This window comes from Fundulus heteroclitus, chromosome 18 (genome assembly GCF_011125445.2).
Source record: "Fundulus heteroclitus isolate FHET01 chromosome 18, MU-UCD_Fhet_4.1, whole genome shotgun sequence".
Classification (NCBI taxonomy): Eukaryota; Metazoa; Chordata; class Actinopteri; order Cyprinodontiformes; family Fundulidae; genus Fundulus; species Fundulus heteroclitus.
The window spans coordinates 12556099-12628187 of NC_046378.1; the positions used below are offsets into that span (position 1 = coordinate 12556099).

General features: G+C 38.6%; 2 protein-coding genes across 2 annotated transcripts; both read right to left on the reverse strand.

Moving 5' to 3' along the window:
• Positions 1–18274: 18274 nt before the first annotated feature.
• LOC105940210 (acetylcholinesterase) lies at positions 18275–42428 on the reverse strand. The gene is given in 11 exon segments (XM_021308695.2): positions 18275–19857; positions 20405–20531; positions 20533–20563; positions 20647–20856; positions 21633–21943; positions 25066–25249; positions 34410–34561; positions 34656–34788; positions 36275–36503; positions 40636–40943; positions 42337–42428. Coding segments are annotated over 11 exon segments (1785 nt in total). The 5' UTR covers positions 42345–42428; the 3' UTR covers positions 18275–19765.
• A 16478-nt stretch (positions 42429–58906) lies between these two features.
• Positions 58907–61014, reverse strand: LOC118566815. The gene is made up of 2 exons (XM_036150310.1): positions 59614–61014; positions 58907–59058 (listed from the first exon to the last, which is right to left on the reverse strand). Exon 1 carries the CDS (start codon positions 60945–60947, stop codon positions 59898–59900), a length of 1050 nt encoding a protein of 349 aa, XP_036006203.1. The 5' UTR covers positions 60948–61014; the 3' UTR covers positions 58907–59058; positions 59614–59897.
• Positions 61015–72089: the final 11075 nt, after the last annotated feature.

The window sequence follows — 72089 nt, forward strand, 5'->3', positions numbered from 1 at the left end:
CAGTTTATATGTTTTATTTTTGATGTAGCTTCCTTGATAATCTGTATGCATCAAAATCCTTGTCATTTTATTTAACGAGTGTCCTGGTTCAGCTGCTCATGAGGTGGAGAATGCTGCATACTGACTGACAGCCGCTCTGACTGCAGCTCTGCTTTCTTTGTTACAGAAAAGTGCAGGTGGAATAATATTTATGATTTTTTTTTTACTTTTTCCGAATCAGACCCAGCCAAACTGGGACATTGTTTCACATTCCGACCCTTCTTGTTCAAAAAAAAAAAAAAAAAGCGTCGTCATGCTAAATTTGGTGAGCTAGAGCGTTGCTCTTACCGAGGAAGTTGTTGACAGCTGTTCAATCCGCTGAACTTTCTAACCTGCTGGTTCACGTAAATCCAAAGAAAACTTTTGACCACCACTACTTTCATTCATACCATCTGTGGTCATTTTGAGATGCTCTTTCAAAAGGTAAAATGATTGAACACCGAAAAACCTCAGACTAGTAAATTTCATTGTTTGAGTGCAGCTTCTGTTTAAAATCTTGAATAAAAAGTCTACACGGAACATTTAGCACTCATTTTCCAAATAACGGAAATCCGTCGTAGCGACGGAGACCTTTAGCCCCTGATGATATTACTTATTCAGATCAGAGGGAGGAGAAATGTATCCCCCCAGGGATAAAACATGAATGCCCAGGGGGGGCATCACAAACAGAGGGGGAGGGGTGTACCCTGGGTGCAAATCGCACCCAGGGTATACTGTTCAAATTAGGACTTGTCTTGTCTGTTTCTAAATGTTTTCAAAACAGTAACTAAGGTGTTATTTTTGTAATTTCTCTTCTTTTCAGTTCAAAGTCTAAAAATATTTCATTTCCCACTGTATATCTTGACAAAGTTCATCACCTTGGAGATAAGAAAGTAACAAAAATAATATGCTGGCTCAAAGTTATTATAAAAGTTTTTTGTCCCTTTTTCCAGTTCTAATATTGTTAGTTTTTCATCAAATATCACACTGCAAAACATTAAACTAAATAAATTAAATTCCATCAGTTGAGCCCTGACAGTTAATGTTGTGGATGCCTAATAAATCTGTGATTAAATGTAAAAAAAAAAGAAAAAAAAAAAAAGAAGTTGGATCAAACATAAGTCGATCAAAGGAAATGTATACTATGCAAATGGACTTGTAAACAAGCCTCTGACAATAACTTTGTGGTATAGAGAAATATTTGTGGTTCTCCCAATGGAGAGCGCAATATTAAAAGACAGTTGCAGGGACCGTGATGGCCAGGATCTGACAGGTCACTCACATTTCACGCTTTGGTCAATGCCTTTGCAACTGGGCTTCATCATGACTTTATGTTGAGCTAAAATAATATTTTATCACACAGATGATGTTCTTGAGATTGTTAAGATGTGAATATTTTTTATGACATCAAAATGCGGTGATCAAGAAACTGTTTGTTTAAACACATTGTCAATACATGTCATTGCACCTTTTAAAAGTGAAAATTCCTTATTTTTGTGCTTCCAGCCAGAGATTCTAGTTCATATAATTGTCTCTCTTTTTCTCTTTTTTCAAATCTTATTTTCTATCAAAAAAGCAATGATGGAAATCAAGGATATTTCCTTATATAGTTTGGAATCTGTTTTGTATGCAGGGTTAGTTATACAATAGAGCACATTTTCTGCAGGGAAACAGTTTTGACAAAAATATCAGTTGGTCAGATACTTGTTTTACAGCACTAAAAACTTAGGCATAAATCATTTTTTTTAATTCTGGGCAGTTTCTGTCTATCTTAAGTACAACACACCAGTTAAGCTTTCAAGACTGATTAGTTTTAAAATATAAAATGAGAAAACATGCTCAGACTCAGCATGTTACAAACTGCTGTTGTCCTTCATCTGGGTTCTTTTTAAGAGGTCCCTCACCAAGAAGTCAAGAGCTGATCTATTATGATAGGGAAACACGAGAGTATGTTGTTAGGGAGTGCTGAAAAACAGGGAAAGCCTTTGATGTTCAGATCTTTCTCCGGGCAATTTGGAGCTTTAAGAAAATGACTCTCAATCAGCTGTCCATAAGGACAGCTTTGTTTTTGGCGGTCAAAGGTTCACAGATTTATGTGTTTTGTCAGAACACCAAAGCTGCCGGGCCACGAATGAAGCTCTCAGTGATGCCAGATTTAAAGTGACCCTGTCTGTCATTCCTAAGAACATCAGCTGTCTGGGGATAATCTGGGATTTGTTTTGTGTTTTTTTTTTCCTTTTCATTAAGCTTTGCATGGAATGATTGCACATATGTTGAGGACTTTCAAATTTGTTGCCTGTGACTGTGGCATTTAAAGTAACTTTTTTAGGGTTCTAAACGTGCTTGGTTCCATGAACCAAGCACCTTTTTTGTCCATATTGAATAAATGCATTAAATCCAATGTAATATATTGTGCATATAAAGGTCACAATACCAGTGTATTTCAAGAAAAAGAAACCTGCTGATACATAGTTGTACTGCATCTGAGATAATGCCATTTTCCATTCAATTCCTTTCTTCATTTTCAAGGTTGGGTCGTTATGCAATTCAGATGTTATCATATTTCTTTGTATCAATTTTATCTCCTCAATCTCTCCCTCTATCTAGCTGTTCCGCCCTGTCATGTAGTCTAACCTGACAACTGCAGATGGTCCAGTCCATATAGGACTCAATAATGAAATTAAAGCGGATGTGGGATTCCAGAGGAAGCGAGGTAAATCAACCACAGTTTACCTGTTGATGTCAGTAACATATTGAAAATGAATTTTGTGTGTCCTTTCTCTGAGTATGTTTAATGGCTCCAGCTAAAGACTAGTTATAGGGTTTTTGTGCATCTAAATAAGTGTCAGTATATCACCCTTGACATTTTTTATTAATGTATATTTTATGTGATAGACAAAGAGGGCCCTAACCTTTTTTTGTGAGATTATGGTTGGACCTCCCCAAATTGGAGGGGGGGGGGGGGGGGGGGGGGGGGGGGGGGGGGGGGGGGGGGGGGCTGCCAGCAATCATTGATGATACAGATTGTTTTTGTTTTTAATTGAGTTGTTTGGAGAAGGTCAAATTTGTGGTAAAACTGAGAATTCTAATGAAAACGTCAAATCAGGTTTTTAAAGGTTTTATAAGGTTTGAAGGTTTAGCCATTTTATTGATAAAGTAAAATTTACTTTTAGAGCAACCAAGTGAGTACAATGTTGGAAATGGTTCTCAGTGGGGCTGTCCAGAGTGGATTTTGATGAGATTTACCTATTGCTGGACAGAGCGCAGAAAAACATGTTGCTGTAGTAAAAGACTACTTGATGTCTTCTGCATAAAAAAAATTATTTGTGGTGATTGTGTTTTTTCTAAAATAAAATGAGGTTCCATTACAGTTGTAGTTTCACAGCACCTACAGCATACAAGGTAGCATTAACAGGCAACTGTGATTTATTTTATAAAATTAGACCCTTGGCATAAAATTAAAGCAGAACCTCAACATGTACTACACCTAAAAAGCCCAAAATAACCTGACAATGGGGGAGATGTTCCTACCAAACAATATTTAGAGTAACTCTGTTCCTCAACAGGAATAAAGACACAGTTGGATAATTTAATATGTAACTATTTCCTGTAGAATATTTAAACCGGTGCAATTTTTATTTTTTTTAAACCAAGCCTTGGTATCCTATTCTGTCAACACTAAGAATGTAAATGTATTCAAGATAAAAAGAAATGAGAGAACATCTTATGCCTTCCAATAATTTAAAACTAAAATAAGGTGTTCCCTAAAAAAAATAGATAATCACTCAATAACACCACATGACCTAATACTTGAAATAAATTGTCTGACTTTTCTGGGCATCAAAAGGATGCAAACTGTGAATAACAATGGCCATGAAATAAAGTAAAAAATATATATTTATTTTACATTAAAACAAAAACAAACATATCTGTCAGAAGCTACAAACAGAACAGAACCCGGCTGGTAACATTTTTTTGCTAGACTGCAACTTAAGATGCATGTTACGAAGATCGGCAATCATTGACACTGCAAAATAGTTTAAACAAGAACTAATGCTTTTAAACACATATTTACCTACTGATGCTGATTGCTGTGCACTGGTAAGTAGGTTCACTTTTGGCAAATTTGATTGCCAAAAGTGGGAGGTCCATCGGAATGAAGAACAAGAAGAGGGAGAAGTGAGGTTGTGTTCCTATTATCAACATTGAGCATGTTAAGTGTTTTGATGCTTTTTACAGAACTTCACATGTTCAAAAAGTCCCCAATCTACTGCTCTTCAGATGAGCTTTAACCCTCAACTCATACATATTCATAGGACCCCAGCTTTTTTATTCACAGCAAAAATAGGGACAGACTGAAAAAAAGAAAGATTGCAAAATTACACAAACATAGCAGATTTTAATGTAAATCTCAAGTAAATCTCTAGACAGTCCAAAAAAAGCTTTCCTCTTTTTCTATCTCAGTGCTTTCACTGCAGTGGTGGCACTTCTCTTTTCTGTTTTGGTTTTTAGTGTAATAAATACTTTTTTATCTATTTTTTTTTGTTTATTTCTTTACTGACTTGTTTTTGTTAGATCTCCCCTCAGCTCTCATTTGTCTACAGTTCCCTCACCATGAAACTCTGGTGACTGTGTAATTGAGATTTTGCTTGGCTATGGTTTTCTAATGTTCAGTTATTAAAATAAAGGTTTAAAATAACATAATTACATATAATCTATTTAGGCATTGTAAGATGTTGAAGACAGGCTTTGCCAATGTGAATGCTCATATATTTGAGAATTTACTTATACAAGACATTTATGACTAGCCACAACAAAACTAGGAACAAGTCTCCAAGGAGCCGTTTTGAGAGATTTACAGAATCTGAAAGAGTAGAATCCAAGCTTTCCAATGATGTCAAACTTGTGGAAATCAACAAAGAATTGAAGAATGCATGACCATTTGAATGTTGTTACTTTGCAAAGAAGATTAGTGAGAAAACATGCCTCAAATGTTGCTTTAGAATCACACCCAGCCAGGGGAGTGGTAACAAAAGCTGTTGATTTGAATTACTTTGCATACCTTGAAGCAATACCACCCACCCTTCAATGCCTGTCAATAGAGAGTATAGATCAACTATTTTGTTCATGTAAATATAATTTAAAGCTCTGCATTATAATATTTGTGTTAGATCTGTGCTTTGAGCAAACATCTTTCAACTGTCCAACACCAAATTTAACAGTAAGACACTCAACAAAATAATCTTTCTTTTAAATCATTTGGATTTTAAAAATTAAATGTTGAATGAAACATGTCTTTAATTTCAATATGATGTATTACAATAGTTTTTTTTAAACTTCTCAAACTCACCCCATGTCCGATGAGTCTCATGATCTGACCCTTATATTCATGTTAATGCTCGCTACTTTGCCAAAGTTTTCTTCATGAATTCCGGTTAATGTCAGCTTGAAACTATGAATGCTCTCTGTCCACAGACAGTTCCCACAGCGGAGTGCTGTACAGTAGCAGTTTGGTTATTGTGCAATCCTTTCATGTTAATGCTCTCTACTCTGCCACAAGTCCAAAACTTTCTTCATCGTCTTCGGTTAATGCCAGCTGGAAACTATGAATATCCTCAAAACTTATCCAGTTACTTTGTCAGCGTGTTCCGCTTCAGAGCTCCTGATATCTTTTTCGAATGGAAACCTCTGTTTTCTATCTTACAGATGCACTGGTTGTGGTCTTCTACTCCTTCAGCCCATCTGCTTTAAGGTTTCAACATGCTGTGCATGCAGATATATTCTGCATATCTTGGTTATAATCATTGGCTTTTTGAGCTACTGTTACCTTTTTATCATCTGCAATTATTCTGGTCATTCTCCTCTGACCTACTGAAAATCCAAGTAAATCAGCCATAGCACACTCCGAACACCTTGTGGGACATTAACAACGATATGTCACTTAAATTATCTATCTTTCTTATGTTCCCTAACTAAAGCAAATCATCCCCACTATATTTAGATTATGAAATGCATTGAGATGCTGCCATTTAACTGATTATCTATCAGTGTGAAAAATCAATTGAATGGGTGAACGAAATAAAGTCACTCGTGAGTGTGTGATGGAGAGGTGTGGACGGGACTTGTGTCTTGGAATCAAGTCAGACCTAAGTCACAAATGTAAAAACTGTACACTTAACTTGAACAAACCACAAACAATTTGTCTCGACTTGAACTTTCGCACCAGTGACTTCACTGGTTCTTAAACTTTTTTTACTTGAAAACACTGAAACAGGAAGTGTGCCTGAAGTGTGAAACCAATCCTGAGTTAATTGCTTTTGTTTTCAGTGAGAAAACCTGTTTCCCCGTGGTTTAGATTTAAAGTAACTGTTTTATTAAATTAATTAGTATTTAGAAGGTCTGTTGTATGTTATAAAGTGTCACTTGTATTTTTTTAAGCAATACATTTAATTAAGTTGAGTATGCGGGTACGCTGCAGGGCTGAGATGTAATACAAGTCAGAGTGGAGACGGTCAAACATTGTGAAACAGACTGTTTAAAACTGAATGGTGGTGTATAAACTGGTCTCTTTTTTCTAGGCCTACCTCATAGCCAGTTGACCTTTGCACAGATGCACCTGCCCCTGTCTTCTGGTTGTGTCAATCAGTTTTACAAACACTCCAAAATAATACAAAGCACATACATTTTATTAGTCAGGCATGAAGCAATATGATCCAACATATAAACTGCAGAGATCAGTTGAGGAATACCAGCTAATCAAGACGTATCAAAGGTTACATAATTACAAATTGTATGACATTTCCCATTGTGGAGTATTTGTGCCATATTTTACCAAGTCAGTTATCACTGACCCTTGGTCTAAGGAACATGTTAGTAATGCAACAAAAATAATTCCTCCTGGCTTTCAGGTTTCTTTCACATTCTTAGGTTAAAATCAAAAGCTCTTGCAAGTCTGCTTTGGTTTAACCTTTGTACAGCAATTAAACACTTTCCATGAACAAACTGTTTGATTTCCATAAACATCAAGCAATTTTAAAACGGTCAATAGTTTATCAGAAACCATTGCTATTAATTTAGTAATGAGACTGCATTTTAAATCACTCTTACAATAATAAATTAGAAATACAATAGCAAGCAGTGAATATAGCTCAATGGGTTTTTACCAGCATCTTCACAGGATAGAGTAATAAATACCCATTTATGGTACAATTAGGATGTATCCAGTTCCCTTTGTGTTTACTATTGCAAATCATATGTCCAATATTTATAACATATTTGCATCCCAGCAATACAAGGTGATGAAATTAATCAGTTTTACAATATTATGTTTATAGAACTGTCTAAAATGGAAACGTCTACATACTTGCATAGCATGTTTCTGAGTTTCCGCTGTTACACGGTGTCTGAATGTAAAGAATGAGGAGTTGAAGAGTACAGAGTGTAAAAGAGAAGAGTAGCTGAAAACCCTCAAGGACACTATTTATTGAACATTTGTTGAGCAGGTTACAAACATACGGAGCCCCTAAAGTGACTTGGAGGAAAAAAAAAACTTTTGTGAGATCTCGCAAAACTTTTTGTAGGATCCAGCAAAAGGTTTTCGTATGTCAGTAAACCGGAAGTAAAACAGACACAGTTTATTGAGTTTATTGGAAGTTTATTGATTTCTATTTTGGTATTGGCCTGACGTAAATATATTAAATCCATACTTGACTGCAGACATGGATTTGACATAAGTGAGAGACATTTGAAAAGAATATTCAGGGCAAGGGGACTTTCTTGTCGTAAATGGTACCGTGATCTTGCGATCCTAGTTGAATTCTTCAACAAAAAACAACAGTACTCTGGTCAGCTTCACTGACCAGAGTACTGTTGTTTTTAAATCGCTTTTTAAATCCAACCCTGGGTCTTTCTGCATGGAGTTTGCATGTTCTCCCTGTGCATGCGTGGGTTCTCACCGGGTACTCCAAAAACATGACTGTTAGGTTAATTGGCTTCTCTAAATTGTCCGTAGGTGTGAGTGTGTGCGTGAATGATTGTTTGTCCTGTTTGTCTCTGTGTTGCCCTGCCACAGACTGGCGACCTGTCCAGGGTGTACCCTGCCTCTCGCCCAGTGAACTCTGGAGATAGGCACCAGCAACCCCGTGACCCCATCAGGGATTAAGCGGTTTGGAAAATTGATGGATGGATGGAAGTCCAAGGAAAGGTTTATTTGTGGGGGAAAAACACTGTCAGACCACCATTACAGTTTTCATCTAGCGAACCCCCTAGTGGCAGCTCACGTATGAATCCCTGCCTTAAAGACATAGGAAAACCTTTTGCGGGATCTCGCAAAAAGCTTTGCAAAATCTCACAAACGTTTTTTTTTTTCCCTCCATGTCCCTTTAGAGGCTCCGTACAAACACACACAAACTACAGTGCTTTGCAAAAGTATTTAAACCCCATGACCATTTTTCAAATGTTGTCACATCACAACCACAAACCTTAATAATATATAACTCTTGTGATGGACCACCATAAAGTAAAGCTAAAAGAAAGGTGATCTGATCAGAAGAGACCAAAACTGAACTTTAGATCTACATCACCATCCACCACTGCAAAATTGAATGGTTGAAAATTGTTTTCTTCAGTTCAAACGGCCTATTCATAGAGCATACCAATATTGTTCTGAAATATTTGCAACAAGATTTGAAGATTAATGTTAACTCAGGCTCTCCATCCAATCTGACTCAGCTAAAGCAATGGACAAATGGACAAATATTTATTCTCTAGATGTGCATAGTTGGTAGAGACACACCCAAAGGACTTACAGCAGGTCGTTGTAAAAGTGTTGAGCCTGAGTGATTGGATTTTCAGATTTGTATTTGTAAAACCATGTATCCTTTTCTTTTTTCTTCAGTTTTGCACTATTAGAGTTTTGTGTTGGTCTGTGAAAATAAAATCCCAATAAAATACATTGCAGTATATGGTTGTTATGTGCCTAAATAAAAAAAGTTCAAAGTGTGTGAATAATTTTGGAAGGCACTGTACATTGTTTTTAAATCTAATTTCAGCCACTTTAGCTTTTCTACTATGCAAAACTTCTGATCCATTGTTCAGCTATTTTTCTTTTTCAGACTTGATATTTGGAAAGATAATGCATTTAGCTGGGTTGTTTAGATGTTTCAAGTTTAATGTTTTATATTTCCTAATTTGTACAAGTTCACAGACCTATCTTTAAACTGGTATTTGTTTATCCTTTGATGTGAATATGTGAAAATACTTGTGATGAATGATACATATAATTAAAGCAAAAACAGGCTATAATTAAATATTGTTTTCTGTCAAAGCAGACTTTGTGCCTTTATAGCCTTCAAGAAGAACACTACATTTATTCTATTTTCACTGTTCCACTATACACATAAATTGAAGTTTCAGCTCATTTTCGTGCAACTTAAACTTAATTATAAGAAGAATGAAGCCATAACCTTTCGGAGCCTTCTGACAGTTTTAAAAGGTTGAACGTGCATCAGTATCACACCAGTCAGAGTGGATTCTGTCTCATTTCTGGGGCACCGAAAAATAATCTTATAAGCCTGATCTGCATTAGAGAGTCCCCATGCAAAGTAGCAACTAAAAGATTTATGTGTATTACCACTACAACATTTGCTTGATCCACCACACTTCAAAGCAATATCAGATGTAAAATAGGTCAGATTTTTTTCCTCCCTCTAATCATTTCCCATCAGAGACAGCTCTTCTCTCTCCTCAAGTTTGAGTGGGCACCTGGTTACATACCGTTTCAGGGCATAGCTTACCAGTACTTGCTGTCATAGCTCTCTTTAGCCAGAGGTGAAGAAGAGAGTCTCTGATATTCACAAAATCCAAGAATATTTCAATAAAAGAACCACTTTGGTAACTTCAAAAGCAGGAAAGCTGCAAAACTGTCATCTGGTCAGAATGTTTTATTTAAAAGGTCAGGTACTCACAAATGACCCATTGTATAGAATTATAGAACTTGGGGAGAGATGTACTGACCACATTCCAGTTAAAAACCAAATAGTTTGATAAAACTATGAATCGCAGTCCTATTGATGATATTTAATGAGCCAATTGTATTTATATTTATCAAGTTTCTTTCTGAAAAAATGTCACATACACTTGCAAAGTCTTGTTTAATCGCTTCCTTCCTGAGTGGTTTGCCTCTTAAAATTACACACTTCACATTCAGTCATGCTTAAAGCAACTCGAACAGACACACACGTAAATGCTTCTAATTTTACGCACACTTTAGGAAAATTAGACTCAACACAGTATAAAACCACTTTGACTCAGTGTGTGCCCTGATATAGCTCACTTCTTGCTCAGTTTTTCTTTCTTTAGAAACCTTTGCTCAGGGAAACAAAATCTGTAATCAGCTTAGTCGTGTTGATGCATCAGACATTTTTAATCAGCGGTATTGAAAAGAGAGTAGTTCAGCACCAAGGCACTTGGCAAACACAGAGTACTGAAAGGAGAAAACAGAAGGATGAAGCAAGAGGTGAATATTTGTCTTTTTATCTATGTACTGTCAAGATTATGAAGCTGAGAGACTTCAAAACTTTTCAAACAGTTAAAAATTTATATTTTTATCAAGTGAAAATACAGATCACAGAAGAATGGTAAAATGAATGAAATGCATCAAAGTTGCCACTAGACATGACTGCAAGTCATCGATGTTAAAAGAAGCATGCATTATCATTTAAACATGCTTTGGTTGCTTCTTCATTTTTTTATTTTTTGAGTCCAAGATAGAAAAAAAACATACTTTTAAAATCCCTACCACTTATTTAGAATTTTATTGCATTTAAAAGATATATAGACTCATTTTAAGTAAACAGAGTCAAGGGTGACTGAAACAGTTTTTTGCATTTTAGTGCAATCTGGCGTGAGGAATGCCACAAGAAAACAGTGTCTCTCTAGCTGTGGCTTTGATATGGCTCTTACAGTAAATAATTCATAATGATTATATATTATAGATCTGTATTGATATGTCTGACTGAACCTTTCTTTTAGATACTCATTAGCATTAAACTTTACAATCTCTGGCTTCCAGACACAAATCAGCTTGGATAATTTCACTTACTGGGTCTAAAGCTACCTTTCATAAAGCAAATTTAAGCCTGGTCAAAGGGAACAGACTCTGCTGTACTCTCTGCTGTTCTGCTGCCAAGTACCCAGTAACCAGTAAGGCCTCCACCCTCTGCTACCACCCAGTCTCAGAAACACTTGAGGGACGTTGATGACATTCAGCCTCCACTGACAGTCTTCTAGGATGTAAGTGTTGATGTAGCTGTGCAAAAATATAGACATTCTTATAGGTGTTAGTTATTGCAGTATCCCTAAACACAGTGTTAAAGACTTAAGGTAAAGGGGAGGTTTGTGCCGAAATAAAATAAATAAATAATCCTAATAAAGTTCCAGGTCGCAGAGGTAACTGATAAGCACTGACAGAGTAACAAAAATGAGGTTTGTGTAGTTGAAGGTTTGTGAAATGTCTATAGTGCAGGACTTTTACTCAGCCCCATCGAAATTCCAGCCAACCAACCAAAGCCTTAAGTGAAGCAAATGTGCCATCATTCTCCCTATTCAAAGATGAGATAAAAACCTCCTGGGCCAAACTTTGGAAATGCATCTGAGATGGAAGAAATTCTTTGAAGATTTTCTTAACTGATATGCCCTCAATAATGGAAGAAAAATGTGGGGTATTTGAGAGGATAAGCTTGCTTTTTGCATCACCTTCAGTCACCAAGGTAATAAATATCTGTGGCGGCTTGATTCCAGAGATGGATAGGTTTCTTTTTATGTTTGTGGTTTTGCTGGGGTGACTTGGCTACCACTCTCCATTACCATTGACTGGAGGACACAGACAGTGTGGTTGAAGTGAATGAATAGGGTTCTGGTCCCTTTTTTCAAAATGAGAATTTGGAAAGTTTGTTATACCTCTTAGGGGATCACACTAAATCTAGAGACTAAATCTCTGTAGGTTTGTCTTTGCAAAAGTTGTAGAAAGTGGAATTTGATCAACCTCGTAAATCAAGCTGGACAATGTGGCTTTCTTTCTGATGGTGCAATTCTTAAAAAAATATTGACGTGAGAGTTTGCCTAACCAGTTATTGTCTTTTCTTGAGATGCAGAAGATTTAAGTCATGCTTCTTGTCTTGTAGGGGTGCTGCTGGAGTGAAGTGTATTAAGTTCCTGCATAGCCACAGAGAAATATTGGTTTGTATTATCAGTGATAGGATTTTTTGTAGGGTATTTGACCCACCAGTGCTCCCCCTTTAAATTGATTGTATTCGTACGGATAATGGACATATCGTTTTCATACAGTCAGGGGCTGATGGGTTTCCTTTTCAAGTGGCTTTGTTCTTTGACATACAAAATGCCATATTTTCTACAGTGACTAAGATTAATCTTTGGATTTTAGGAGGAAATATTTTGGAAAGATCTAGAGTTGCACTGATGAGGCTTTCCCTGGCCAATACCAAATTTCAACATATAAACCTATCCCCCCCCCCCCCAGTGTCCTGTCTAGCAATGTGGCAATAAGAATTGATGTCTTAATGCCAAATAGAGCTAGACAGATTTTACTTTCACAAGTGGAGCAATCAGCTTTCGCCATAGTGCTCCACTTGATTTATGCATGTAAATAGCTTTATTGTGATTCCTGCGGGGAGAATTTCAAATTATGTGGACACTACAATGGGAAAGTAGGAGAGTAAAGGAAGAAGAGAAAAAAAGAAAGAGAAGAGATGAAAGAAAGAAGAGAAAAAAGGGAAAGAATGATAAAACATCTACCGTCTGCTTCATCACCTGGAAAGAGAGATGTTAAAAGAACATATAACCCTTTTTGAGACTGCCCTACATTTAGTCAGAGAGTGAGTTAGTTTTCTGCTTGTCGGTCAGTTCGGATTACCAGAATTATTTTGATTTGCTTTATGCCTGAATAACAGAGGGTTAGGGTTAGAGAGGTTATTACTTACTTCAAACTGAGAAGTTTACATACATTAAGATTACAATGCATTTAAACAATATGGGTAAGACCATAAATGATGTAATGGCTTTTGTAAGCTTCTGATGGATTCATTTACAACATCTGAGTTATATGGAGGTATACCTGTGGATGTGTTTTAAGGCAACAACTCCAACACATTGCTTTCTTTTCTGAAGTCATGGGAAACACAAAAGGAATTATCCAAGATATCAGGAAGTTAACTGTTGACCTCCACAACTCTAGTTTACCCTTGGGTACCATGTCCAGTTGCTAGAAGGTGTTATGTTTGTCTGTGTAAAGGATTGTTGGTATAAAAAAAGCATAGAAATGCCCGGGCTTCCTGCTGTCCAGGAAAGAGATGGGTTCTCAGGAGAGTAACGTGTTTAGGTGAAAGATCATCGAGAGAGAGTAGGGACCCTGTAAATCTTCTCAGCTTCTCTCAGAATCCTCTGTAGGCTGTTGTCTGCCATGTCGTAGATGAAGTACCACAATTTTTGTGCACTGAAATAACAAACCTTTTATTTATTTTTTTAGCAAAATAACCCTTTTAAAAATGTTTTATTAAATATTCTCAGTCAGTTGCAAACATAATTTCCTTTCTTCGTCCTAACCCAGGGGATGCCCAAACTTTTTGCAAGGAGCGCCAGATTTGGTGAGTTTAAATGTGTGGGGGCCGTCCAATAAGCTTGACATTTTTTTTGAATCCTTCAAAATAAATGCAAATTAACTATTTTATTTCTTAAATTGCTAATGGAATACTTTATTACATCACATAAGAAATACCAATTTTTTTAATCAAAATCACTGTGAAGAGTGACAGGAAATGCAAATTAACTGTTTTTTAAATTGCAAATGGCAAACTTTATTACATCATATAAATACAGACTTTTTATCAAAATCACTGCAGATTACAGGAAATTAAGCAAAAACATCTAAACAAAAAACCCCAACAAAAGGCAAATTACATGCACCTAGGTTCATTTTGAACATGAAATGTTTGCTTTATCAAATGCTCACAGTAAACTTGCAAATTCAAAACATGTGAACAATGAAACAACACTAACAGTTTTGTTATGTAGAACTACAGAAGACTGAGAGCCATATGAATTTATGTAACACTTGTTTTTCAATTGACAATTAGAAAAGTTATTTGACATTGAATTTCTATCACAAATAACTGTATTTTAAGCTGTGGTTTTGATCACCACAATAAATAATTTACCTGAGCTTTTTAAACTGAAGAATTGCGAAATCAATTCTAGTTTATTTACATCCGAAGACTAAACAAATACCTGCCTGCACTAAAGTGAAGGGTGATACTGAGATCTTGCCTGCAGTATACAGGCCAGGTCTGGCTTAAAGACAGTAGTTTTGAAGCGCAAGATGTCAAGTATGTGACAGCCGGTTAGTTTTGTTGTCACTCGGTTCATTTTAAGGTTCATAACCGAGAATGTGTTGTAGCTCATGTCGATCCAAACAAACCCAGCATTTTCTTGGCAAATGTTTCAATCTCTTGGAACCTGCCTTTATCCAGTTGGTGGTAAAAGTCAACAAGAAGGAGCTGTTGGTGTTGACCGTGGCATTCAATGTCACACAGCAGCTCAATGAGCTCCAATTGCAGGTGGTTTGGGGCCTGGGGTGATAGTGTGGCCACAGGACTGCTGCCTTCTGCTGGAAAATTAGGTACTTTTTTTTTGGTACAGGTGTTCGGTACATTATTATTAATTTTATTAGAGACTGCAGCCGTTGGCCAGTGAAAATTTAACGCGGGCCACATTTGGCCCCCGGGGCAGACTTTGGACATGCCTGCTCTAACCTCTCATATCACATTGAATCCTATTCTGTTAAATCAAAAAACTGAAACAGGGCAAGTTGTGGCTGAAAGGTCAATCAAATCATGTTGAATGGGTGTTTGCTGCTGATGTGTCAGTAATGTATTACATTGTTAGCAGTGTATTAAGATACATTTTGAATTAGCTACATAACAAAGAAACCCAGCAGTAGTGCGATCCAATCCAAATACTTATGGTGTATTCTTCAAGGGTCACTAAAGGTTTTGACATGCAGCAGATATAAAGGGCCTCATTCTAGCAACATGCATTGGTTTCTGAACGTAAAAACATTACAAATGTCACATGTAATAGAGCTATTTAGAGGATTTAAAGCATTGTGGTTGTGTTTGTGGTTATAGAGGCAGCAAGTACCATGTGTGTCTGTGTTAAAATGTATCTTTTGAAATTGTTTAGGAAAGCCGAGGCAGCTTCATAATGCCTTGGAAACATTATACATTATGCTGCAATCATTTTCTCTTGTCTTACCTGGGACAGTTGACTCTGAAAGTTAGTTTCTCTTATTTAGCGGGCCTGGCTCTTTTTTCAGATTTTTTTTTTCTGATTGGAACTGAAAGTTCCTGGCACAAAGCAAACAAAAATATTAGAAGCAAGATGAAAAGTTCACCTTATCTCTCAAAACATACCCATCATGTACCCAATTACTCAATGCATCAATTAAAACAGAACACATATAACTGAAAAATGGAGAATTATAAAAAAAAAAAACCCCAAAAAAAAAACATTTGTTGCAAAAATTCATCGGTGCAGACTGTAACAAACCACAAAATACATTTCACATTTGCTTTTACTAATAACCCTAACCCCTTTTCATACCCTTTTAAATTTTCATTGAATGACACATATTTCTTTCCTTAGGTCATCAGCGGACAGATGAACGCAAACCTCCCTGTTCATGTATCACTCAGTTGTGAAATCTGCTCTCATTGCACAAACTCAGCAGGCTTTCTTTGCAGTGTTTGTCCATTTATCTTTTCCTTTACTCTTATTGGCAATGAGAAATTTAGATTTAGATGTTATTTTTTTCTCTGCAAAAACAACTGGACTTACCCCCCCTAACTTCTGCAATACGTAGTAGTTTAAAGCCTTATCATTACCCGTCATCATCATCTCTCTTTCTCTGTGAAATCTAAAACATTTTACTGCTTTCTGTTTCTTTGGAGCTGTTTTAAATGTGGCTCTTCCTAATTGCCTGTCTCTTTTGAATGATGGGGCTTTTTGTCTCAACTGACAATGAAGGTCAGGGTCACAGTCATTTTCTGCTCTGCCATGATTTTGAATGGCATTTTCCAGTTAACTTAAAGAGATGTTTGAAATGCATCTTGCCATTGAAATGCCCAGTTTTAGTCTTATTTTAATGGCAATGTCAGTTATGAGTGTCACAATGCATCCAGACTACAATTCTGCAAAACAATACATCTTCATAATAAATTACACAGGAGATTGTTAAATAGATGCCTACGTTATTTCCTAATTTTGTGGGAACTGTGGTTTTTTTTGGCATGCGGTAAAATATTCTCACTATAGGCTGACCTGGCTTTAATACCATCAATTCAATTCTATTTAAAAAGATTTAATTAATCCCAAAAGGAAATTAAATGCTGTTGTAAATCATATTATGCAGATGTCTTCAAAGAGTGGTAGTAGACGCTAATGGCTGTGGGCAGGAAAAATCTCCTGGAGTGTTCCATATTACAGCAGATAATAAGATGGCAGCGAGCACATGTGCAGCTTCTCTTAGCTCTCCAGTTTGGTGCTTGTTTTTGTTACTTTTTTGTGTGCACTTATTTATTCTTGTGACGCAGCTGTCAAATAGAATATCCAGAACCTAGTTTACGTGCAAATAGAAAAGAGTGTGTCTAGAGCAGTTTTATCATGTGTGATGGTAGATTATAATTTTTTTTTCTTTATGTGGCTGGTCAAAATTGCGATAAAAGTGCTCCAAGTAATAAAAATCACGAGAATTTTACAGTATGCTGGGTGCCTCCAGCGATCTGCGAGTCCAGCGAGAGCAGTCACATGACAAAAACACAGCTGTGACGTCAGTGTAGTCAAACATCCTCGAACATGTGTCGAGTACCACTTCTTCACGCATTGTTAAGCACTCTGAAAGGATTGTTAAAAAGTCATTACAATGGTCTATTGTACTGCTGCCAATTGTAAGAATCGCTTTGGATCGGGAAAAGGAATGTTTAATTATCCGACTGACCCGGTTTTGCGTCAAATTTGGATCCGGAAAGTGAATAGATTAGACAAAAATCAACCGGACAATCTGTGGCGTCCAAGCCGATACAGCAAACTATGTTCGGATCAGTTCATGGCAGATTCTTTTATCGTCAATCCTGTTCTCGCTGCATCAGTTGGATTCAATATACCAAAGTTGCACCTTAGGCCAGATGACATACCTACCCTAAATATGCGGCACCCCGAGCCCACGGGCACGGTGAAAAAATGTTGAACGCTGGCCTGTGAAAAACATCAACGAGTTAAGATGTTCAGTTGCTTAAATAAACCTTCACATTCACGAATTACAGTCCGTTAATTTATATAAATTAAGAAATAAAGCAGCATCAGACTCGCAATTTAGACTCATAAAACATACCAGTCAGTATTTGTAAGTCGTTGGGATCGTGGTCAACATCCTCTTCACCAGCAGATTCTGAGTTGGACGACAACGATGTAGGCCTACTAGCGTCATCATCATCACAACTACTCCCCTCTCCATTTCCCTCGGTGTTGTCCCGGAATTCATGCCTAACTATCGGCTCAAAAGCATATGGCTGGACACAGCCAGTTCCCTTTATTGGCACTAAACTTCAAAGTTACAGGTCTAGTGGTGGCTAAAAGTTTCACAGTGCTGCTTTCAGGAGTGTCATGGGTAGTTCGACATACCCCATGTAGTGGTCAAAGCAAAATATGAAAAGGGTCAAATGACATAAAAAGTGGCAGAAAACTAACACTGTACACAATGGATGGATTGATTTCATTTTATTTCTGGAGAGCTAGAAACGTATCTGTGTAACGAATTTCATATAATTTTAGATGCATTAACATAAGTACTGACATCCAGAAGCAAAACAAAATAAATGGTCCAACAATCTGCAAATCATTTTAGGAAGAGCGAGCCAACATAATTTTGTCTGTATAATAGCACATTCTGAACCAAATATCCAAATAAATATTCACTCTCAGGGTACCTTCGCTAATCACCTCATAAACATTTTTAGTTTGTCCTGGCAAGTATAGGTTGAAACATAGTCCAGGTGACAAACTGAAGTGAGAGCGTTTTCTAGGTAAGCCAGGTATAACAACCTGTGGACGTTCCTTCACCACCAGGGAAGTTACATTTTATGCAGCCAGGGAAGTTTAGATTATATGTCATAATGTTTATCTTCTAATGGATGGTGGCCATGATTGTTATGGGTAATCTTTTTTTTTTTTTAAGGAGAATAGCACAAGTTCCAGAATTTATGCACAATTTTGCCACCTGAGGCCACAGGCTGAAATGACATCAGTGTTGTGCACGTGCATGGGATGAGAGGACAAACATCTGCTGCTGCGACTGCACAAGTCTTTTGTTTAGAGGTGTGAGGCGTGTCTTCTGAGGTAAAAAAGTCATAAATATTAAAGTTAGCCCATGTTCTCTCGCTAATGCATCAATTACAGCGGAGACTCAACAGAGTAGCAGGATGAACGAGAGTGCGCGGCATGTCACACCCACCGGCCCGCCCAGAGAATTCTTCCTGATTTACTTTCTCATGAACTGACAAATGGAGCTTCTAAAGGCAACTGCAGTAAATACAGAAAAACTTATTTTACGTGTCGGGCAATTGTAAGGACTTGTATTAAAAGAAAATAAATTATATTTAACTTCAAAACTTGCGCAATGCACCCTTAAATGTGAATATGGATACTTATATTGGCTGCCAGTATTTGAAGCTTGACATTTCACTATTTGCTGTCATTCTTCCCCCTCAGAATAACTTGATCCTGACAAGCATTTACATGCATGCCGATGGGATTGTCAACTGGCATAAACCACCCATCTCCTTCAGATTAAAATTTAATTCCGATTGAGCTTAATCTGATAACACTATTCTGATTGCCGCATTTACTGATTGGCCCTTATTTGTGATTACTTTTGTCCATGTAAACATAGCTATTGAGACATGTATAAGAGATCACAAATGGGCTTGAATTTCTTTTTATTAGACTGAGAGAGAGAGAGAGAGAGAGAGAGAGAGAGAGAGAGAGAGAGAGAGAGAGAGAGATAAAACTACTAATTATCAGCTCAAATCTCATTACCTTCTGTTTTTAGTCTCACAGTTTCACATTTGTATTTCAAATCTATAAATAGCAAGGTAAATACAAAACACAAGAAAAAACAAGTGTCTCCTTGTGTTTGACAAAAACAAAAGTCAAAACATGACACATTGGATTAAGTTGTTTAGCCCACAGTGTTACAACTGCACAATAACATATGTATTTCCTATGCCATCTCCATAGCTGATCTGTATAGTAGGTAATTCAATCAGTGTAGAAAAAATGTATCCACATTGATATAGGCCTTTTATTAAAGAAAAAAAAAACATGTGTTTTAGCTTAGCCATTAACTGACAATATTTGGACCTGTAGGACTGTAAGAAGTGGTCTTTTGCTCATTCACCTAAGCAAGTGTTTTAGGTACATGGTCAGTATTACTAATAATACTGCCTGTCTTACTTTTCTTTTGTTTGTGTGGATAATTACAAAGGAAAGGTGGTTCTTCACAATGGTAGTAAGGAAGAACTCATGTGAAAACAAGCCATAGGCTTCAACTGGTGGTCTGATAATAGCCGGCAGATATATGAACACATTGACTCAACAGACAGAAGGCTTCCGAACTCAGTCAATAGGTTAAACTCATAACTGATAAAATAAGAAGGAAACCCCAATTACAGCAGAGTATAATCCCACTTGCATTACAAGACTGCAGCTCATCTGTGAAAGAGAAACAGTAGAAGGGTTAAGAAGGACTCTCACAAGGGAATAGTTTAAGAACATTAAGATGCCTTGGAAAGAATATCTTTAAATGTTCAGCATCAAAACGTTATTTATCTATATATAAGAATGCATACGTTTAAAAAATGTTTCACTACGTGAAGGTTTAAGGAAACAAATTCAATTAAAGGTTAAATAAAGAGTGTACACAGATTTTTTAACATAAATGTGTTTTTTGATGGATTTTTAGCTGCAATTTTCTGTTTTAATCGTATTCTTTTATGTTGGCCAAAAAACAATAAATGAAAGTACAAAATCATATAGTGTAATTTGACTATAATCCTGTAAACACACAAGAGTCATTCACTCAGTTTGTTAAAAAAAATGGTCAAAAAGCTGAATCACAAATCTTCACATTCAAAATACATTTTCTTTGGCAATCTCAACAAAATGTTTCCCACAAAAGATACTCTTACATGAAACTTAATGTGTATGTGGATTTACGCGTCAGCATGTGTAGAAGGAGTTGTCAATGTGTGTGTCTAACCTGAAGTCTTCTGTACTTGAGGCAGCAATTTGTTCCACAGATGACATTCTTTAGCTCTCATCATACTCTTTTGTTCTGGATGATTGTAGTTCAGTGTTATGTACTCCTGACGTTCAGAGGTAAACTGTTGGCCAAGCAACTCCATCAAGCCCTGGATTCCTAAAAAGAAAGAAAAATCACAGAAGTGTCTTTAGATTTCATAAAAACCCCTGAATTACTGACTGAGAATATGTCTGGCCTACCCAGTCCGGGCAAAGTTAGCCCAGTGCTTCATAAACTTCTTGGTCATGTTTAGTTCATTCTTCGTGTATTCAAGGGTAGCATTCAGAGGCATTCCAAAGATGAATTCTATCTCATAAGCATGCATTACGCCCATCCAGTCTGGCCAGGGATTTGTAGATGACATGTGGTCAAAGAAATATAGAAAGGTCTTCCCGCCACCCTGTGAGTACCTAAAATCAATAAATATAGCAAATTTATAAAGCATTATTTTTACATTGTAATACTACTAGGAGAAAACAGATGGGAAAGTAAGCTCAGTTCAGATGATTATTCTTCTTTGCAGAAAAAAAGTTAGAACTATTATCACAGCTCTAATACTTCATGTGACATATTTATTTTAGTGCACATCAAGCCCTGAGCAACACTCTGACATTTGAAACCTTTAGTCTAGAATAGGACTCAGGAATGCAAACAACCTCTCACTGTTACAGCCACGTGCAATATACAGTATGTCATGGTACTAAAAGAAATATCAGCTGGAATAAGGACAAGTAGTCCTGTTGCACAGGATATGTTATGTCACAAATCTGGTCTCAGTAGCAAGAATAAAGTCTTTGTTGAAACAAAATAAATTGGTTAGCCAGTTAAAAGTATGTACTTAAATACATCTGACAATATTTGCCAAGACTTGGAGACTGATATCTGCAGACCTATTCAATCTGACTGAGCTTGAGGTACTTTAGAAAAAAAGAACCGATCACCATTTCAGTCTCTTGATGTACAGAGCTGGTAGAGAAACAGCCCAAAATATTTGCTGCTGTATTGTAGCAAACAGTGGTTTTAAAAAGTATTTTGGTCTTACTGTCAGGATCAAACAAATGTATACCACACTTAGACTTTATACTTTGGTTTGTATTTCTAAAAGATTTTGAAAAGCATACACTGTATCATAAATGTGCTATCAGGCCAGTCATATCAAATATTTAACCCGATACTTGGAACTTACCTGTGAGCAAAGTCCAATACAGGACAACAAAACAGCTGATCTCCAACCAGACTACCAAGTGAGTCTCGGTTTTTCATCCCATTGTTCTGATCAGTCCAATCAGTGTAGTGAAAAATAGCTGCTTCTCTGGCGACATGACTTGCATCTGTCATTGTTAGTGGTACACCTTTCAGAAAGTCATTTCTGCTGATGAGACTCTGGCCACTGATGTTGAAACCAGGCATTCCATAAAGAAGAAAGTAGGTCCCTTCATCTTTATTCAGGCCTATCAACAGTTCTTTTTTGGGAAGGTTACTGCTATTAAGCATCACCTGCAAATAAAAAAAGATGTGATTGAAATACTTAGGTATTATGGTTGTTTTAGAAATGATCATGGCTTATTCCCTAGTCAGTACAGCATTATCAGACAATAACCAGACAACTGTCAATCTAGGTCAGGGATGGGTAACTGGCGGCCCGGGGGCCGCACATGGCCCTCGTCATCACTCAGTGCGGCCCGCGAATAGATCAATAATAATTTAATAACAATTAAAATAAATAAATAAATGTAATTATACTTTTGACCGATAGAGGGCGCGCGGTACCCAAACAATAGCGGGCACGGGCCGCTTTGCAACAGCGAGGAAGAAAGTCAAGAGCCATGGCCACTAGCAGTGGCATAAAGGGAAAACTTGACCGAGAAAGTCACATTTTTCAGACAAAATGGGAAGAAGTACGGACATGGGGATTTTTTTTTTTTGCGTTCCCTCACAAAGGCTTTTGCCTTCCCTAGAGGTATGGCTGATTTACTTGTTGTGGTCTTTTGTCATTCACACACAACAATAAACCGTGAGAGCCAACGTGAGTTTTGAAACTGCAAAGCTTTGTCTTAAGCGGAAGATCAAATGTGCATCTACACAGCACCGCGTTCACAGACCAGTGTGATGCATTTGTAAGCGTCAGAAAGCTATGGTGCATTCAGGAGCATGGGGCATTAGATTTTTCAGAATAAAAAGCTAACAGATGTGCATAATCAAAAAATAACAAATACAATTATAGAGCATTCAGTATTGTAAGAAAGCCCACACTGTTTCTGGATAGACACATTATTGTTTGAGAAGTTCTGTTCCATTTTATGCTTCTTTCCTTGTAAATTTGAAATGTCCCATGCTCCTGAATGCAAAGATATGGAGGAGTTTTAATTCCTTTTTTGCAATTTTTTTTTTAAAGCAAACGGTTTGTCTTTTGCTTAAGGACATATTAAAATGCATTTATATGCAGAAAATAGTTATATGTTGGTGCAGTAAACCAGTAAACATACAGATATAAATTCATCTAAAATTTGTTCTTATTGAGGATAATTTGTAGCGTCTTTCATATCCAATTATATGAAGTGCGTGGTTATGTGGCCCTCCAATGGTCGTGCTGAAAAAAAATGTGGCCCTCTTTATCATGGAAGTTGCCCATCCCTGATCTAGGTTATCAAGAAAATGCTGTCTGACATTGGTTGAATAAAATTATGAAGCCTGTCAATTTTTGGTAACAATTTCTTCATACAGATTCCTCAAAACTGTTAAAAAGAGATGACTCCTTTAGTTTCATCATGGAATAGCTAGCTATTTCATCCATCCATCTGTCCATCCTTTTACTAACATGTTTATCCCTTGTGGGGTCACAAGGGGTGCTGTGCCTATCTCCAGCTGTCAATGGGCGAGAGGTGGGGTACACCCTGGACAGGTCGGCAGTCTAACGCCGTAGCTATTTCATTTTTAAGATTATTAATTTGTTATTGTGATTTGAGGCGACAGAAATAATTAAGTCTTAGGCAATTGTGGCCCAAATCAGATTTTTTTTCTGGTCAAGTGACCAGGGCAGATGTTTTAAAACTAGTTGGAATCCTCAGATCTGACCCAAACCTTATCTATTCAAGTCACATTTGAGCCACTTCCATAGGTGGTCCTGAATAAGATTTGTAACTGATGTTTTTGAATTTGACTTCCGTGGGAACCGGCAAGGCGGATTTAATGCGTCTTTGACGTCACTTTCAACCGACATGTGTCACAACTTTGCACTAGCAGCAGCTGGAGGTAATAGCCGTTAGCATTAGCAAGACAGACAGTCAGCAGCTGCCTGCCACAGCGCTGCACAGTGGAGAGGCAGCGACATGTTACACCTCATTATGCAGCAAAATTTCTACTCAAGACGGCTCATATAAGAACTGTTTGGTTGAGGGATATAACGCTTGGTCGTACAAAATGTACAATCCTGCACATGAAGGACATTTTCATTGCCAAAGAGGTTTTCACTCATTGCAATCCATTGTGTCGCATTTCAATGGGGCACAGCGTGCCGTAGTCTGCTCCTACGACGAGTGTCCAGCCTTTGGAGTCGATATGAGAGGTGCTGATATTATTAAAAATTACCCATGACTTTCTAAAGTTATGAATGAACTCGGTCTCTGAAGTTGTTAAAATCTCTGCCCCACCAGTCCTGGCTGCATCTCCACAGCCAAACAGACCTCGGTTTAGCCAAAACATTGTAAAATCTCAGATATTCACTTTCTTTTTATTTCCTCCTCAGCAACAGCTGACACAATAAATGGCTTCTGTTGGGCAGTTTAATCCATAAACCTATTTCTCCCATGTTTACTGGACCAAAGTTGGCTGCATGAGGTCATTAATATCGTTCTTTTGCGCATGTGGGACAGTTTGGAGTTGCAAACAATCCATGTTCAGATACAGGCAGCATTTTAAAAGTAATAGGAATAGACCTGGCAAAAAAAAACCTCTATGTTTATCTCAAAGTTATCAATTTATTTTTACAACTCATCATGTTTCTGGTTCTCACCTTCCTGTGAGAAGCATTGAAAATGCTATTTTATTCAGTTGCTTTTCCTTTATAATTATACTTGTATTTACATAGATTTAAAAAATTACAAAAGCATTAAAACACATTTATATTACATAAGGTTAAGGTGACTTTGTACTCTTGTAGTTCAAAGGTCAGTACAGGCAGCCCTTCGCATGACAGTACAAATGAAGTAGCTCTCAGTTTAAAAAAGGTTGGTGATCCCTGTTCTAGACTGACATATTTTCATACCAAAAAATGTTTTGGATTGGGTCAGCCTGTTGGTTTATTTAAGTACTCCCTGTGTATTGGTATAGGAAATGTTTTATATTATATGTTGAAATTTGCCACAAAATGTAGATATTGGGGAATGATTTTCTTTTTCCTTAATATTTTAGGAATTCTGTATGAGAGAGATTCAGCAAGGCTTGGTCACTGAGCCAATGTTTGCTACTGATTTTTAGCAATAGTTAACCAATTTTTTCGAACACCAATTTAACACAGAACTAATCAAAAAATTTAAATTGTGTTTTTATATGTCGTTTTTTTTTTTTTTTTTTTTTTTACATTCCAAAGAAACCAGTTATACAAACATGTAGTGACTTACTTCAACTTCAGCTGGTAAGAAGTCCCTATCAACATTAGGGACGAAAGGTAAGGACAATAATGAAGGCTGAATAATTTCAAACTGCTTCACTGAGATCTTTTGAGGATCAGCCTGCTGTAGACAAGCTTCCAGACGAGCAGAATGATGTGTGGGGCAGTCTAGCTCTTTTGCTAGCTTTAAGGACCTGTTTGTTGGCAAAGAAGGCCAATAAAGCAATTAGAAAATGAGCAAAAAGCAAGTTTGACAAATTTCAGTTAAGTAAATAACACTGATGATTTATTTTAAAACGGTGGGGGGAAAAAGTTAGACTAAAAAATAATCAACAAAAAAAAACATGTTGTAATGACTAGACAGCAAACGAAAAGCATAATTTTACACATTCATACTCATCTACATTATTTACATGTTTGGAATGAATCCTATACTAAACATTCAGAGGTTTACATTCATACTAACTTCAAAATGTCTTACGTTATGAATGTGGGACATTACCTATGAATTAGTCTGCTTTTAATTAACATGTTTAAATCAGGGCAGGACAATAAATAAATTGTATTGATTGATTTGAATTTGCAATTTATGAAGATTACATTTTTGAAAAATTTAGATATTTTTGCCAATCTACTTGTTGGGCCTCCATGAAACTGCACTACAGCAGTCTTGAAAAAGGAAATTGTTTTGGTCAAAGCGAGGAACATTGAATATATGTTAAATAAAATACACTGTCAAAAAAGTCTGGAGAAGAAACCTTTTTACACTAAGATGAGGTACTTTGATTTATTCATTTACTTGTTTTTTAAGTTAGTTCGAAGTTCCACAGGTGAAGTGAAGCCCCTTCTTAGATGTCTACTCAAACCTAGCTCATTGTGTAAAAGTACTAGCAGCAAAGATTTAGTTTTAATATGTCATTGTTCACAATGTTAGGACCTGCCAACTTGTTTTCACAGCTTGCATTTAGCTACACTTTGAATTCAGGTCAACTCCCAGCTGAGATGATTTAAATAAAAGTATGTTTAAAAAATTATTTCTGTAATTTGTCTTTATAAACCAGTGACCATAGTTAAATGCCTGCCAAGGGCCAGAACGGGCGACCTAGAATCCTACCTAAAACTACTGGCTAAGGATAAGCATAAATACAGTAAGATTGTTATTCACGCTGGCGGTAATGACACCCGATCACGCCGATCGGAGGTAACTAAAGTTGGTGTTGCTTTGGTGTGTGAGTTTGCTAAAACAATGTCGGATTCCGTAATTTTCTCTGGTCCCCTGCCTGATCTGACCAGTGATGACATGTTTAGCCGCATGTCGTCATTCAACCGCTGGTTGTCTAGGTGGTGTCCTGAAAACAACGTGGGCTACATTGATAACTGGCGAACCTTCTGGGGAAAACCTGGTCTGATCCGAAGAGACGGCATCCATCCCACTTTGGATGGTGCAGCTCTTCTTTCTAGGAATCTGGCCGGATTTATTAGTTCTCCTAAATGCTGACAACCCAGGGTCCAGACCAGGAAGCAGAGCCGTAGTTTAACACACCTCTCTGCAGCTTCTGTACTGTTACCCACCCATTAGGGTTAACCCTATTGGGATGGTGTCTTTCCCACGGCCAAAACTAAACAGATTAAAAACTGATCTTAAAAGGAGCAAATCATAAAAATCTAATAAAAATCAATACGGCTCACTTTGAACCAAAAAATAAAACAATTAAATATGGTTTATTAAATATAAGGTCTCTCCCTCCAAAGACTTTGTTAGTTAATGAATTGATTTCCGATAATCAGATTGATTTAAACAAGTATGCTCTTTATTCATGAAGTTACTTGCAGTTGGTAGAGTAGCCAGATATTTTGCTTATTCAAATTTCCACATTCCCAGATCTGTGGGAAGAGGAGGAGGAGTGGCAACCATCTTTCAGTCTGATTTATTAATTAGTCCCAGGCCAATTAATAACTACAGTTCTTTTGAACATTTAACCCTCAGTTTCCCTCATCCAAACTGCAAAGCAATAAAACCTCTTCTGTTTGTTGTTTTGTATTGTCCACCAGGCCCTTACACTCAGTTTCTGGATCAGATGTCAGACTTCTTATCTGATTTGGTGTTAAACAATAACCATGCGATAACCTTAGTGTAGCCTTTAAAACTATCCTAGATTCAATTGGTTTTGTTCAAAATGTGCATAAACCGACGCACTCTTGGTTACATACTTTAGACTTTGTGCTGACATATGGCATTGATTGTGAAGAATTAACAGTATTTCATCACAACCCTGTCCTATCTGACCATTTTTTAATAACCTTTGAGTTTGATGTAATTCAGTTCTCCAACCCAATCCATTATAGTAGATATTTATCAGATAATGCTATATCAAACTTTAAAGAGTCTGTCCCCTTTTAATATCCTCAGTATTGCAGAAATGCCCCGTAGATGGCAGCAATGCTGTTTCTTCCCATTCACAAATCGACACCTTTGTTAATGGTGTGACTTCCTCATTGCGTTCTGCATTAGTCAATGTAGCTCCCTTGAAAAAGAAGCTCATAATTCACAGGAAGTTGGCTCCCTGGTTTAATTCAGAGCTGCGTTCCTTGAAGCACAATGTTAGGAAATCGGAGAGAAAATGGTGCTCTACACACCAAGAGGAATCCTACCTAATCTGGAAAGACAGTATATTGTTGTATCAAAAGAGCCTTCACAGAGTTAGAGCAGCATACTTTTCATCATCAATTGCGGAGAATAAAAATAATCCTAGATTTCTCTTTAGTACGGTTGCTAAACTTACCCAGAGCCACAGCTCTGTTGATCCATCCATTCCCTTAGCTCTTAGCAGTAATGACTTTATGGGATTCTTCATAAATAAAATTGATGTCATGTCAAAAAGAAGAAAAGTAGGAGAAAAGAGGAGTGAACTTGTGTTGGGGGTGGAGCTTCCTGTGGTTAAAACACCTGTGCACACCTGTGTGGCCTGTGTGGCAGTTTGAAGGCAAAGGAAGAGGCAGGCTCTCAGCCAAGCAGGTTTTAGCTCATGGTCAAATCACCAGAGACACAACTGGTAAGAAGGAAATTAAGTTGCAGTTATGAATATGTTGTTTATTAAAAGATAGGAGTTGACCTAGAGATTTTGATGATATTGTATTATGGCTTGTGGCCTGGTAATCTTGAGAAAGTAGTTGCTAATCAACTATGTGAACATTTACAAAGTAATGACCTACTTGAGGAGTTTCAGTCAGGCTTCAGAGCTCATCATAGCACTGAAACAGCTCTGGTGAAGGTCACCAATGATATTATCATGGCCTCAGATAATGGACTTGTGTCTGTACTTGTCCTGTGAGATTTCAGTGCTGCATTTGATACAGTTGATCACAATATTCTCCTACAAAGACTTGAGCATACTGTAGGGATTAAGGGGAAAGCATTAGGCTGGTTTAAATCCTATCTGTCAGACAGATTCCAATTTGTTCATGTTAATAATAAATCTTCTTCAAACTCTAGGGTCACTTGTGGAGTACCACAGGGTTCAGTCCTTGGACAAATTCTCTTTACTATATATATATGCTTCCGATTGGCAAAACTATCAGACAGTATAGGATTAATTTCCACTGTTATGCTGATGACATTCAGTTGTATTTGTCCATGTCTTGATGACATAAAAAGCTGGATGACTTTAAATTTTCTGCATTTAAATTCTGACAAGACAGAAGTTGTAACCTTTGGACCAGAGTCCTCAAAAAATAAAGTTCTTAATCAATCACTTAATCTGGATGGCATTAACTTGGCCTCTGGTAATAAAGTAAAAAATCTTGGTGTTATTTTTGACCAAGACATGTCATTTAAATCCCATATTAAACAGGTTTCCAGAGTTTCCTTCTTTCACCTTAGGAATACTGCCAAAATTAAACATTCTGTCCAGGAGCGATGCTGAAAAACTAGTCCATGCATTTGTTATTTCAAGGCTGGACTATTGTAATTCTTTGCTATCAGGAAGTCCACAAATTGCAGTTCAAAGTCTTCAGCTGATCCAAAATGCTGCAGCAAGAGTTCTGATGAAAATCAACAAAAGGGATCATATTTCTCCAATTTTAGTTTCCTTTCATTGGCTTCCTGTTAAATCAAGAATACAATTTAAAATTCTTCTTCTAACGTATAAAGCCCTTAATAATCAAGCTCCATCATATATCAGAGCTCTGATTACCCCGTATGTTCCTAACAGAGCACTTCACTCTCAGACTGCAGGTCTGCTGGTGGTTCCTAGAGTCTCTAAAAGTAGAATGGGAGGCAGATCCTTTAGCTATCAGGCTCCTCTCCTGTGGAACCAACTCCCAGTTTTGGTCCGTGAGGCAGACACCCTGTCTACTTTTAAGACTAATCTTAAAACTTTCCTTTTTGACAAAGCTTATAACTAGAGTGGCTTATGTTGCCCTGACCTACCTATGGGGATGCGCTTCTATGGGCTTAGGCTACTGGAGGACATCAGGATCTATTTTTCTCACTCTATCGAGTTCTACTGTTCTTCAGTTATGCATTGCTTGTCATCATTTCTGCTTAAAACTTTTTGTTCTCTCTGTTTTTTTTCTTCATAGTAGGTACATCTGGTCTGGCGTTCTGTTATCTGAGACATCATCCAGAGAAGACAGATCACCCACTATTACCATCTAATGTAGAACACATTACTGGATCAATGTGTGCTTCTGTGCTTGTTTGTCTCTCTTGTTGTGTCTCTGCTCTGTCTTCTGTAACCGCCAGTCGGTCGAGGCAGATGACTGTTCATACTGAGCCCGGTTCTGCTGGAGGTTTTTCCTTCCCGCTAATGGGTGTTTTTTCTTTCCACTGTCACTTCATGCTTGCTCAGTATGAGGGATCGCTGCAAAGCCATGGACAATGCAGGCGACTCTCCCTGTAGCTCTACGCTTCTCCAGGAGTAAATGCTCCTTGTCAGGACTTTGAAGCAATCAACTGGTTCCCTTATATAGGAAATTTTTGACCAATCTGTATAATTGATTTTGACTTTGTAAAGTGCCTCGAGATGACATGTTTCATGAATTGCCGCTATATAAATAAAATTGAATTGAATTGAATAAAATGAAAGGGAGAAAAAAAAATATTAATCTTATTTAGTATAATAAAAGTAGATTTTTTAAGCCATATCGCCTAGCCGTACTTTACAGATATTACAGATATAAACCTACATTATTTAATCTGTAATAAGTTGCTCTTTCTCAAATTAAGAATGAAATCTCTTTTGAAGTATCGTGGGTTTACTATTTATTGTGGCTTTACTATTTATTGTAGAGACAAAAATACATTTATAAAAGAGGTATTAAAACAAGGAACAGACAATTGGTTATAAATAACATTATATAAATAACTTGCAATTGCTTGTTTTTATGGCTGGACCAAAACTTTTTTTATGGCTGGACCAAAACTTTTAAACTTTTTTTAACTATGGCAAACAAAAAAACATTACTGTGAAAAAGTATTTGTTCCCTTACAGATTACTTCTGTTTCTGCTTGCTTTGTCACTCTGTTTTGTCACATTTCAGATTATTAAATAGCTTTAACACAGACAACACTAACAGAAAACCCGCGAGAACCCACATATGGCGATAATCAATTAAAAAGTCAAACAGCAACCACAATACACCACACACAAACAGATTTCACTCAGGAACATTCAGATATCAGACAGGAAATCTTACAAAACCTCTCAGCATCAAATGTGAGTTCAGAGTAAATAAACTTGGCCAACGATGAAGAACAATGTCACTAGACTGTGGACTAAGTTTAACGGAAAAAACAGTACACAAAGAAAAGCAGGTGGTTAAACGAGTGGAGGCTGTGAGTAGGGGCTGTATGTTTGATAGACTTGGACATTCTTTCTGATGGGCTACATGTCACATTCAACAGTTGACATGCTCATTTGTCCTCTGGGAACACCACAAACACTAGAATATCATAGCAAGACAAACCAACTTCTTGAATATCCCTGATCTGAGGTCCGAGTGGTCCCAACGTCCTTCCGAGCAGACTAGATCACTCTTAACACACCACAGATAGAATATCAATCTTAAGAGCCACCCTGATAATCGGGGCATGTTGGAAGGGGAAAACCGGGGAAAAAAATCAAGCTAATTATCCTGCTGCATGAACCAGGCAAAAGTAAAATGTGTCTACCAACATTAAGTAGATTTCAAAACAACACATAATGCCCCAATCTAAAGAAAACTTAAGAACAGGGTTAGAAACAAAATTTCTATCAATCAGTCTGCATACAACCAATTCTAAGATTTTGGGACTCAGATGAACCATAGTAAAAACTGATATTTGCAAAAGGACACCTATCGAATTTGCTCTGAGTGCAAATCAATATCTTTTTCAGGAGAAAAAGGAATTTTGTAAAATGGAAGTAACTGAAAACCTGGCCAAGGACCCACCAAGGGGTAGGGTAGCAAGAGGAAAAGCAGTCAACTGTACATATGGCAACAATTCGCTTTCAACTAAAAAGTAAGCAATGACAAGTACTAAAGCCAGGATGCAACAATGATTCTTTTAGAGACAGACAATAGCACCTCTTTATCATTTGAATTGATAATCTTTTAGTCCAGCACACAAATATAAACATGACATGGTGTCTACCAGAGCAGTATGCGTCTTAAATCTGGCTTTCATCACAGCAAATTTAACTGTTTTTATTTCCAGACAGATTGTGAACCTGTGCAAGTGTACTTGTAGTATATGTGTCTGTGTTACATGGATTTTAAAATTTATTCATTTTTATAACAAGACATGATAACAGCACAACATTTATGACTTATATAAAACAAAACAAGCTAACTAAAAATCTTTTTTTTGTTGGTGGTAATGATAGTAATCACTACTCCAGTATATATGTGGCAGTTCCAGAAACATAGGTTTTGTGTTCCCGCAATATAATTTTTCATTATATTGTAGCATAGAATATAATTTTCCATTATATTGTGGCATCTGCCTCAAAATGTGAGTAAAGAATGTGTTGTTGATCAACTCATCTTTGTTTAAACTCAATTATAGATATGTGTTCATTTTGATTGTTCCTGTTCATGTTGCTTTGTGGTGAAAGAAAGGTAGAAAACCATTAAATCTGATTGCGATGCTTTGGCAAGATCCTAAATAGGTCAGTGATGAAGAGCGTGCCAAAAAGTGTTTACAGTTATGTAAAAGCCTCACTGCTAGTTTTCACAAATGTTTGATGGTAATGTTCTTACACCCAAGGGTGGCAAAACCAGTTATTAGGTTATTATGCTGGAATTCATTTTGCACATAAGGACAGGTTGATTTGAACAGCTTTTGTCCTCAAATAATAGAAGTCAACATTTGAAAACTGCTTTCTGTATTCACAGATGTTAACTCTGATTGACATAAAATCTTGTTTGATGATCCAAAACATTTAAATGTGACAAAAAAAAGCAAAAACAGCAGAAATCTCAAAGGGGCAAATATTTCCTCAATGGAAGTATTTGTATACACTTTCATACTCAGAATGCTAGTTATTTTACAACCACTGCACACTGTACAGTTCCATCTCAAAATATTAGCATATTGTGATAAAGTTCATTATTTTCCATAATGTAATGATACAACTTGAACATTCCTATATTTTAGATTCATTGCACACTAACTGAAATATTTCAGGTCTTTTATTGTCTTAATACGGATGATTTTGGCATACAGCTCATAAAACCCAAAATTCCTATCTCACAAAATAACATATCATGAAAAGGGTCTCTAAACGAGCTATGAACCTAATCATCTGCATCAACAAATTAACTCTAAACACACAAAAGATTCCTGAGGCCTTTAAAACTCCCAGCCTGATTCATCACTCAAAACCCCAATCATGGGTAAGACTGCCGACCTGACTGCTGTCCAGAAGGCCATCATTGACACCCTCAAGCAAGAGTGTATGACACAGAAAGATATTTCTGAACGTATAGGCTGTTCTCAGAGTGCTGTATCAAGGCACCTCAGTGGGAAGTCTGTGGGAAGGAAAAAGTGAGGCAGAAAACGCTGCACAACGAGAAGAGGTGACCGGACCCTGAAGAAGATTGTGGAGAAGGACCGATTCCAGACCTTGGGGGACCTGCGGAAGCAGTCGACTGAGTCTGGAGTAGAAACATCTAGAGCCACTGTGCACAGGCGTGTGCAGGAAAAGGGCTACAAGTGCCGCATTCCTCAGGTCAAGCCACTTTTGAACCAGAAACAGCGGCAGAGGTGCCTGACCTGGGCTACAGAGAAGCAGCAGTGGACTGTTGTTCAGTGGTCCAAATTACTTTTTTCGGATGAAAGCAAATTTTGCATGTCATTTGGAAATCAAGGTGCCAGAGTCTGGAGGAAGACTGGGGAGAAGGAAATTCCAAAATGCCAGAAGTCCAGTGTCAAGTACCCACAGTCAGTGATGGTCTGGGGTGCCATGTCAGCTGCTGGTTTGGTCCACTGAGTTTTATCAAGGGCAGGGTCAATGCAGCTAGCTATCAGGAGATTTTGGAGCACTTCATGCTTCTATCTGCTGAAAAGCTTTATGGAGATGAAGATTTAATTTTTCAGCACGACCTGGCACCTGCTCACAGTGCCAAAACCACTGGTAAAGGGTTTACTGACCATGGTATCACTGTGCTCAATTGGCCTGCCATCTCTCCTGACCTGAACCTAATAGAGAATCTGTGGAATATTGTGAAGAGAAAGTTGAGAGACGCAAGACCCAACACTCTGGATGAGCTAAAGGCCGCTATCGAAGCATCCTGGGCCTCCATAACACCTCAGCAGTGCCACAGGCTGATTGCCTCCATGCCACGCCGCATTGAAGCAGTCATTTCTGCAAAAGGATTCCTAACCAAGAATTGAGTGCATAACTGTACATAATTATTTTAAGGTTGACTTTTTGTGTATTAAGAACACTTTTATTTTATTGGTCGGATGAAATATGCTAATATTGTGAGATAGGAATTTTGGGTTTTCATGAGCTGTAAGCCAAAATCATCCGTATTAAGACAATAAAAGACCTGAAATATTTCAGTTAGTGTGCAATGAATCTAAAATATATGGATGTTCAAGTTTTATCATTACATTATAGAAAATAATGAACTTCATCACAATATGCTAATATTTTGAGATGGACCTATATATGCCTGAATCCATTCGCTCATGCCTCATGTCTACGTTTATTTCCATACCAGTTAACAGACGTGCTAAAACATGATCAAAATTACACACCAGTATAAAAACATTTGAATTATATGTCCAAAAGATATTTTCAAAGTAGGATGGACAGTTCACAGAAATCCAGAGTAAACTGGACCAACTAACTCAATCACAAATACCTGTCCCAGACTTCACTCTGGCTTATTGTAGCCCATGGTGCATTAGGGGAGCCACTCTGCATCACAGCCCTTTGAAAGAGGCTGTGGCTGCCCGGAGAAAGCAGGTGGAACCCCACAGATGCTGACCCAGCACTCTCCCCAAATATTGTTACCTGGAAACAAAAGCAAATACAAAAGCAGACGATTAATATGTTCATACTATCTTGTAATCTGATTTTAGAAACAATAAAGATAAATTTATTTTACCTTGAAAGGATCACCTCCAAATGCAGCAATGTTATTGGCTACCCATTTGAGAGCCAAACGCTGATCCAGTAGGCCTGCATTTCCCCGGATGTTTTTGTTGTCAGGAAGAGACAAAAAGCCAAATGCTCCCACTCTATAAATTAAGACCACAAGAATGAAGAAAAGTACAAAAAGCATTCAAAACATTTCTGTGTTGTGCTCAACAAATATTTACTGCCACTTGTCGTGCTCTAAGTGATCATTGTAATAATTTCTGCAGATATAGCAATGTGGGGGAAGCTTTATTGAAAATATATCACAAATAAAATCAATTATGCCAACAAAAAGTGGTGTATGGAAGCCCAAGTGAGAAAAAAAAATAAATTAAAATAGTTCTAAGTTGTTTTTTTTCCCCATTCTGCATTGAAAGGCAAGCGAGAAAAAAAATAATTAACTAGATTAAAACATATCTAACTTGTGTCCCCCCCGTTCTGTCCGGACAGGCAAGTGAAAAAAAATTTCACATGCCTGTACCGGGCCCTTTAATAATGGCTGTTAGGTCCCTGTATGACCGGTGTCAGAGCTTGGTGTGCATTGCTGGCAGTAAGTCGGACTTGTTTCCGCTGAGAGTTGGACTCCGCCAAGGTAGTCCTTTGTCATAACTTTTATGGACAGAATTTCTAGGCATAGCCAATGTGTTGAGGGGATCTTTGATCACCACTGTATTTAATTCTAGATTGCTCATAAATATACAAGCTTGATATAATAACAAAATACCATGGTCAACAAATAAACAGTTTTTGTTCCATCATTGTATCTTATTTTCTCTGCAGAAATCTAATTTAGAAAATGGGACATTGATTCCTGGAAACCAGGCTTGTGACTATCCATTTGATAGTCAGAAGCCTGGTGAAGGTCTGTCAGAACCACAGAATTTCCCCTGTCATTGAAGGTTTGTGGTTTTACTACAGTGGCAAAATAAAGTATTACAAGAACAAACTCAAAAATATGCCCAGGATTTTTTTTTCACTTGCCTTTCAGGGCAGCACAAAAAAAAAGTAGAAATGTTTTAATCTAGATTTTTTTTCCTCACTCGCCTTTCAGTGCCTCTGTAGAGGGGAAAAAGAGATCAAAAATAGTTATCAGTGTTCACATTTTAAAAGGTGATTAGATATACATGGTCCTTATCTATGATATTTTCTGGTGATACTTTTTTATGAAGCAGACTAAGGGTATATAGCATATCACGGATTGATAAATATTAACTAGCTCATGTTGGGATGTTGTACTTATTTGCTGAATTCTAGTTGTAAACTGTGAACAGGAACAAGTTCATTTTAATCTCTCTGAACTGAATGTTTAACTGGCTCTCATAAAAAGTGAGAAAACAAGTTCAGTAAGGTCAAACTGATGCATAACATGGCTATTGTATATAACAGCTTTCCCCAATTCTGTTCTTCTGCTATTGCCTTTGTTTCAAATGAGCAATTAGTCCACAGTTCTGGAAAATATCATTTGACTCATATCATTTATTCCTTTGAAATCAGTGTTTTTGAGCAGAATAAAAAAACATACGGAAGGTGTGTCACAAGGACCAGAATTGGTTAACACAAATAGTTTCAACTTAAATGTCCTCTGACCTATAATTCATAGATACCACAACAACACCCTCAGCTTTACTCAGGTAGTGGGCTTGGTAGAGATCCAGGGAGGATGTTCCTGAGGCAAAGCCACCACCATAGATCCAGACTAGTACAGGAGCAAGTGTTGAAGACTGAGATTTGTTGAATTTAGGGGACCAAACATTGAGGTACAGACAGTCCTCACTCAGAGGGGTGTTTGGATTCCACATCTCTGCACCTTTGAACCCTTTAAAAAAAAAAATCACATTATTATTAACCAGACCAGCTCATAGCATGCCTGTGCCTGGAACAAGATAATCTGAGATGGGCCCCCATCCATGCCATTCTTTAACAAGTAGAACATTTGTTCGTATTTACATTCATATCCATCACTCTCTTTCTCCATTCACTCTCTTTCTCCCTTAGTCCCCCAGCCCCCACCCCCTCCCTTGCCATGCTATTACCAATAAAGTTTGATTACAACAATATCAGCTGATAGATTCTTTAACCTTTGAGTCCAATTCACCATTCAATGTGATTACAAAGCATATTATAGATTAAAGACGTTGAACAAGCTCCTACAGTATAACTGTCTTAAGGTTAAAGGCCATTTCTGACAAATAATGTGTGCAAAGTCATCCCTCAATTTCTTTATGTTTTGCAAATCAAGAGAAGTGGCGGAAGTCTTGAGCAATATTCCTTCACTACCTCCACAACTGTATCCCTACCTTGTCAGGTGTATTCCTTGATCTTTGTGATGCTGTTTAATTCACTAATGTCCTCTAACAAAGGTTTGAGGCTTTTTAGGACAATTGGATTTATACTGAAATTGAATAACAAACAGGAGGTTGCTTATTAATTGACTTTTGAATGTACTTGGAAGATTAAAAGGGGCAGCATATACAGTATGCAGGGCACACATTTGAATTTTCACATATAAAAAATGTTGAATCTCATGTATCCCTTTTTCTTCCACTTCACAAGTATTTATTAGTTCATGTTGGGCTATCACAAAAAATGGAAACAAAATATATCATAATTGTGTGACAAAATGTGAAAAAGTTCAAACAGGCATGCGAAATTTAACAATACAATGTATGTCTTTTTCATTCTCTGAGACTCTGAAAATCTGTAGCCCAGACATGTGGGGTTTTGAATAATAATTAAAAAAATACATTTTTTTCCAATGAAAATATCCAGACCTAGTTAAAACATTGTGGGAGAATGTGTGATGGTTACTGACAACACAATATGAAGTTTTGCTTATCTAAAAGATACGTTTTGAAAATAAACAATACTGAACTTTACCTGAAGATCACCACACCTACAGTAAAACATGGTGGTGGCAGCATCACGATCTTTGGATTGTTTTTTTGATTGCATCTGGGATTTTATCAAGGTGGGTGAAATTCTAAACAGTTTCAAATGTGAGTCTGTTTTTATCCAAAAACTTTAGGTGTTTGCAAGTTAAAAGATGAAGAGAGATTTAATTTTATCAAGTATGGTACAAATCTCCCATCAGAATTGAGGACTTAAATTTGTTTAAGAAAGTCTATGACGTCACCTGAGAGAACTTTGGGAACTTTTCCATGGTGGAGTGGGCAAATATTAAAAAGTGAAAATGCTTATAGACTCTACCCTATGAGTACTGAACTTGAAATTCAAATGTTGAATCAAAGATACTTTAAAACGTTTTAGTATGTCCTCTGTCTTGAAAGTAAATTTGCAACCTTGTCCATTAGTTGCTATATTTGGTATTCTCAATCCTACTTTAGTTCTAAGTTCTGCTCAAAGGGAGGTTGTTGCCTTTACATCTTTACTGGCAAGGCGAACTTTACTTCTACACTGGAAGTCTGATAAATGTCCTTCAATATCCCTCTGGGTGAAGGACATGATGTTTTTTCTGAAGCTTGAGAAAATTAAATATACCCTTCGAGGGTCCACACAGAAGTTTTACCAAAAGTGGCAATGTTTTCTTTCCTATTTTTCAAATTTAGAAGTTTTGCCCAACTGAAGGTGCCTGCCATTGTATCTTGTTACTTTATGATTAGGGGTTTGCTTATCTGATGAATGACACATTAACATATCTTATTTTCCATCAGGTGAACTTTGAGCTGAGGGGGGGGGGGGGGGGGGGCGGGGGGGGGGGGTGTTCCTTTTTATTTTAATTTTTTTTTTCTTTCTTGTTGTGAAAAAAAAAAAAGGGGGCTGAAACTGCTGTATTGTAACTTTGGAATTTATACTTTGGTGTGATGCTTCGTTAGTATTGTACTAACTGTATAGATCTGTGTAGGATCAAAGCGGGAGGCGCATCATGTATGTACATATATGTCAAGATATATTTTCATATGTATGCTTGTATGTATATATGTATATATATGGCTCCGTTTTGCTTTTTATTTCCTCTTTTTGCTCCAATAAAAATATATATAAAAAAAAAAAAAAACGTTTTAGTATAAGGGTGTGTGTGCACACGTGCACAACTGTTTTAGTGCACCTTTTTACTTTCCATCCTTTTACTTCTCACTGTTTGTTTTTAAGATGTATTTTAAATCCCATTTTATGCACAAAATATTTCAGATAATTTATCATAGTCTTAATTTTTGTGTTACAACACACTTGCACTTTAACATCAGTGTGTATACTTCTGAAAACAACTGCAAACTGATAAGGTTTTGTTTATGATACATGGTGGCTCACTTTGAAGGCATTTCTTAATTGCTTATTTCTATATGTACTCTGTATGTGTGTGTTTATAGTTTGCATGATATGGTTTTAAATAATGATCAGCTCCCACTACATACTTTAAAAAGTCTGTTGGAATACTTTTGTAAGTCAACAGACTTCATGGGGCAAAGCCAAGGGTCATTAAACCTCCATGTGAAAATAAGTATGTTGTTCATGTTTCCATCATCTTTAGAGGTCTGCAATTTGGCAGTGTCTCGGAAAAGGAAGGCGGAAACATAAAGAGATGATGGATAAGTTTAATTGGGAAATGTCTTATGCATAACTGATTAAATCAAGAAAAAGTTCAACAACATTCACTAATACCAGATACATATAAGCATAACGTACTGTTTGTACAGCTGATGTTTGTAATGTTTGTTTCAAAATTTAGGATTATTTTGTATCAAAGTAATAGTAATCAGTAATTTGCATTGCATTGCTTGCCTTACTAAAATAATTTCCACAACACTAATTGGACAAATTAACCTCTGATTATGACTGTCAGATTATAAACTTTGAAAGTTCTCCGTCTCTCCATGTTTTATGCTGATTATTGTTGCAGTTACTTACTGCTTTCAAATTCACAAGTCAAAAATATTTGCCTGACAAATTGTAAAAGGAAAGAAAAAACATGACAAACTTAATAATTTTGTCAAACTTAGTAATTTTATTGTTTATCATTCCAGACATGCAGGATGAGAGATAGCAAGCAGATTTCAGTGAATTTATTCAACATTTCTATTCCTATTTCCCACTCAGTGTAATAGCCAATACACCTAGTAGTTTAGTTTTGAATTACAGGGAAAAACACACTATTAAAGAAACAGTTAATAATTGTAGTTTGGGGTAAGAAATCATAGTAAGATTCAATGTATTGCAGCTGTGCTGAATTAAAAATGTTTTGCTCGCTTCAGCTTCACAAGCTCATGGAAACCCAAAGATCATGGAAGAATGGAAACCCAAAGATCTTGACAAGCCTGTGTGCAAATAGTACTTTAAAGTGGTGGGAACAAAGTCGAGCAGCAAAACAAACTTGACCAAACATCTTAAGGACCGACACCATGGCCTTCATAATAAATTCTGACAGGTTAATAAATTGAAGTTCTTGTTCAAAATATAATTTAATACATTACATGTATTACTGATGTTAGCACGACCAGTGGTCCGCATTCATGTTGTGTGTTTAGATGTGGCAAGCATGCTACTAGGCATGTGTTATATTTGGGTTACCTATGTACTATTTATTTGCACACTTGTATAACTAGAATCTGTGATTCTGTTGATATTGAAAAAGGTTAGTTTCTCCTCTTAACAAAACATTTTTATGCCTTTAATTATTTGTCATATTTTCATCCCCGTGGTATTGAAAATGGTATTGAGTATTGAATGTTGTCCAGGTTAACATATCGGGTTTAAAATGTTTGTATCGTGACCACTATACCTGCTACACACGCCCCTTGCAACAACGGAAGGTTGACTTTTTGTTGTTTTATTCTCTTATGTTTCTACAGTAAAATTGATAGAAGACCCACCAGATCACAATGTTAAGTAAGAAATATTAACTTTGCCTGATATATTGGGCAATAAATACGTATGGAATTCAATGAAAAGTTATTTTTAAATATCATGACATGCTTATACCGAAGTCATACCTGGATAGGTGGTATCTGGCAACTGGTAGCAGGAATTTGGTAATCCCTTGGCCTCTTTCACACCTTCCCATTTCTCTGCAGGCTCCGGGGCATGGAATCTCAGTTTTCCAAGTGGCGGTTTAGCATACGGAATTCCAAGAAACGCTCGAACTTCACCATTTGGCACTGACAACAGCTTCCCCTGAACTTTCCCATGTTTGGTGCTGATTACAAGGTCATCTTGAGTTGCATATGATACAGTCAGGATGGAAAGCAGCAGAAGCAAATTGGCAACATGTGTATTCTGAAAGGCAGCTGCCATGAGAAATCTTGGAAGGACAAAGCAAAGGAAAAAAATACTGTATTATTCATTCAAGGGTTACAATGTAAGTCTTTTGAAAAACAGTCAACACAATATGTGTAAGATAAAAAATTTTGCAGTCAAACAACACATGCCAATCACTTTTAATATTAATTAGGGTTAGGGTACATAATAGAATTTTACGCTTTGCATCACTTGTTTTGAAAAACACTTGCAGACACCCATGTGTCTTGATTTGGAGTCAACAAATTTTAATTGTATAGTTTATCATATTAACCAGCCTGCTTTCACAGCCTCTCTCTCCTGTGCAAAGAAGGAAGCCGCTGAATGCGCTGAATTGCAAGCGGAGCGTGCGACAGGCGCGCAGCTGACAGAGACGCTCGACCCGGCAGCAATCTGTTGCTACTTCTGCATCGTCTATAATCATCGGTGAACCCCGACATATTATTGTGCAAAGTTACGGGACGTGCACACGCTCTAGATTAAAAAAAAAAGGGAAACACGCATGGGACGGAGAACCCGCAAATAGATGATCAGATCCATTAATTAGAAAAGCAGACACATGCAATTTGGATAAGAAAGCATATTGTTATTTTGGATCCATAAAGTTTAACAAATTTCTTACCTTGTCAGTCAGTTAGTAATTTGTTTGTGTGTAGAGTGAGTCGGGACACATCCTTAATAGGATGAGGAAGGCGTTTACGCCCACTGTCCAATGCCTGCCCCGCTGTCTGAGTACACGTACCACGCGTGATATGACTACAACAGCTGAAGCCACGCTTACACACAGAAAGTACGTTGTATTTAATTCACTTTAGACCTATCGATAATTGAACCACAATTAATCGCTCATTCTAAATAAATAAAACAAACCAATAAAATAATATGGAGAATTACAGGTGATTTTAATAGTTCTAATTTAATCTCAAAGCACTTGCAGGGCCGACATACAATCCTCACAATTATCAAAACAAACCGTCAAAAGTGGTGAACACGCTGCTTTTGCGAGCCGCATGCGGCTTATCTGCCTTATCATGTGCGAATTGACTGATCTGTCGAGGCTCTGATTTAAACTGCAGTTTGTGGGATGTTTTTATTTTGAATATATATATATATTTATTTTGAAAATGTCAACTTCCGCGTGTTCGACTTCTTTACTCAACAATGTAGGACGATTTGAACCAGAACTTCATAACAAACCTGTGTCGCTCGTTGACAACCTCCTCTTCCTTGCCACACCGAGGAAAAAATAAATAAAATCGCTGCTTGAACTTCTGATGTACCGACGGAGAAACCGCAAATAGATAATCACATCCATTAATTAGAAAAGCAGACACATGCAATTTGGATAAGAAAGCATCTTGTTATATTAGATACATAAAGTTTAACTAATTTCTCACCTTGTCATTCAGTTAGTAATTTGTTTGTGTGTGAGTCGGGACACAGCCTTAATAGAATGAGGAAGGCGTTTACGCCCACTGTCCAATGCCTGCCCCGCTGGCTGTCTGAGTACACGTACCACGCGTGATATGACTACAACAGCTGCAGCCACGCTTACACACAGAAAACGTTGTATTTACGTCACTTTAGACCTATCAATAATTGAACCATAATTAATCTCTCATTCATTTATTATTAAATAAATAAACCAATTATGGAGAATTACAGGTGATTTTAATAGTGCTAATTTAATCTCAAAGCACTTGCAGGGCCGACATACAATCCTCACAATTATTAAAACAAACCAATCATGTAGGTAAAAAGTGGTGAACACGCTGCTTATGCGAACAGCATGCGGCTTATCTGCCTTATCGTGCGAGGTTCTAATTTAAACTGCAGTTTTTGGGATATCTTTATTTTGAAGAAATATATATTTATTTTGAAAATATCAACTTCCACCTGTGTTCAACTTCTTTACTCAACAATGTAGGACGATTTGAACCAGAACTTCATAACAAACCTGTTTCGCTTGTTGACAACCTGCTTATCCTCGCCACACCAAGGACAAATGAATAAAATCGCTGCTTGAACTTCTAATGTACTGACAACCGAGATACATCGAACCAATTTAAAACAAATCTTGCCAGATTGAGTCATAATGTTTGCAGTAAGGTTTATTTGTTATTCACATTTTTTTTCTTCTAATACCTGTGTTGCAGCACGTATTCAGATTGACCGCCAGGAGCGGGAGAGCTTAGTTTTGCTTTAAGTCCAGAAAGGAGACGCTTCCATGTGTGTTCTCGAGGATGGTTGTGGCTTCAGCTTTATTTATTTTCAAATAATCAGTTAAGGAGTAAGAAAATCTGAAACTGTTAAAAAAAGATGTTTAGGTTTACATTTTAATATTTCAGTTATCAAAAATGTACAGAGATTTTTGATGTGCAGCTCTTTGCAATGCCGCTGGATTTTATTCTGGCTCTTGATGCTGACCTGGTTTGGCCACTCCTGATAGTGATGGATTAATATTCCATGGTGCAAAATCCAGTTTCATCCTGGTTAAAATACAATTCTTTATGTAAGGAAGCCCAGCTGAATGCGCTGAGTCACGAACTTTGCTGCTCTCACTCATCCTGAGCAGGCATGAGGAAACAGTGGAACAACTCCCTTTTCAACAGGAAGAGTAGAATCAAACAGGTTTCTAGGGTTTCCGTTTTCTGCCATGGAGTGATGCTGAATAACTAGTCCATGCATTTGTTACTTAACGGCTGGACTATTGTATTTGTTTTACTCTCAGGAAGTCCAACAAAATGCAGTTCAATGCCTTCAGCTGATCCAAAATGCTGCCGCAAGAGTTCTGATGAAAATTAAGAAAGATCATAATTACCCAATTTTAGCTTTTCTCATTGGCTTCCTGTTAAATCAAGAATATAATTTAAAAATGTAATTTTCACAAATAAACCCCTTAATAATGAAGCTCCATCATGCATCAGACACATGATTGCTCCAGATTTTCCTAACACTTCTCAGACTGCAGGTCTATTGGTGGTTTCAAGAGTCTCTAAACGTAGAATGGGAGGCAGATCTTTTAGTTTTAGGTTCCTTTCCTGTGGAATCAAATCACACTTTTAGTCTGTAAGGCAGAAACCCTGTCTACTTTTAAGACTAGACTTAAAACTTTCCTTTTTGATAAAGCTTATAAATTTACAGTGGCTTAAGTTACCTGGGGCTTACAATGACTATGGTGCGGGTTACGGTCTTGATCCAGTTCCGGTTTGCTGGATACCCCCTCTCACACTGCTCCTAGGAAAACAGTTACGGCAAGCTGTGGCTCCAGCTGCGGAAATGGCACTGGTGAGAAAAGAAGTTAATCTGGTCCCTTCTGTTGCTGTCCCTCATACGTGATTAAAAAACAGCCATGGTTTTCATGTTTTAGGTCAAAACTCGTTATCCGTGTGCTCAAATATCCTATTTCATCCCCCAACCGCCCCTCTATTTTCTCCTGTTTCTGTGTTGCTGTTTTTTTTACATTAGTCAAGCTAGCATAAGTTGTTGCAGTGATTTTATCCTGTCTAGCACCTGATGTTTCCTGTTTAGCTTGTGAAATTCAGGAGCATGATCTTAGACTTAGACTTAGACAACTTTATTTGTCATTTTGTATGCACAGAGTGCGTACATAACGGAATTTGGTTGCATACAGTTTGTAAATTACAGTATATTACAGTATAAGGTGCAGCAGTGAAAGTGAAGTAAACAATTCAAATGTAAACAATGCAGGAGAAAGAGACAGTATGCGATCACAGTGTACAGGTGAGTATTTTTTTAAAACCATTTGCATGTGCAGAACTGATTGTGCAAAGGGCATTTGTGCAAGAATGCATTTAGAAACTAAGAGTTCGGCAGCATTTGTAATACTAGATAGAGATGCAATGATGCAAATGTGCAAAAGTGTTGCAGGGTCCAGTTTAGAGTCCAGTAGTTCAACAGTCTGATGGCAAAAGGGAAAAAGCTTTTGCAGAACCTGGTGGACTTGCAGCAGATGCTGCGGAACCTCTTCCCAGAAGGTAGCAGGGAGAACAGTCCATGGTAGGAGTGTGAGGGGTCTTTTATGATGTTTCAGGCTCGGGACACACAGTGCTGGGACGAAATGTCCTTAATGGAGGGAGGAGGAGCCCCGATGATCCCTTCTGCTGTCCTCACCACTCTCCTCACGTTCTCCCAGTCGGTGGCATTGCAGTCTCCACACCACACAGAGAGACAGCTGGTCAGAATGCTCTCTATGGTGCTTCTGTAGAAGGTCGTGAGGATGGGCGGGGGCAGGTGGGCTCTCCTCGTCCTCCGCAGGTAGTACAGTCGTTTCTGTGCCCTCTGAAATGAAGTCCAGGAACAGCATCCGTACGTGCGTGTTCTTCTCCTCCAGGTGTGTCAGGCTCAGGTGAAGAGCGGAGGAGATGGCGTCCTCAGTGGAGCGGTTCCGCCGGTAGGCAAACTGGAACGGGTCGAGTGTTGGGGGGAGACTGGAGACGATGTGTTGTTTCACCAGCCTTTCAAAGCACTTCATCATGATGGGAGTCAGTGCAACAGGCCGGTAGTCGTTGAAACAGGTGACTTGAGGTTTCTTCGGCACTGGAATGATGGAGGCCCACTTAAAGCATGCTGGTACTGTGGCTTGGTCCAGCGAGGTGTTAAAAATGTCTGTGAGAACACCAGCCAGCTGTCCTGCACACTCCTTGAGCACCTGCCCAGGTATGTTGTCGGGACCTGGGGCCTTCCGCGGGTTGACTCTCCTCAAAGTCTTCCATACGTCGGCGGTGTCAAGGCGGAGCACCTCCTCCTCCTGATGGGGAACAGTCTTCACTGCTGGAGTGTTGTTTAGTGCCTCAAACCTCCCAAAGAAGTTATTTAGGCAACTTCTGTACTGTTGCCTAATCTGGGGACCTTTGTGGCATCTAGTCTAGCTTCCTTCTTGCAGAATTTTTTGCAGCGCCACATTGCCTCGGTAACCAGACCCACACCCACATGTAACTGATGTGAGTGTAAAATTATTATTTTTTTAATTATTTGGGTTTCTTCCTTCTGCGTTGTCTTCAGTGCTAGCCTGGGGTTATTCTGAGCTATCTCTGTAGTTATGCTGCTTTAGGCTTTGGCTTCTGGAGGACATCAAGATCTATTTCTCTTGCTCTGTTGAGTTCTCTTACTGTTCTCCAATTTTGCATTATTTGTTGTTATTTCAACTTTCACCTTTCTGTTCTCACTGTCTTTTCTTTCTCTTCATAGCAGATATTCCTGGTCTGGCATTCTGCTAGCTGTGACACCATCCAGGGGGGCAGATTGTCTGTCATTACTCTCTCTAACATAGAAAAGGTTCCTAGATCAATATGTGCTTCTGTGCTTTTTTGTGTCTCTGCTCTTTCTTCTTAAACCCCCAGTCGGTCATTGCAGGTGGCAGTTAACACTGAGCCTGGTTCTGCTGGAGGTTTTTCTTACTGGTAAGGGGGAGTTTTCCTCACCACTGTCGCTTCATGCATTCTCGGTATGAGGGATTACTGCAAAGCCATCAATAATGCAGATGACTGTCCACTGTGGCTCTACGCTCTTTCAGGAGGATTAGATGCTGCTTGTCAAGACTCTATGCAATCTACTGGGTTTGATTAGAAAGGAAACTTTTTTATTTGATTGAATTTGACTTTGTAATGTGCCTTGAGAAGACGTGTTGTGAATTGGCTCTATATAAATAAAATTGAATTGAAATGAACTGAACCAGGCTCCGTATAAACAGCCTGTATTGTGTCAAACTGTGGGAGAAAGTAGAGCAGACAGACAGAAGCACAGAAGCACTGGCTCAAAAGTACTTCCCGTGACAAATAAAAATATGAGTACAAATATTGTAGCTAATGGCAGCAGTAACTACATTAGTGGCTTAATCAATGAAAGACACTAATCTAAACAGATGAATGTTTATCCAGGAATATATTAATGGGATGTGAAAGAGAGCATATGTAATTTGATGCAGCAGGAGCTCTTTGACTGGCTTTGCTCAGGAAAGGCAAAAGGTTAAACTAGAATGACAGGACAAAGTGTGTCCATTACAAAGAGAGAACTTAAAGTTTTTGATAGCAATCGCTTAGCTGATGACCTTTTCCAGAACACAGTTAATCAAAGGAACACCAGACCAGTTGTAGCCTGACAGAAAATGGAACATAAACATGTAATGGTACATAATTGTGAAATGATTGAAAAATTATGCATGGTTTTACAAAATCCGTAAAGTGCAGGATGCATTTGTATTCAGACCCCTTTACTCTGACATAAAATCCAGCCTCAAAATAAAATCCAGTGCAATCCACCGCCTACAGGAGTCAAATATAAGTAAATAGACTTTTCTTGAGCATAATTTGATCTCATTATATAGTTGTTGTGGTAAGGCCTCTGGGGTTTGTTAGAGAACATCAGTGAACAATGACATCATGAAGACCAAATAACACATCAGAGAGGTCAGGGTTGTAGAGAATTTTAAAGTAGGGTTAGGCTACAATATCCCTATCTTTGAACACCTCACAGAACACTGTTCAATCAATCATCTGAAATTGGAAAGAATATGGCACAACTGCAAACCCAAGACACAGCTGTACACCTAAACTTAAAAGCCGGGCAAGGTGAATGTTAATAAGGGAAGCAGCCTAAAGGCCCATGCCAACAAGATACCACAGCCTTTAGTCTGTCCCTTCAGAAATCTGGCCTTCATGGAAAAATGTCAAGAAATTGGCAAGTCATAAGATACTCTGATCAGAAGACACCAAACCTAACAATTTTGGACTGCATATACAACTGCTGTGTAGTGGAAAGAAATCAGAGCACATCAGTCTAGAACCAAAAATAGTGGTGGTACCATCTTGCTCTGAGAATCCATGTCTTTATTAGGGACAGGAAAGCAGGATGAAGATTAGTGGGATGATGGATTGAGAAAAATGCAGGGCAGAATAGAAAACCCATAGAAGGTTGTAGAGGGCCAGTTTCACCTAGCTGCAGATCAAAGTTTATGTATGTGTTACGTTCAGACCTAAATCCAGCTGATAAAATGTACCAAGAATTTTAAATAGCTCAAATCTGACTGAGCATGGACTATATAGTAAATATCAAGATAAAAACAAAATGTTTTTATCTTGATCTCTAGATGTGCAAAGCTGGCAGAGACATGCCCCAAAACACTTAGCTTTTTTTAGTCAGGGAAATTAAATACATACTTTTAGTGTTTTTTTTTTAGATTTCCTGTTTAAAAAAAAGTTTTCTCTCCACCTGCACACAATATCCTCAACTATGTACTTAACAGTTGAATACAGTAGTAATAAATCACAGTTTGTGATTTAAAAGTGACAAAATTTGAAGAGGTTGCGGAGGTATAAAAAGATGAATGTTCTAAACTATGGAGAAGAAATAGTATGCATGTACGGGCATAACACAGGAAGGCCTCTGCCAAGGTTTAAAAGGTTGTAATTATTATAATTGTCGTTCAGTCACAGTGCTTACCAACGCCCTACTGTGCAGTCACTGTAAACACCAACATTACATCCTGTGGAAATCAGAAAAGTAGATATTCCAAATTTTGTGGGTACGAGATTAAGTTATCATTGACTCTGCAAATCTATCAGCATATTAACCTGAAATATCAACGTTCTTTGCAAAATTTCCCTCAATGACCTCCCAGGAATAAAGCAAAAAACGGTAAACAGTGAATATCCTGCTTCCTGCATAAAACAGTTGTTTATTTTTCGTGCTATTCTGGGCATTATTTTTCTGCAGCTTCAAAGTTATCCCTGCTTTCCTTTTTTGCTAAACAAGATGGCAAAGGTTGAGAAAAAGATAAACTTCTTGGAAATGTTGAGGGTTGCGTATGTAAGTCTATAGGTTTACATATCTCGTCTGTGTGGTCATGTGCACAAACAAAGCAAGTGCCTGTTTGGCATTTGCCAGATAAAACATCCTTTTGATCCCGAACACTTGGAAAAATCTTCTGTGGAGTGAAGAGACAAAAAGTAACTTTATTGAAGATGTTACTCAAATCATAAAAACACAGTATAACACAGTATGTCAGAAAATGTCTCCAGTTAAACATAGTGGTGGACGTGTGATGGTATAGGGCTGTTTTGCTGAAGCAGAAGCTGAATGACTGGGAATTTATATTCTGCTGTCTACCAGGAAATCCTGAAGCAGCATGTCCTGCAATCTGTTTTTGATCTTAAACTGAAGTGTACTGGGATTATCCAGTAGATAGTAGACAGTGGCACAAAACACAGCGGCAATTCCACCTCTGATTGACTTGGGGGAGAAAAATACAGTGAATGTTTTGAGGTTGTGTAGTCAACGTCCAGATTTCAATCCAACTGAACTGTTGAGGCATGACCTTAAACAGATTATTCATGCTTAAAAATCCACCAATATAGCTGAACAAATTAAAAAAGGCAGAATACTTTTTTCACAGCACAGCACCACTGTTATATTTTAAATTTAAATAATGTAGATTAAAAATAAACTAAATTATCCATACTCATTCAGTGTTGAATTAGATTAAGTTTGAAGAACAGTAATCTGTCTATTGGATTGACTGCAATCAGTTTTGTTCCAGGAGAATGTTGCTCTGATCCCGCAGCTATGCTTTCCGTCTTTTGCTCAACTCTGTGCTTTTGTCCATGTTGTTTGAGCCGTCTTTACATCTTTCAGCATGTAAGACGACTCAACCTATATAAATGGAATTCATGGGAGTTCTGGCATTTTTGAGGCATATACAACACAGCAGGAAGGTCGGATGATTGCACAGATGGAGGTGGGAAACAGACAGACACAAAAAATAGGGAATGATGAAGGAAGCAATTTGTTTGAGATGCAAAACAGCACTGTCTCCATCCAAACCACACACCATCAGGGATTAGGTGGTTAAAGGGAGAAATGACAGGCATTTGATGGGAGCTTTTGAGAGAATGTCTCTGATTCCAGCATCACCAGAATAGGCTGTGTGGTGAAATGTAACCCCCAAACACACAAGTTAATTTCACCCATGCCCTTTTAATGTCAATCTGCTGTTGTGACAGAAGTGCTAGGAAGTTAGGGAAAAAAAGACGAGGGGGGGGGGGGGGGGTAATTCATTTCTCAAGTAAAAGCCTGGAGCAAAGAGATAGCAAATATCCAATCATGATGTCAGAGAGAAGGATATTGGTATATGTCATACTTTTTCTGTCTGTCGCACTTACATATTAATATGTACTTTATGTATATATGAGTCAACACTGCAAATATTTAAAACTATAACTTCAAAGACAAATTATGTACTTCTGTGTCATTGGGTAAATCTGTCTGAAAATATTTTTTGGGTGTGGTGGTACACAAGCATGCTCATTAAATGCCATCAAACCATTAAGAAATAATTATTTACATTCTCAGCTCAGCCTTTTTTCACATGTGCACTAGCCTATCCAAGAAAATGGTCTGAAATGTTTTGGTTTCTATAACCATTACAGGGAGAGTAAAGTGAAGATACAAAGTATGTGGCATATCTTGGCATAAATATTCTTAGTTGGTGGGAGAGAGAGAGGTAGAAAAAAGGGAGCTGGAGCAGGAAGTTTACTTAAAAACTGGTGACCTGAAAAACAGAAATACTGTGGTAAGGAATGTGAGACATCTTTTTGACTAGTTTCCAAATGCACCACTCTAGCAGGATAACTTTGTTTGTAGTTAAGACTGATAAGAGTAAATTGGCCTGGACATGACTAAATGTATCCAAACAAAAATAAAGAGCTGATTCTTTTCTGCCCCCAAAGGTTAACTAATAGAAACAAAACCTATGATTAAAAAGTATGGTCCTGACAGTAAATTTTGCAGAACTCCTTTCAACTTCATAAACTCATTGTTAACAAGTAGGAGTAAGAGAACATATTTTTACCAGAAAAAATAAACTAAATTAGAAAACAGACCTGTTAAACTTAATTAAAATGTCCAAAACAACATTTTTTTAAACAAAATGAACAGCTGAATATACTGAATCTATATACTTTTAAAATACAATTTAGTAGGACATTTTTTTAAGCAATTATAGTGAGATAAAAAAAATCTCTTAAAAAATGTAAGTTACAATATAATTCTTAAGGCTTTGGAACTCAAAACACAAAGAGAGCCATTATCCCAAATGGAGAAAACTTAGGGCATTAGTGAACCTTCCCAGGAGTGGCCTACCTACCAAAATTGCTTCAACACTGCATGACTTATCCAGCAGGTAAAAAAAGAACCCATAACATCTAATACACTATAGGCCACAACAAACATCTTGATGATCCCAACGGCTTTTGGGAAATGGTCCATAAACAAGACAGAGCTGGAATTTTTTCTGGAACAGTGTCTGTTCTGTTGCATCTGGTGTTAATCTAAAGGTGAGTGTTCACACTGAACACAAATTCGGCCTTAATATTGCCACTTTTGCATGCTATCGCTCGCCTGACATATCGCTGGCAGTTCGAGCCGTGCTAAGCTTTACTTATCATGTAACTTTGTTGCTCAGGCTGCCACATTCACGTTCGGTGTGAAAGCACCATAACATATCTCAAGCAAGAGCTTCATACCACTAGTAAAACATGGAGGTAATAGTGTGATGATCTGGACCTAGACGAAATGCCATAGTTAATGGAACCTTCTAAACAAAAAAGACCAAGGACATGTTGTTTGGGCCCAGTAATGTTTTTAACATCAGTGTTGACCTTGGTCCTTCAAGTCAGTATCTGACACCTAGTGCTACAGACCTGGGCGTAAGACTCGACAGCAGAGTTGGAGTAATGGCGTTAGATAATAGCGGCATTAGTATTGGTGTTATTTTTCTTAGTAACGGAGTAATCTAACTAATTACTTTTCTCGCTTCCGTTACGTTACAATATAATGTGGTGTGTTACTACAATTTGATCCATTAAAGTGACTTTTTTTAGAGCAAACTCTCCGCAGTGGAAGTTTTTTTCTAGCACAGGATCAAAGCGGTTGGTGGAGAGTGGGGGTGAGATAGAGGCATATGTGAATCCGACTGGCTGAGGAGTGTCAAAGTAGGCTCATGTTCTCGATGCATTGTGCACACAGTAGACCAACAGCAATATTCATCAGTATACCACGATGCAGGAGAGCCTTGAAAATTCAAAGACAGCCCAAAATTTACACAATATTTTACATTTGTTTAAGTTAAAGGCAAAAATTTACAGGATGGATAGTAAAATAAGTGAATGGAGAGTTAGTGGTTAGTCTGGAGTGTAGTTTGGGTTTTTAAAGAATGGTCAAAAATAGGCCCTTTTTTGTTAATGTTTGCTCTAGGTTTTAAGTCGTGTGTACAACTGGGCTCTTGGTAAGCTGGTATGCTGTTATTATTTTTTTATTGTCATAGTTTTTGTTTGGACATTTTCTGGACTTCTGTCACCTCTCAGCCATTATCCATCAGCCCAGATTACCTCCAGCCACCATCCCACCTTAGATCATCTCCACCTGTTGCCACTAATTAGGTTTACTCAGTAAACCAGCCTTCATATACCCTTCTCAGCCAACTCTTTGCCGCCGGAACGTCTCTCTCTCTCTGTCTACCTCGCTCTCCCTCTAACGTGTCCTGCCTACTGACTCTCCAAGTTGCACTTGTCTCCACGCTGCCGGTTTCCCCGCAGCCCCAAACGCCTGCTCTGCCTGCCCTGGTGGTCTCCTGGTTTTCACTGCCAGATCTGCGCCGCTTTGAGCTGCACCCATAGGCCTCCTGCTCATCCCCGACCTCCTGGTCCTGCAACCAATATTCTCCTGCTCCAGCCTGGTACTGTCCATCTGTTTCATCTGTCACTATTCATCCTTTTAAATAAACTTCTTAGACATGACTGTGTGCGGCTGAATTTCGGGTTTGTCAACCTCAGCTCATGACAATAGTCAAGAAAATACTTGAAATACATTAACTTGGCTGTTGTCTTGAATAGTGTGACCCCTATTTAATTGTATTATTTTATTTTGGTACATTACTTTAAAAGCATTTTTTATTGCTATAATTATCTTATAGATTGTTGTAGCCTGTTCATGTGCAATAATTATGAAGTTCTAAAACATCTAATTTAATAGTTGTTTTAATATAAACATTCAGCATATTGTTATTATTATTATTATTATTATCATTATTAATAATAATAATAATAATAATAATAATAATAATAATAATAATAATAATAATAATAATAATAGTAATAATAATAATAACATCTACATAAATATATTGCAATTGATAGGCTCTTGACTCACTTGTCCCAACACACATACTAAAACGGTATAGATTAGTGTAAAAAAAATCAGATATTTAATCAATTTAGTTAATTATTATACATTTTATATTTGATAATTAACCCCTGTAGTATTCAAAGTTCCAATACCAGGGAAGATATCCAAATTCATTGACATTTTAGATCGTAAAAATTAACTGCATAGATACTTTGCCCAGTAACTTGCTATTATACTGTAGTAACTGGGTTAGTAACTCAGTTACTTTTTGAGGACGTAGTTAGGTTTAGCTATGGAACATTTGCACTCCATGGCATCTGCAGTAACTGCAGCCTCTTCGAGCCAATACTGGGAGGCTGATCTGGGGCTGCCGCTCTTCCGCCTTCCTCGTCTCAAGTGGAGCAGTCAGACATGCAAGCGCGACTTACAGCTGGTGTATCAGCTGGGGGGGGGGGGGGGGGGGTGGAGAGGCGTGTGCTCTGATTCGAGAACATGAGTTGAGTAGAAAGACAACCTACGTAGAAAGACAACCAGTTTTCTGATCTGATCATTTTTGAGCAACACAAATCAGGAAATCTGACTGCCCCTGAGCAGGTCCTTTGGTATTCAGTTTTGACATTCACATGGCCTCATCAGTGCATAACAGATCATATTATACCCTCAGAAAAATCGAATTTGTTGTCATGGCCCCTTGGATAATCAAGCTCTATCATACAGTATATCAGAGATCTGATTACCCCGTATGTTCCTAACAGAGCACTTTTGCTCTCAGACTGCAGGTCTACTGGTGGTACCTATAGAGTCTCTAAAAGTTGAATGGGAGGCAGATCTTTTAGTTATCAGGCTCATCTCTGTCACACTTGTGACCCCTGTTTCCATCCAAGGGGTCCCTGTAGACAGTGTGAAGGAGTATAAGTACCCAGGAGTGTACTTTAATAATAAGCTGGACTGGACTATAAACACAGAGGCGGTCTACGAAAAGGGCCAAAGCCGTCTTTTTTTCCTGAGGAGGCTGAGGTCTTTTAACATCGGACAATGCTGAGAATGTTTTTTGAGTCTGTTGTGGCCAGTACAATCTTCTTTGCTGTCACATGCTGGGGCAGTGGGCTGAGGGTTGTGGACAACAACAGACTAAACAAACTGATCAGGAGGGCCGGTGATGTCGTGGGGGAGGAGCAGGACACTCTGACGACCATGGCAGAGAGGAGGATGCTGTTCAGGCTTCAGTCCATGTTGGATAATGTCTCACACCCTCTCTACAACACACTGGCCCAGCAGAGGAACTCCTTCAGCAGATGACTCCTCTTACCCAGATGCACCACCGAGCGCCACAGGAAATCAATCCTGCCTGTGGTCATCAATCTCTACAATGCCTCCCTCGTAGAGTCAGACACCCCCCTCTTTAATTCTGACTCAAAATTATTGACATAAATTTATTCATTCTTTTGCACTCTTTTGCACATTATCACTATTTTTAGTGATAATGTGCAATGTTATATATATATATATATATATATATATATATATATATATATATATATATATATATATATATATATATATATATATATATATATATGTGTGTGTGTGTGTGTGTGTGTGTGTAGCGGCCAAAGTGGACTTTTAGTTTAAATAAATAGAAATCGCCTAAAAATGCTTAAAAAGATAGATAATAATTTAATTTGAATTTCTAAATTCATGGATAGATATATTTCATGATTAAAATTATAAATATTACATTTACAAAGTTAAAAGAATAAGAATTCATGTTTGTAAGGTTACTTGGATTTTGGATTAAAAATGTGTACTGTCGCTTTAAGGACTGACGAGCCGGCTTCCATAGTTCTCGCGCTTTTATTAGCAGTTCACAAGGAACCGTGGGAGCAAACAGTCTTCTTACCTGTTGCTCTTTAACTTTACGACAGACTTTAAACCCTTTTTATTTTGATTATAGGATATTTTTGTTAGTTCATGTACGTTTTGTAAGCTTAAAGAAGAAAACACTAAACTTCAGGTTTCATTTCAAGACGTTGTGGAGTGAATTTATTTCAATTACATGGACACTGACAGTGGAAACAGTAACTTTGGTTCGGAGAATATCAGCGTAAGAAATAGCACTTTCCTCGTGGTCTCACCAAGATCAAACCTCTACAATATATATATATATATATATATATATGACATTTTTATGGCACCTTCCGTAGCCTTTATCAAGCCTTGACTACTGAAACAGTACTTACTACTAAAACAGTAATTTCCCTTTGGTAAATATTAAAGTACATCAGATTCTGATTCTGATATTGGCGGCCCAGTGACCGGGTACTTTGGTTCGAGCTACCGCTTCGTACTGTGACCGGGTGCTGTTGGTCCGAGCTACCGCTTCGTACTGTGCGTTATGTGGTGTATGTGGTGTATGTGGTGTACCACATAACGCTTGGTTGTGCTGTGGTATGGATCAACGCAGAACAATGTTCATCAGCTGACAGCTTGGTTGAAAAGTAGATAGGGAAGCAATGAAACAACAAACTAGTAAAGTCATAAATCGGTCATGACAAATGTGGGCGTCTGGCGGCCGCTTGCAATACTCTTGAGGGGTTCTGCACCAGCGGATGTGGTTTATTGGCCTGGTAGCTGTGCTGCTCCTGGGTGGGTCAGGGGTGGTTCTGGGGTTCTGGGTTCCTTGGGTGTATTGCCCTAAGGCAGGTGTCATGGCAGGGCCTCAGGGGAATGGGTTCTGCTTCGGCGTTGTTGCTGTTGGGGTTTTTTAGAGTGTGTAAAGCACTTTGGTCAACTGATGTGTATTTTAATGTGCTATATACTTGAGCTGATTTGAAAATATTACAGATATTAGTTTTTGTGGGGAATGTGGGGATTGGTTGGTTGGTTTGCAAGCAGAGGTTTTACAAAAATAGTGAATCTGATCTGAATAATCAGATTCACATCCAGGCAACGAAAGCACCCAGCATTGTCATTAATTTGCAGGCTTGTTTATTAGGGTAGGCCTGTATAACATAATTAGTCACTATGGGTGAGTTTCATCAAGCCTCCCTATAGTCAGACGTTTTTCCCCTCAGCTATGACAATTGAAGGACGCAGGAGTTCTTTCACTGTGTCATTACGCATGATCCCACAGCTGACTGTAGTTCTGCTCTTAATCTTCTAGACTGTTATAGTTCATAACCTTTGTCATCACCTTTAACAGCAGCAGGTGTGTTATCTCAGCCTACGCCCAGATCAGACATTATTTCTCCTCTATTTGCACAGAGCGCCTTTGCGTGTAATTACTCATACTGAAGGCTGAGTTTTGAAGTTGTGCTCTGAACAGATGTTTTATGTTTGTGGTCCAAGTGGACCCAGAGAGGCATAGACTACTTTCTGCTTCGCCTTTAACCGACTAGCAATAGTCTTAAAATGTAAAGCCTATAGGAATAGAGCTCTTTTAGTATGTATTGCAACATCAGATTCAATAAGTATAGGCATAAATTTTCAAGCTCTGCGCCTCACTGGTGCCTAAATGACTGTAGTAAAAAAAATACTATTTGGGAACAGATTATTTAGTCCCAGAATAATTTCTTCTCAATGATACTGGGTTTAGGCAGTGAGGTGGGCAGAAACGTCTTTCAATTTTTTTAGTGAAGTGCTGTGTGCGGGGGATACATATAGCGGGGTAAATGCTTAAAAACACTCTGTAAAGAGCTACTTTTAAATATGGAAGAGGAGGAACGGGGGATATTCGCACCGGAGTTGAAGTGCAAGGTGACGCAGCTATCCCACCGCGGCACCACTGGTTCTATGTCGTTAAGAATGAACAAAATAACATGAAACACAACTAATAACGTTCCTATTGATTTTAATTTGGACACTTATTTAAGGGAGGAAGGACATTAAACGTAGTGGCACACGATTTGAAGGCTGGCTGCTGATGAGATCCCCTGGCTCTGATGGGAGAGGAGCGAGGAAAGAGCATTGAGGCAGCAAAACAAAGCATGGATAGTTCAGACACCATTTGGAATGAATAAAAAAGATACTTTTAAAAAGATTAAGAGGTGCCTTACACTGGTTCTTGCAAGATGATCTATTTTCTGACCCAACGTGCAGCTGTAACTGGTTCTGAATGAGGGCTTTATAGCTGGCAGGCTTTATAGCTCTCTCCTTTAACTGGTACTTCGCCTCAGATTATTTTACCAGTATGCAGAACTGGACTGTACCGGCTTACTTTCACCCCTGGGAAGCGGATTTGTGAATTAGTGAAAAGTACAAAACAAAAACAACGTAATGTCAAGCTGAAGGAGGATCAGATGCATGAAAGTGTAGAGCCAATGAACTGAATGCATTCTTCAATAGGTTAAGTTCAGAAACTCATCTTCTGCTCCCAACCAAACAGACCTACCTTCCCTTGAGCCACAGCTTTACTGTAAAAAGTGTTTTATTTTTCACCTCAATCATGGATCCTCTTGCTTCAACATATTTACCTTCCACCAAAACAGGAAATGCCGTTGCTCCCTTCATTTCCCCTTCATGTCTGTATATTTGTAGAAGTCAGGTGCTCTCAAACCGTGGGAGATTTTTGTGCAAAGGAGTTCTTTGCAGAATATATATATTTTTTAGGTTTTTGTTAAATTGGAGCAATATTGTAGATAACCCTGACTATCCTCTTCATGACACTGTCATACAGGAAGAGCGTTTTCAGTCAGATGATTCTTCAGATCTTATGCAAAACAGATCATCTCAGGGGATTATGCCTGCCCGCCACAATTGCAATTTACAGTGACTCTTTGAAGAAACTTGGATAATATGACTTACAACTTCCCTTTTGTACTAACTAAGTGTTTTTTTTTTCATTTAATAGAACCAATCAAGGGCCTTCAAAAAGGCACCTAATAGTTAATACAGTCAACATGTTTAACTCATGACATCTGAGGCCTATACATTGAACTCTCTGATCAGATGTTTGTCCCAATTAAAGCAGTGGTTAAGTGACAATAGTCTAAAACTAAAAGAAAAAATTGAGACGTTCATTATTGCCCCAGACAAAGCTATTTATGGCATTAAGCAGCACCTAGGTGACTTAAACCAGGTGACAAAACACAGTTTTAGAAACCCAGGAGTTGTATTTGATGAGGCAATGTCCCTGGAGAATCACACAAAAAAGATGTTTCTCTCATCTCCAAGAGATCACATGACTCCTTTCATCAAAGCTCTACACTGGCATCCCGTTGTGTACCGCGTAAATTTAAAAGAAACGGTACTGACCTTTACAGCCCTTCATGGACAAGCTTCCTCTTATATCTGCGACATAATTCAGCCTTACCCTTTTGTTCGCAGTCTGAGATCTGAATACAATCTGCTAATGACCCCTTGAACCCATTTAAGGACGAAGGAAGACAGGTCCTTCCAAGCTGTCGCACCCAGACTGTGGAATGCACAACCACTTTACCTGGGCTTGGTAAACTCTGTGGATGATTTTAAAAAACAACTAAAACATTATTTTTAAGCAAGCATTTTAGACTCACTTCCCCAAGGGCTGCTCTGACTGTATGTATCTTGTCTATATGTATTTTACTTTGTGCTTTTTTGTGTTTTATGCCCTGTACTGTAAAGCACATTGTCACTCCTGTCTGAGAAAGGTGCTCTATAAATACATTTTACTTACTCCCACTGTAAAGATAGCTGTTTTGTAAAAGTCTGAGATGTTTGTTAGAGAACATTAGTGAACAAACAGCATCATGAAAAGCAGTGCTGACAGTAGAACCATTAGTAAATGTCAAGTTCTGATCTATTATTTTGTGCAATTCCCCCACTTGAAAGAGACGGTCCCTCCACATGAAGATTTTAACAGGATTTCACTCAACAGCCATGGGATCAGTTCTTTGTCTTTTATTTACCATTCTTTGGTTGGCAGTAAACAGGTGAAAAACCTCAAAAGAAAGATTACAAATACAAGTTATTATCTGAGTTACAGCCAAATTAAATGCACAAAGTCATTCACATATAACCTGGATAAACACATTACTTTCATTGTAACCGTACAACTAAATATGTTCTACCAAACAAAACAGTTGGTATTTTAATTTTCAAAATGTATATTTTATCTTTTAACCAAGTATCTTTAGCCAAATACCTTTTTTACCTTCAATTGGTTTAATATTCATGTTAATTAAATAGATCTCATTATATTTTGGCCAAACTATGTTTCGATCTTTTTTAGCCAAGTTACTAGATCTTACATTTCTTTTTAGCCAAAATTTCAGACTTTGAAGACTAAACTGAATTAAGAACTTGGTTTATTAAGATTTATACAATGTTTAAATTACTTTTAACCATTCCAAACACATTCTTTGTGAAACAATGAATTTGGCTCTTACTTTTCATTTGTACCCCACTTGTTTGATAAAACTAAACAACATTTGAAGTTACAAATCCTACAGCAAAAAGTCCAATCAAAGTCAAAACATGGCCAATATGGCGCTTACCGGCTGTCCTTCACAGTTTTGTGGAGGGCTTGATCTTGCACAAATACCTTGATTTCAAAGATGAAGTTTCCTTGGTTTTGTGGTGCTCTTTAATGCTCCTTCCACTGTCTAAAGACAACAGAGCCAGGTACTGGCATGCTCAGATTGCTTGGAAGATTTGTTCCACCTGGTTCACCACTGATTGAATGGGAGGAGCTCCCAGGCAGTTTGTCAGCACACCTCCCACTCGATCTTCCCACGGGAACCAATGGAAAGATCGTAAATCAGCACCTGCTTACTGCCGGTCAGCTCCGAGTTTGGTCCTCAACTGGTAGTAAGACAACCAGGCGTCGAACATCTCTGTGCAGAACCGTGTTTTGGGTAGCTTCTTTCAGGACTTTGGCGGATGGCCGATTTAGTGTGGGTTTCGTGACAGGAAGGCAGGAGCTTTGGACCACTTTGACGTTTACGTCCCGAACAATGCCCTTAGCATCTGGATTTACGCTCACCACCCGTCCTAGCTTGAATTGGCCCCTCACTGCATTTTGGTCGCACAACCAGACAATATCTCCGATAGCAACGTTGCGATGCAGAGTGTGCCATTTACTTCTCAGAAATAAGTTTGGGCCGGCAAGCTGGCTCCAAGACCTCCAGAACTTGTTGACCTGGTTCTGCATTTCTCTGAGTCTCTTATAAGGGTAGTTTGCAAAGTCAAATGTTCTGATCTCACCGCTTGGAGAGGCTCGGCCCAGGAGAAGTGTGTTGGGTGACACATACTGCACGCTTTCTTCATGGCTCTGCACCCTGGCGTCTATTGGGCATTCGTTGGCAAGGTTTGCAGCAAGTTGTAGTGTTGTCTGAAGCTCGCTGTAGCTGAGGCCAGTGTTGTTGCCCAGGCTCTGGAGTGCCTTCTTGAGAATGCGGACAGCGGCTTCAGCAGCCCCATTTCGGTGAGGTGAGTCAGCAGGGTGAATTATCCACTCCCACTTGGTACCTTTTTGAGCCGACATCTCTTCTATTGAAGTTCTATTCTGAGTATCCAAGAACTGGTACAGCTCTCTTAGGACAGGTTTAGCGCCAATGAAGTTTGTCCCCGGGTCGGACCAGATCTTTCTTGGGTGCCCTCTTATTGCAGTAAAGCGTTGGTAAGCCATCAAGAAGCTCTCTGTCGACATTGTGTTGACCAAGTCTGCATGAATTGCCCTGCTGGCCATACAGCTGAAGACGACACCCCACACTTTCATTGAGACCCGTTTCTTGATGTCATCTTTGACATGATACGGTCCGAAGAGGTCGACTGTAGTGAACTCGAACGGGGCTGCAGGTGTAGTTCTTTCAGGAGGTAGGTCAGCCATTACTTGTTTGCACCTTCTTGCTCTTGACTTTTTGCAGAAAAGGCAGTTCTCCACTACTTTTTGGGCAATTTTCTTCCCTTGGATGACCCAGGCTTTCCTCCTCATTTTCAGCAGGGTTGCAGCCACACTTTCATGACCCTCATCGTGCGCCTCCCGTGCCAATAAAGTAGAGACCCATGCATTACAAGGCAGAAGGGGAACTGCAGCGCCATCCTCCCTGAAGCCATGGATTCTCCCACCGCAAACTAGTAACCCAGATTCTGGTTCTCTGTACACAACCAAGCGGTCCGTAGTGGTAGCTGGGAACGTCACCCCTTCTTGAGCAGCAAGATAGATGTCTCTTATTGCTTCTTGACGTTCTGTGGCGGTGATAACTCCTTTTGTGGGAATCGCCTCCCACTTTGGGTTCTCAATGGACTTTGTTGCAGATGCAAACTTTTTGGCGGCTCTCCAGATAAAACCAACAGTCTTGATTAGACACTTTAGGCTACTAAAGCGCCTCTCATTCACCAAGTTTAGGACAGCTGCACCAGCAGGAAGTCGTCCCACAAGACTTGGAAGACTTTTTTTCGCTTGGGCTCTTGTGAGTGCTGCCACAAATGACTTCTTTTGCATATTGTTAATGCTTTCTCGAGCTGTCAAAGACACATCTTTTGACGACATAACTGGCCACTCGCTCTCTGGAAGATGTAGAAACTCTGGCCCTTGCTGCCACTCTGAATGGGCATCAAGTTCCTTTGGCCCAGCTCCTCTAGTGATAATGTCGGCTATGTTGAGTGGTCCAGGGATCCACCACCAGTCCTGTAGCCGTGTGCTTTCTTGGATCTCTCCAATTCTATTGGCAAAGAAAGTCTGAAATCCATAGCTTTCACGCTGGATAGCTCCAAGAACAGTCTGACTGTCTAACAAATGGTACCACCTTTTTATCTGGATCTGGGTATGCTGTTCAAAGTACTTTTTCAGCCGGCATGCAAAAACTGCACCGCAAAGTTCTGCTTTGACCGCATCCCCCTTCTGGTCTAAAGGTGTCAGCTTTGCTTTTGACTCCACTAGTCGAATTGTTAATTGTTTGTTACAGTTCCACCGCAGGTAGAGGACAGCACCATAGGAGCTTTCACTGCCATCTGAAAAAGTGACAGCGACTGGTTCAGTTGTTGCCTTTGGTGGAGTAAGGGCTCTTGGGAACCTTACTTTGCTTAGCTGGACGTACTCCTCAAAAATTCCAATAGCATCCTTGCGGAGCTCATCTGACAGAGGAAGGTCCCATGTGTCCTTGACCATGCTGCACTTTGGTTTTGCCTCTTGGAAAGCCCTTCGGACCAAGATAGCCCCTCTTTGCTTTGATGGTGTTGCCAGGCCAACTGGGTCGTACAAACCAGCAACTTGACTCAACAGTTCACGTCTTGTCAGCGGGTCTGGTGTCTGCGTTCGTACTTCTTCTAGCAGCAAGTCTTGCCCAAGTCTCATCTTTTTCTTTCGCCTGGAGAAGTTGACCCTCACCATGACATGCAACATGTCTTCATCCACAATGTAGCCGAGACCGAGCGCCTTGTTGTCTTCCTCCTTAAGCTGGTTCGGCAGGACAACAATATTTGGTGATGCCTTTTCTCGTTCTCCTTTACCTTGACCTGAGAAGACCCAATGCTTCAATGCAAACCCTCCTGCTTTTAGAATTAGCTCCACATTCTTTGTGATGACTTCAAGTCTTTCACGGCAGTTGTGGGATGTTAAGATGTCATCGACGTAGATATGCTCATTTAATACTTGCCATTCTTCTGTGAGGTGGTTGAATTAAGGCAGGTTAGCGGTCTCCCTCATGGCAAGTTGTGCTATGCAACCAGCTGGTTTGTCCCCAATATTCACTCTGGTTACGGCGTACTGTTCTAGCTCATCACCCTCTGAATCACGCCACAAGAACCGGTGTAGATGGACTTCCCTCTCCTCAAGCCACACAGAATTGTACATTTTCCTGACGTCTCCTAGAGCGGCGAAGGAGCTTGGCGGAACTTGAGGAGGACAGCTCGGAACGGGTTGAGAACGTCAGGGCCTTTCATTAGAAAGTCATTGAGACTTTGGCCTTTGTACTTCTGACTGCTATTCCAGACAAGTCTTACTGGAGTTGTAACAGAGTGGGGGTTGGGTGCTATAAGATGACTAATATACCAGACAGGTCCATTCCAGTTGGCTAGATCCTCTGTGGTCAGCTTTTTTGCAGCCCGGAGGTCAACCATTTCGTGAACTTGGGCACTGTAGGCTTTTTTCCACTGCGGTTCTTTGGCGAGCTGTCTCTCTGTTCTGAGGAAGGTTGCCTCCACTGCTTTTCTGTTGTTTGGCAATGTAGATGGGTCCATGAGCCATGGATATCTTGCATGCCAGTGTGGGCTATCACTGTGGTCATCAGCACCAACATAAGTCAGACCACCCTTTACAACTTCCAGCTCCCTTTCTTCAGCCAGAGTCATTTCTTTGCCACCAGGTTGACAACTGCCGCAGCGACATCCTCCACATTTTGGGGTGCAAGGGGCACCAATGCTATCCCATCTCCACCATTCAACAAAATCCCGAGTGGTAATAACAGAACAAGAAGACTTGATGGTAGGTTTGTCGCAAATATGTTCTTCGTACATCAATGCTGCTGTTCTCATTGACCTGGCGAAGTGTGCTCTGGACTGGTGTGCTGTAACTGTAGCCTCTTCAAACAGACCAGGGTGTGTCCCTGCAATTGTCTTTCCCAATGGCCCATCCCATAGCACAAGGTCCCCAACAGTGCGTATTTTCTGTGGGACCAGTCGCCCTTCTTTATGGCTTATCAAAAGCTGTATCTGTCTTGGTCTCACAAGTTCACTTTGGGGGACATCTGGAAAGAACTTTTGTCTTTTAGCTGTCACATGTTTGTGGATCTCTGCAATGCTGTCCAAACCATAGCAGAGGAGTTGGTGGGATCTGAAGTTGCCTTGCTCTGTGCGGACCCGGATCTTTAGGAGGTACCGTTTTGTGGTAACTTGAACTTTCATTCCTCCCACACCGTGGACAACAAGGGTTATGGCTTCACTTCTAAGGTTCAAACGATCAGCTGCATCATGAGTTATGTAATTTGTATCTGATGCCAGGTCGATCAAAGTCCCAATTTTTTGTCCTGCATTGGCTGTGACCTCTAAGAGCATCATGATGACTGGCCACTCCACGATTCCATTCTCTGCTAGAAGACTGGGTTGGTTGGACACGAGGGAGGTTCTGGCTATAGTGTTGCAAAAGGCATTGCGATACTTCTCTGCAAGTTCAGGTGAGAGGCTTTTAATGAACTCTTCTTGAGCTTGGGTGTAACTCTCTCTTGTGTCACCTCCCACTTTGCTGTTGTTGGACCTCTGGACGACGTTCCCTTTGGACGCATCAGCTCTTGGGCAAAGATAATAGTGGTGTTCTGCAGCACGCGGTTCTCTGCAGTCTGGCCTCCTGCACAGAAACTTTGATTTACAACAATCACCTTCATTATGAATCTCCAGGCATTTTTTGCAGGCTCCCAGCTTCCTGACAGAATCTCTTTTCTCTGACAGCTTAAGCGCGCAAAACTTTTGGCAGAAGTATAGCCTTTTCTTATGCTTGCCGTCTCCGCAGACCACACATCCTTGAGCCTGGTTGCTCAGTTGGGTGGAAGTCCTGGTTCGAGCTTGCCGATGTTCAGGTTTTGGTTCCTCCTCTCTCAGTTGGTCCAGCTTCTCATAGATGCCTTCTTGACCTTGAAGAAACTTGAGGAGGTAGTCAAATCGCCTGTCTTCTTCAGCTTCATCACCTTTGCCCGCTACATGAAAAAGCCATTCCTTCTTCAGGCCATCAGGAAGTTTACTCTCTATTGTTTTTGTTACAAGAGGGTTCTTTATAGCACCAGTCTTGCCAAGCTCGTTCAGATCGACCAGGGCTTTTTCTACAGATTGGATGAGCTCAACAATCCTCCTGGGCTGGTTCCCTTTAACTGCTTGGAGTCTTTGGAGCTCTTCTATTATCTCAAGGGCTATAGTTGTCTTATTTCCAAAGCGGTTCTCTAAAACCCGGAAAACCTCCTCAGCAGTTGTGTAACTTGTAAGGCGGAGGTCTCGTCTTGTCTTCTCATCCACACTGTCGAGAAGTTGGAACTTTTTAATCTCTTTGGATCCAGTAGGTTCTCCGTGCATCTGGAGCGCTTCCCAATCTTTTTTCCACCGGTGAAACTCTCGGCGGATGCCAGAAAACTTTGGAAGGGCAGCTGGCTTTAATCTAATTGCTGGTACACAACTGATTGAAGTAGTACTTAATCTGCTGGTTTCTCCTCTGACGTGTGCCCCTATAAAGTCTGCTTGTCTTATTGTGAGTCTTGGCAGGATGGTTTCAAGGCCTTTGACACGACTCTGGAACTGTTGTTGCTCTGCTGGGGGGGCCCAGCACTTCCAATGTTTATGCACCTCCTTCGCAGCCTTCACAAGTTTCTCTAGTTGCCCGATCATGAAGAGATATGCATCTGGGTTTTTACTTGGGTCCACAGCTCCCACGTTTTCTGCTTGCGACTCTGCTGTTGTAATTGCTTGTGTCAGTTCATATTCCCCGAAATTGGCCCACAATGTCTTTTGTATGAGGTCCTTTAGCTCTTGCAGTTTTATCTCACACTCATTGGCTGTTTTGGCCAAGTCCTTCTTTTGCTGCTCACTCAACTCCTCTGCATCAGAGTTTTCTTCAATACATTGCTCCTCTACATCATCGTTGGCTTCCAGGACTTTGCCAGCTTCTGCAGTGAGCTTCTTAAATATGTCTTTGAGCTCCTCTTCTGACATCATTGTATGCATTCGTAGCACATTATTGGCCAGACGGGAAAACTGACGCTTCGCTGATGTCCTTGCGGTCTTTAGCTGCTCCAACAGTAATGAATCAGCCATTTCAATCACGACAGCAGGGCGGGAACAATCTTTATTTGTCTCTATAGACACGTGTCCCACTTTTTTGGTCTTTTGGGTCTTGATAGCGGTTTTTCACTGTCAAGTTCTGATCTATTATTTTGTGCAATTCCCCACTTGAAAGAGACGGTCCCTCCACATGAAGATTTTAACAGGATTTCACTCAACAGCCATGGGATCAGTTCTTTGTCTTTTATTTACCATTCTTTGGTTGGCAGTAAACAGGTGAAAAACCTCAAAAGAAAGATTACAAATACAAGTTATTATCTGAGTTACAGCCAAATTAAATGCACAAAGTCATTCACATATAACCTGGATAAACACATTACTTTCATTGTAACCGTACAACTAAATATGTTCTACCAAACAAAACAGTTGGTATTTTAATTTTCAAAATGTATATTTTATCTTTTAACCAAGTATCTTTAGCCAAATACCTTTTTTACCTTCAATTGGTTTAATATTCATGTTAATTAAATAGATCTCATTATATTTTGGCCAAACTATGTTTCGATCTTTTTTAGCCAAGTTACTAGATCTTACATTTCTTTTTAGCCAAAATTTCAGACTTTGAAGACTAAACTGAATTAAGAACTTGGTTTATTAAGATTTATACAATGTTTAAATTACTTTTAACCATTCCAAACACATTCTTTGTGAAACAATGAATTTGGCTCTTACTTTTCATTTGTACCCCACTTGTTTGATAAAACTAAACAACATTTGAAGTTACAAATCCTACAGCAAAAAGTCCAATCAAAGTCAAAACATGGCCAATATGGCGCTTACCGGCTGTCCTTCACAGTTTTGTGGAGGGCTTGATCTTGCACAAATACCTTGATTTCAAAGATGAAGTTTCCTTGGTTTTGTGGTGCTCTTTAATGCTCCTTCCACTGTCTAAAGACAACAGAGCCAGGTACTGGCATGCTCAGATTGCTTGGAAGATTTGTTCCACCTGGTTCACCACTGATTGAATGGGAGGAGCTCCCAGGCAGTCTGTCAGCACAGTAAAGCACTCCATAAGAGTTGAAAGATGAAAACAACGGTTTATGAATGCCATGAGAAGTGCTGTCTGCAGTTTGCCACAAGATATGTAGGGGGTGACAGCAAATATGTGGCCTCAAATTAAACCAGATTTGAATTTTCTAACTTTCTTGCAGCACTGTAATGGACTGGTGACCTGTCCAGGGTGTATCCAGCCTCTTGCCCAATAACTGCTGGAGATGGGTACAATCCGCCACCTTGCACGACATAGTGGGTATTGCCAATGGATGGATGGATGGGCTTAAATGCAAAAGTCTGTGGGGTGATAAACTAAAACTACACCCTGGACACTCCATCCTGGTAGTAGAACATGGCAGTGACAACATTGTTCTTGAGCAAAGACAGTGAAGATTGTCAGAGTAAATGGGAAGAATGATGGAGATAAATACAGTGCTGTCTTCTAAGAAACTTAGAAACCCTTGGTGCTTGGGTGTCATAACACCCAAGCACCAAGTGTCATAATAATGGGTGTCATAATAATGATATATACATATATATCATTATTCATTGGTCTCGTCACCTTCTCATAGGATCTTCTTCTCTTTCAGTCAACCCCGCCCGGACGTTCAGGCCTCGATCCCGGCATCCAGTCTTAGCATTTGTGTCTTGTCCTGTTCCCTTAATAAAACCTTTAAACTGAGTGCTGGTTTCCCGAATACTTTCTGCATGTGGGCTAAATCCCTAAAAAACATGACATATATATATATATATATATATATATATATATATATATATATATATATATATATATATATATATATATATATATATATATTAGGGCTGGGCAACGATTAAAATATTTAATCGCGATTAATCGCCCTGATTAATCGCCCTGATTAATCACCCTGATTAATCGCGATTAATCGCATTGTATTTACAAACTCCAAGAATGAATTCAAAAGTAGTGTAAAGAGCACTTTTATTTTAATGTTCTGCTGCCATATGAACAAAAGTGTTGTAACATTTGTAGCACTTATTTTATACTGTATATTTTCAACCCATCTATTGAATTTAGTGCACTAGTTGATCTTTTCTTCATAAGAGAACAGCAAGCACTGCAGCCAAAATATGGCCTTTTTTGACCTGCTGTATATTAGCCAGTCCCTAAGCTTGATGTATCATGAAACTGTTGACCTTTTGGGTTTTGTGGTTTTTATTTTATTATTACAATTAAATAATAATAATAATAATAATAATAATAATAATCATATAATAATAATAATAATAATGTTATGTTCAGTGTTTTTTCGCTAATCCACCTCTTATATATTTCATCCTTATGTAATTTTGTCTGTGTTGTGTGCACCTGCCTGTTGCTTTAATCCTATACATTTCCCCGTCGTGGGATAAAAAAAGGATTAGCTAATGTTATCTTATCTTAAATAACACTTTTTAATATATGTACTGGGTTCTTTCAAGGTCTTAATTACATGTTATGTGTGGGCTCCAGTAACATCCATCCATCCATCCATCCATCCACTGATCTACCTGGATGTTCCCTGGAGGACTGAAACGCTTCAGTCAGAGACGTCTGTGGGTCTGTCGGGGCAATGAGAGAAGTTTCATCTCCTCTCTCCGTTTCTGGGGCTCGACGTTTTCATGTTTTTTCACGTGCTTAGATAAATTTGTTGTGTTTCCACTGAAATGAACCGGCTTTTTACAAAACATACAGCTTGATTTCATTTACGGTATTAAAATAAAGCCAAACGGTGCTACTTCCCCGTTCATGTTTTTTCGCTGCTGCGGTCTCTCTCAGCTGTTTGTTTGCTAAGTTTGTGTGAGAGCTGAGTGGGCGGGCCAGGCTGAGCCTGCGTGCTGATTGGCTGGCGCCGCTGAGCCATGTACGAGAGGGGAGGGGGAGCGCGCTGCAGTCAGCGCGCGTGCTGACTGACACTGACTGAAAGCATGTGAGCAACATGCGTTAATGCGCGATAAAATAAATATCGCCGTTAATAGTCTAATGAATTAACGCGAAATTAACGCGTTAACTTGCCCAGCCCTAATATATATATATATATATATATATATATATATATATATATATATATATATATATATATATGGCGAGCAAGCCAGTGAGAGAACTGGTAAAATTGCACTGAGTAACAATAACAGAGTGCTCCATAAAGATGTTATTAATCAGAGAAATAAAACGTTATTTTCTGATTGTTTCACAGCGGTTACATCGGTTTCCCTGTTTCTGTCTGAATACACGTTAAAACCGCATCTTTAAAACTACTATAGCTCTGTGCATGAACATAGTCAAGAAATCGCGTCTATCACTAATATAGTCACCGGTTCAATCACGGCAGCATGGGCAACGGTGTTTGTAGGTGCTGCGCGATCAATAGAGAAACAGTCACTCAATTTAATCTTGTAAATAAAACTTTCGACTCGAATTCTATTTTTCCTCTGCTGACGTAAACAACATAAAGTCAGGAGAGAGAAAGAGACATTTTCTGATTCTCGCTCGTTTTCTTCTCCCGGATCCGATGCAATTATTACCTCTATTGCCTCCAATTCACATCTCTCTCTTCCTCTCCTCCTGTATTAACTTTGACCTTAGATGTCTCCCCTGTATGACAGTTTTCCTGATTTCAGCCAATTGAGCATATTTGCTCAATTGGATGATTGAAGCACAGGCCACAAGCCATGTGCGCATATACAGCACAATGCATATGATCTTAAAATGAAGCGTAGAAGATGTCTTCTAAATAAATACATTTTTGTGTGAATAATGTATCATTCTGTTATGACACCGAAGCACCAGACCGAGATTTTGCTGCTAACATTTTATTTTAGTACGAACACACAGCTTTCACCGCCAGTCCCCTGAACAACTACTCCTTCCCCCGGAAGCCAAACATTTCTTCCGGTATAAACCCAAAACAATCAACTTAAAGAAACAGTAAGGGTGCAACAGCACTTAGCAATAAAGTCTTATACGGATCATTACAATACATTTTTATTTATTGATTAAATTTACAGTTTGTGATTTTAATCTTTACAAAGGAAATTTATTTACACAACTTTATTGTGTGGGGAAAGAAACACTGTCAGGCAGCCATTACATTTTTCATCTCGTGCACTCCTTAGTGGCTGCTTGCGCACCCCCAGGGGTGCGTGCACCACACTTTGGGAATCCCTGCTCTAAGCTACTAAAAAACTTTTATAGAGCTACCATATAAAGTATTTTATGTCTCAGCATAACATTGTTTATGCTGCATGAGTCCAGAGAAGGCCCAGCTGCATAGCCAATGATCCCACCCACCTGGGCAATGTACTGTTTGACCAACTACCATCAGATAAACGTTTCAGGAACATTAAATCCAAAACCAAGAGATTCAAAAGCAGTTTCTTCCCAAAAGCTGTATGGGCTATCGCCCCCTGCTGACAAGTTTGTGATGTGTAACATGTTACTACTGTATCTGTACCGTATTCAATGTGAGGCCGGGATTACAATCTCACTTCTGGTAATGCCTGTTTGCACACTGTAATTTCTCTGGGAATGGCTGATTGCACAATTCTATAAATGAAGGCTTAAGATTATTGTACATAATTTACAGGGGGCATGAGCAAATCATCAAAGAAGCTTTGAGGGATTAATAAATGCAACAACACATTAATTCAAAAAAGGGACTGATATCAGACTGTTGGAACTTGGTACAAGTAATAGCAGACACTAAAGACTATTTTGTGCACTGAAACTGCTCAGAAAGTGCGATTGCAGTCAATTTGACTGACCTCATTTATATATATATCGCCATGGGGTGACAAAAAAGATTCTTAATTCTTGAACTAAATATTTAGAAAATAATGTAAAAATGATTTAATTGGTTTGTAATCTAATAGGTTCCTTTGGACAGTGTCTTAAGCACTGAAATAGTTTTTGGTCTTTCCTGAGTTTGTCAGGAGTGGTTGAACTTGTTGCACTTTTTTTCTTTAAATTATTTTACACCATTTGGAATAGGATGTTTAAGCCAGCTTAGTGTCCACTTTACTGATGTCATGGTGTGTAGTCTCTGAGTAATTAAGCCCTAAAGCTCCAAACAAGGAAATACAGTCATCTTTCACTGGCACTTGGCTTCCATGTCCACCCTCTGCTCTTTAGTCTATTTACAATCATGTATGACATCACATTACTAATAGGTCACATACTTGGCTAATGCCCACATCTATATTTGGGTCAGTCTCACTCTTAAAATGTAACTCAGCACAGAACTCTGTGGCTGTCACACAGATTATCAGGGATTTACCCTGTCCATGCGACAGTATGGTAGTGGCTAAAGGTTGGGACAGTGTGAAAGCAGCTTGACTCCAGAGCAACACTTATCGGTGTGTTTCTGTTTGTGTGTAAGGGTCTACATGTGAGGGAGAAAATTGTGTCTGTATGTGTGTGTAAGAGAGAAGAGTATGTGTGGGTAGTGGTTGGGGGGGAGGTCATTATATAGCATTTTTAGCAGCATAAAAATTTTATTTGAAATCTTAGTGTTCAATCTTAATAAAGCACTTTTCTGCCATGCAGCCCACTTAGTGTTCTATTGCATTTATAGCTACCCCAAACTTACACTGTCTGGTCATGTGTGCGCAACTTCATTTATGTGCACACATAAAAGGGTCCTGTCAGGCTGTGTATGTGTCTAAAGTGTTGTTTTTATATTGCAGCCATATTTCATTTTGGCCTACTTTCTTTTAAATTGCCTATGGGGTTTTGTATGGGGAGAGGTGCCATCACATTTATATATGAGACTGTATGAAAGGAAACTGAGGTGAGCGACTTGTTTATGTGCTTATTCATTTCCTCTGCCTTCTTTTCTCTCACTCTCTTTATGGTTCACTTTTTATCCATTGTGTCTTATTTCTTATGGTCTTTCACTATCTCTTATCTGTCCTTTCCAATATTATGCAAAGCATATAAAGCTTTAACGTCATTAGTACTCATAGGTAAATGGACAATTATGTAGAGGGGCAAAGAACAAAAAGGAAAATTGTGTAATAAAATAAATGATTTTGAAAACAATTAATTTAAAAAAGACTGTTAAAAGAAAAAAAACACCCTTCAAAGATTAATGCTAAAAAGGTACATAATATTTGCTTCAAAAACTGCAATATGTATGTTTTAATAAAAAGCCATTCTTCAAGCCATTTCTCTAGTCTGCAAGATATATATATATAT

Excerpts from the sequence above, each read along its gene's own strand:
- LOC118566815 (XM_036150310.1), bottom strand. The coding sequence starts at position 60,947 with ATGGCTGACCTACCTCCTGAAAGAACTACACCTGCAGCCCCGTTCGAG.